General features: G+C 32.0%; 1 protein-coding gene across 1 annotated transcript; it reads left to right on the plus strand.

The window, feature by feature from the left end:
• The first annotated feature begins 29,207 nt into the window (after positions 1 to 29,207).
• RGS21 (regulator of G protein signaling 21) lies at positions 29,208 to 53,579 on the plus strand. Its single transcript, XM_003767531.1, has 4 exons — positions 29,208 to 29,218; positions 32,752 to 32,828; positions 36,452 to 36,618; positions 53,376 to 53,579. The coding sequence occupies exons 1-4, from the start codon at positions 29,208 to 29,210 to the stop codon at positions 53,577 to 53,579; spliced, it is 459 nt and encodes a 152-aa protein (XP_003767579.1).
• The last annotated feature ends 18,510 nt before the right edge of the window (positions 53,580 to 72,089 follow it).

Raw genomic sequence — 72,089 nt, forward strand, 5'->3', positions numbered from 1 at the left:
ATCCTATGCATGGAAGTGATTGGTTAATGTCACTGAGACAGCAAGATTATCTCATGTGAGGAAGAGTCAGACAGCTAGTTTCACTTAATTGCATAGTGTGAGAAGGGGGCCAGTTTGTGAAGAGATTTGAGACAGGGAAATCACTTTTTGCAATAATCTAAGTGAGAGGTAGTGAGAATTTAAACTAAAGTGATAGCAGTTAGTAAAAGCAAGTGGTCAAGCATGAGAGAAAGGAAGTGAAAACTACAAGATTTGGCAATGATTAGATATATAGACGGATGAAAAGTGACAAGGATAATCCCATGATTACAAACCTGGAAGACTGGAAGGATTATAATGTCATTAACAAAAAATAAGGAATTTTGGAAGAACTGAAAATTTAAAGGGAAGATATGTTCTATATAGAGTATGTTAAGTTTATGATGCTATTGGTGATGTGAGACTAAAGGTCAGAGGCAGGAGAATTCTGGATGTGTGTGTGTGTGTGTGTGTGTGTGTGTGTGTGATTTTGTAATTTAACAGTGTAGTGAGGTGACAATGACAAACCTATGGTACTAAATGATGTTATGGAGAAAGGGCAGGTGGAAAAAGAAGGTAAGAGGGTATAAGACAAAGAAGATAAGAGAGTATAAGACAGAGACCTTGGGCACAATAAGCCAGCAAAGGGAACTGAGAGGGAATCTAGTTGGAGATAGGGAAAAAACAAGAAAAACCCAGGAGAGTTTAATGGGAAAAATCCAAAGAGGAGAGATTAACCAGAAGGAAAGGGTAAACAACAGAATCAAAGCATCAGATTTCTTAAGAAAGAAGAGGATTTAGAAAATAGCATCAACTTTGACAATTAAGAGTTTACTGGTAACTTGGGAGAGAGCAGTTTAATTCAAGTGATGGGTTTGGAAATCAGATTCCATAGTTAGGAAGGGAATGAGAGGAAAGAACAGGGATGTAATAAATGTAATCCTTTGTCTGGCAAAGAGAAGAGAAATCTACAATAATATTTACAGGAGATAGGTTAATATAGTGAATTATTTTTAGCATGGGACACCTTGAACATATTTGAAGAAAGGGAAGGAAACAATAATTACAGAAAATTTGAAGATTCATGGCAGAAAGGCAATGATTGAAGATGCAATATTCTAGAGAAGAGGAAAAGAGATGGGATCAAGAATACGTGTATATAGATTGGCCTATTTAAAGAAGAATGTCTTTGTCAGAGACTGAGTGAAAAACATAAAATATATGAGTAACATTAAAGGATTCTGAGATGGGGAGAAGGGAAAAAGAGAAAGTTAATGTCAAATGACCTTCATATTTTTTATTAAAGTAAAAGGTGAAGTCCTTAGCTAAGAGGATAAGAATAAGTGAGTTTTCAGAGGCTTGAGGAAGGAAGAGAAATGTTGGAGTAAGTTTTGTAGGGAGTGAGATAGAGAATCAATTAGGGAGAAAAAAAGACCCCCTTGTTTCAGTGAGTGCTCAGTTGAGGAGAGACAACATAAATTGTGATCTACCCATTCAATATAATTGTGTGACTACTAGCTGCGTAAGCCATTGATGAATAAGGAGTATAGCAGATAGATGTCTGGGGCAAATTCAAACTGCTTCCTTAGTAAAGGCTAATATTACATTAGCTTTTTGACTATTATGAACATAATTTATTCAGATTGTTTCTGTCACGTGAAATATGAAATATTTTTTCAGGAAAAAATGTATAAAATCTCTCTTTCATCTTGAGTTTGTGAAATTGATTGTTTGAATACATAAGAAATGTTACATTTATCTCCATTATTTTTAATAATCTTACTTTCATTGAAAACTTTATCACTTTCATTTCTGAATGAAACCTTGGGCATAATAAGCCAGCAAAGAGAACTGAGAAGGAATTTATTTGGAGATAGGCAGGTAAAAAAACACAAAAAAACCCAAGAAAGTTTAATGGGAAAAATCCAGAGGAGAGGTTATCTAGAAGGAAAGGGTAAACAACAGTCAGAGAATCAAATTGCTAGTCAAAGCATCAATTGTCTAGGATATCATCATACTTTAATTTTTTTTAAAGATCATAGAAAAATCAATTTGGCAAAATATATCAACCATGTGTGATGTTATATACACTCTTCTTTAGATATAGTCTCATATCTCTGCAATGAATAAAGGCATTCGCTCAGTGTTTTTCTGGGCCTAATTTTGGTCATTAAACTCATAGGACATTGAGTTTATTTTTATTGTTTTTCTGTTTATATTTTTGTAATTATTTCTTTTATTCCTTTATAGTTCTACTATAAAGTTTATGCCTTTCCATTCTTCTAAGAATTCTTCATATTCAGCTTCTAGTAGAAGTTTTTAAAGTTTTACCAGTAATCAAAGCCAAGTTCACTGATCTAGAGTTGACAGATTCTATAATTATTATATTATTTTATTTAAAAATCAGGCCATTAAACTTTCCCAGTTGTGTGGCCCCATTCCTGTTCTCCAGTGCTTGAAAAACCATTGGGAATTCTTTGAGTACTTTGGTATGTACTTTTAAGCTTGGACACTTGCAGCTATCCAGAGCAATTTAGTGCTTTCTTATTCTTCTTAATATTTATTTTCTCTCTTCCATATGGTTTTGGTGCTCATCTACACAAAGATTATCTTTATTGGCAGAGAAAACAAAAGCATCATCATAATAGTTGAACACATAATCTTTCTTTCTATTATCTGTTATTAATACTCTAGCTAGCTAAGCAGAGCAAAAATTATATAATTTTTGTTCATCCTTCTCTTTTCATACATATAGTTAAAATGTATCCTCTTTTATATTTTCCTTTTCAATCTTGCCTTAGAATGATCTTTAGCATTCTTGACTCTCTTTTTACGATAAAATAATGTAGTTCTTCTGTATTAATATTTTATTATCAATCCTTGCTTCCATTTTCTGTATTTGTTATTTTTTAAAATCTAAGTTGATTGATGAGTTCCCTGGCTACATTCATCTTTTTAGACAATTCCCCCTTTTCTATTTCACCAAAAGTGTTTTCTTTTTGTCTTAAGAATGTCATTTTTGATTGATATTTAAACTGTTTAAGACTGATGTCATTTGTAGCATTTATTCCATCTCTATAATATGCCCAGGCTTTTTGAAATATGCTAATCTGAATGTAGGATTCTGTTAGATTATTTCTAATTTTCTTTCTTCTTTCAACAATTCTCAGAGTAATCATTTCCCACCAAAATTTCCATCATTTTCATTCCAGTAATAATTTCCTCTTTATTAAGAAATAGCCTCAGTATATATAGAAGTCCCATTTACTTGTTTATATACAATTTAATATCAAATTACACATAAGGTGAGTAAAATTATTAACTATTAATTCTGGTTTTGTCAAAAAAACACAATGGATTCTGGATAATTAAAGTGTCCCATCCATATTATATAATGCCTCTGTACTAGACTTCTTGAGTTTCTTAAATTCTTCAACTATTTTTCAAATGAATGGCATTTTTACTCTTCTGCCTTTTTATTTTTATTTCTTACTGCATCGATGTCAAGCCTTATGATTTGTTATTTTTCTTTCAAAAATATGTTTTAGTCCTACACATACCAAAAGTAAAATGGGTATTTCCATTTATGTGGTATAAGAGAAGAGGGTTTTGCATAAAATGGCCAATATCTATAATAAATATATATTATGCAGATATATTATAAATATATAATATAATTCAAAACATGATTTTGAAGCCTCCCTGCTTCTATTTCAATTTAACCTTCCTTCTGCTCTTATTTGGGCATTTTTAAAAATAAAGTTTATTGATATCTCTATTGTTACCTCACTAGAATTTCTACCTCGATTTCTCCTACTTTTACTCTCAGATTCATCCCATGTAATAAATCACATGTTTAGATAGAAAGAGAAAAAAGAGAAGAAGAAAAAAATCAGCAAAATTTACCAATACATCAAAAAAAAAAAAATCTGTAAACATATGCATTGTACTTATATCAGTAGAGCCCTCATCTTGGCAAAGGAATGGGATGGATGCAAGTATCATTTCATATCATTTTAGGGATCATAATTATTCTTTGTAATGTTAAAGTATTAACTTTTGGTTGTTTTCTGGTTGCTGTTTATATTGTTGTTGTTATTGTTTATATTGTTCTCTTGGATCTATTTACTTCATTCTGTATTATATAATGTAAATTTTGCTATTACATTTTGTATTCTTTATATTTGTTATGGATACATTCTACTATAGTTCCTATGTTTCTTCATCTCTATATAGGTTCTTATTTTATATAATACAATAACATACAATGTTTATTATACAACATAATACCTAAGCGATTTGTTCTTTTTAACTAAATTATTTATTTCCTGAGCCATGTTCAAGTAATGCATTTCGTTCTATTAAGTTTTAGTGAGATTAATGACATCAAATTTGCCTCTTCATTAAAATATTTAGGTCACTTACTTGTTTTCCATGTATTTCCATTTATTATGTAGATATCTAGGACCATAAATTTCATTGCTTTCATTTTCCTCCCCATGGATTTCATCATCTATATATTTTTAGGAATCTCTACTATTATTCTTTCTATTCTGTAGCTACAATTCATGTTATCTAGCTTGGTGAGTGTTTTATTGCTGTTGTTGTTGTTAAGTCATTTTTTAGTTGTGTGAGACAATTTGTAACCCCATTCAGAGTTTTCATGGCAGAAATATTGCCAGTTTCTTCTCAAGCTAATTTTACAGATGAAAAACTGGAGCTGACAGCAGGTATTTGCCCAGGATTCCACACATAGTAAATATCTGAGGGCAGGTTTGAACTCAGAAAGTTGAATCTTTCTGACTCCAAGTCCAGCACTCTATCCACTGTACCACCTATGGTCCCTGTTGAATGTACATAGACAGTTTTGCTTCTCTTCCGTTCTTTTGATTTTAAATGCCTTTTGATTAGATTTGCAAAATTCCAGAAGAATACTATACATTCTTAAAAGCATTTGTTAGTTACACTCCATTTTTATTCAAATACCTAACATTTCTTTATTTTAAGTTAAAGTCAATGAACCCAAATCATCTTTACAGATACCATCTTCTTAAAAAGTTGCCCATGTTTCAAATTTGCATTCCTTTTCTAAAGCCATTGTTTTCAAGAAATAGCATTAAGAGTTGCTTCATTATTCTGTCTTTAGAATTTCCTGCCTAAACTTTCCTCTTAAGGTCAGAACCAAAAATGTCTAATTTTTCATTCTCTACAATTCTAGTTGTACTTGAAGGTAAGTGACATAGCCATTTGGAGTGTTATTTTGTTCTTCAAGATAAATATAGCTAATTTTTTTTCTATTGTTTCTTGTGCAAAATAGTTTTCAGTCTCTTCAGCAAATATCCCACTCCAAGTATTCTAAGGTATGGATTGTGAAGGCCTGGTAATTTAATGAACAGTAGCTTTTTAATGTCCATAAAATCATACTCAAAAGTTCTCTCATTCTGTACATGTTTCTTTTAATGAATTCTAAAAATATGTTCACTTTCTTAACTGGGTCATATTTTTGATGCAGACCGAGTCTGCAATCCTTGGAAAGCTTCAATTTTTTTACTCATTAAATGTTGCCCAGTTATTGTTCTCCAATCCTATATTGTACATTTTTTTAATCTATGAGGATTTTTATATTTATTATAATTAAAATATATCCTATTAGCACCAACAAATTATTTTAGCCTTTAAAGACATTTTTCCAAGCCCATTTTCCAATATAGTTATCTCTTTGTCCAATGCCTCTAATAAAATTTTAAAAAGAAATTTAGAAACTTAGCACTTTGGAGGACAGAGAAAAAGCCTAAAGAATTTTGGAGTAGTGTCAATGTGGAACAAATGAAAGACTGAGATCTATATCATAGAGAAGACAAAGCATGAGTAGCAATGGGGGCAGAGGGTGCTGTATGACTAGGATCTTTCCATCCTTTTTATACTTAATACTTCTTAGGATCTTTGCTGTGCCTTGAACATGTTACATCTCTTCAATCCAAGCATTTTCATTGGATGACCTCACCTGGGTCATTATTTCTCCCTATTTCCTTCTAGTTTCCTTGACTGGGACTTCAAATAAGTTTTGAGCTTCTTCAAGAAGTCTTTCCCATCTCTCCTTCTTCCTATTGTTTGATCTTTGTTTCTCTATTATTCTCTACTATTAACAGCATTTATGCCATTAATTTATTAATTTTCTTAATTAATTTATGCTATTTATAGTCTTCACTATTTCCCTGTAAATAGCCTATTTGGACATTTTGTTTTTATATTACAACTTCTCATTATTTTATTTTCCCTGACTCACCATTATATGGGCTAGTTCCTGGCACATAGTAAGACTTTAACAAATTCTAAGTCATGATTGACAGGCCTCAGTTATTCAAGCAAAAATAAAATATTTTTTTGGCTTCAATTAGTCAAAAATATTCTCAAGTTCTTCACTTCGTTTAACAACAATAGCTAACAGACATTTCATACTTTAAAGTTTATGAAGTTTTTCTCATAAAATCTTTCTGAGATAATACTAATTGATTCCACTTATATATTAAATATATTTTATAGTTATGTTTCCACAGCAATTATGTGAGGTTTGTAATTTAAATATTATTATCTCCATTTCACAGATGAGAACTTGATTCTAGAGCCAGTACATAACTCACTATACCTTAAAGTCAAGTCAACAGATATTTATTAAATCCCCATTCTGTACCAGACCCTGTACTATAAACACTGGAGATAAAAAGAAAGGCAGAATTAAAACAGCCCTTACCCTCAAGGTCCTCATAGTCTAATGAGGAAAGAAATGTGAAAATAACTATGTACAAATAAGATATATACAGGATGACTCAGGGGCAGTCTCACAGGGAAGAGCTCAAGATTAAAGAAAATCAAGGCTTCTTGCAGAAGATGATACAGTAACTGGTACCTTGAAGGAATGGAAGAGAAGGGATTGTTATTATCTGGGAAAGAATTCCAGGCATAGAAGATAGCCAAAGAATATGTTCAGACTTTGGCAATGGAATGGATCACATGAAAAACAGCCAGGAGGCCAGTCTCCCAGGATGACAGCATGTAGAAGAGAGTAAAGTAGGATATAAGAAACCTGGAAATGTAGGAAAGAGTCAGTTAGGGAAGGATTTAAAAGCCAAAGAGAATATTTAGTATTTGATCCTGGAAGCAAAAGTCATTAAAGTTGATTGAAGAGGCGAGTGACATGGTCAATTTTACCCTTTGGGAAGAACATTTTGACTATACAATCCATTTGAACTGGTTTGAGGAGACACAATAATGGGAGTCCAAATAGGTTATTGTAATAGTTCAGGTGTGTGAAAAAGAGCTGCACCCAGGTGGTAACAGTATCAAAAGAAAAAAGAGGACATATGTAAGAGATATTACAAAGGTAGAAACAGCAAGACTTGAAATTTATTTGGATAGGAAAGGTTAGTGGAATGGGAGTCATAGATTAGATAACTATTTTAGGGAAAGATAGGTTTAATTTTGGATGTGTTGAGTGTAACATGTCTACAGGACATCTAATTTGTTATGAATAAGCAGTTGGAGAAGTCACTGGAGTTCAGTAGATAGGTCAGAGCTGGACAAATAAATTTGAGAATCACAAGCACAAAGATGACAATTGAATCTATGGGAGCTAGTTATATTAGCAACAACCTATAAACTTTGCAGTCTGTATCTTTGACAAGAAAATACTTTTATAATAGACACTATTGTTGTGACTCTAAAATATCCAATTAAATATCATAGGATCATAGATATAGAGCTGTAAAGGACCATAGGTATCACCACATCCACTCCCCCCTTCATATTACAGACAAGAAAATTGGAGCACACAGAGTTTAAATGGCTTACCCAATATCACAGAGATATGAATAACAGAGATGGGTTTTTGAACTCAGGTCCTATGACTATAAATTCAAAGTTACATTATAACATGCTGCCTCCCAAAATATCCTACTTAAATTTTTGCATCCCTATATTTATGAAATAAAAAAATTCTAACTTTTGTATTGTGATGTTTTTACTTGGTATCTCTAAAATAATTATCTTAAAGTTAATGAATAAAAAGCTCAATATTTATACCAATAATTTGGCTTATCCCAATGACTACAGATTCTTATTATTTAACTATTTTCTAAGAAGTTAAACACCTTAACATTACTATAAAGGATGAAAGTACAATGCACCTAGATTTAAAAAAAAAAGAAATATAGCTCTTTATAACTGTCCATCACCTAATGGAAGCACTGATAGAATTACTTCTTCTATTCTTGAGATTCAAAATGAACTAATTTATAATTAGTGTTGTTATGACAAGTGCCTAATAAACTCATAATGATTTAATGCTAGGGCTGTGTTTTTATCAGAAATTGTAGAAAGTTATGTGAACAGAGGCTTTTGTAATCCCCAGGCATAGTGATGAAAATCTAGCCCATAATAGGAAGTCATCCTTATCCTTGCTATTTCCTAATTACAACTTTGGGCACTGAGCATTAAAAAACACTGTTGACACTTTATAATAAAAAGCAAATCCTTATTGCTTTCATCTTTATTCACTGTAATGTCATTACTCATAATGAGTTGTGGGTGTCTTTATATATGATATAAATATCCATGCAAATAATAGGATGAAGTTTGAAAAATGTTCAATTGTACCAACTCATTTCCTTTCCTTTCAGATTACAAATACACAAATATTCAACAATAACCATTCTAAGACAAACTTAACCATTAAAATAAAATGTTTCTTCTGTTTTTTTTCCTTCTTTCTATTTTCATATTTTGATCACTTCCCTTGCACATATAGAAATAATTTAAGGGTGTGTGAATATTACTACTGGGGAATTCCCTCAGGCAGAGAAGAATAATATCTCTTCTATGATTTTCTACATAAAATCAGAGGGAGCTTAGACACATAAAGGTAAAAAGAAAATAGCCTACCCTGGGTGATCTTAAAATCACAGAATGGATTTGAACCCAGAACTTATTTCTTCTAAAGCCAAAATTTTTTCCATCCTGCCATGCTGCACTGGGTAATGCATCATTATAATTATGAATAAAAGAAGTAACTCCAAAGAATAACCAAGAATAACACTATAGAAAGAAGCTCCTTTGTACAGTCCAATTTGTTCTTTTCTCTTTTTTAAACTATACTATTCCTCAACTGAGAAAGAAAGTCATTGAAAATTTTGTAAATATTCCTTATGATTTCCTTGAACCCATAAAATAAGTATCCAGGAGATAGAAAAAAGATTGTATAATGAAATACTTTGCCTACAACAGGTGACAACTATTGATGTTTTAGAAGATGGGGCAGTTAGCATGTCCCTTAATGTTCCTAAGCATAGTAAAGGACATTTCTGAGAAGAGGTAGAAAAGCATTTCATAGAAATGTTTGCCTTTCATAATGTAACATTTAGTTACTCATGCTTGCAAATATGATAGTCTTTCAAAAGTATAAATTAATTTAATTTAATTATAAGGTAATTCAAAAATGAATAGAAACATATACAACTATAGTCATTAAAGTCATCTTTCTTAATGTATCTTAAATATATCCTTTCCAAGTTATGAATTGAAATCTTATTGTCAATAGCCTTATATCAATACTCCTCTGAGACTGACTTGTAAAGTATAGGTAAGCACATATAACCCACTACTCAATAACCTCCAATAGTTCTCAATTGGCTCAAGAATCATATATAAAGGCTGTTCTTTAACTCAACATTTTAACATCCTGGTCCTTTCCTACCCTTTCAATCTTTTATGTGACTTCTCTTCATAAATTCCATCATGCAACTATATCAGTTTCCTTGCTATCTCCTTACACAGGACATTCCATTTTTATTCTCTGTCCCTTTGTTTGAATTGTTCCCTATGAACTGATTTATCCATGGCTAAAAGGTGTTAGATGCATTTGGATTTGCTTTAACATGAATAGAAATATAGCATGGCATGATGAGTAGAAAAAGCTGGACTTGGATTCAGAAAGACCCGAGTTCATGTTCTGCTTCTGATATACTAGTTGTGTGACAAGTCACTTAATACTCTCTTTTTGTTCTCCTGTTAACCTCTAGTAGTATAAATAGAAAGTAATTTCCATTCTTCATCCATCGAAAGAATTTCCATTTGGAGGCAGAACAAAGAGAAAAGGGGAAATAGATTAGATAGATAGATGGATGGATGGATGGATGGATGGATAGATAAGTAGATAAATAAAAAGATAGATAGATAGATAGATAGAGACAAAGAGAGAGAAAGAGAGACAGAGAGACAGAAACAGACAGGAATACAAAAAGGCAGAAAAGAGGTAGGGAAGGAGGAAAGGAGGGAGACATCTATGCTAAATTATGAAACATTTCTTCCTTTTATTTTTCTTTCTTTTTTTGTGTGTGTGTGTGTGAGGCAATTGGAGTTAAGTGACTTCCCAGGGTCATAACAACTAATAATTTTTTTTATTTAATAACCTTTTATTTACAGGTTATATGTGTGGGTAACTTTACAGCATTGACAATTGCCAAACCTCTTGTTCCAATTTTTCCCCTCTTATGCCCCACCCCCTCCCCCAGATGGCAGGATGACCAGTAGATGTTAAATATATTAAAATATAAATTAGATACACAATAAGTATACATGACCAAACCATTATTTTGCTGTACAAAAAGAATCAGACTCTGAAATAGTGTACAATTAGCTTGTGAAGGAAATCAAAAATGCAGGTGGGCAAAAATATAGGGATTGAGAATTCAATATAATGGTTTTTAGTCATCTCCCAGGGTTCTTTCGTTGGGCGTAGCTGGTTCAGTTCATTACTGCTCCACTGGAAATGATTTGGTTGATCTCATTGCTGAGGATGGCCAGGTCCATCAGAACTGGTCATCATCTACAACTAATAAATATTAAATGTCTGAGGATAGCTCTATCCATTATGCCATCTAGCTGCCCTACTTTCTTGTTTTCTTATGCAATACTTTAATGACTAATGCAGGATTATCTTTCAATTAAGTTGTAAAGTAAGATCAAAATCTGAATTCTACCTCCCTGGCACTCAGTTTCCTTACCAATGAATGGAGGGGGAAAGAAGGGGTATGGCCCAGATGACTTCTGAAGTCTCTCTTGTTTCTAAATCTATTAATCCACCTAAATCTAAATCTTAGAGATGGCAGAAATCATTTAGTTGAACATTCTCTTTTTATTAAATTTATTTTATTTTTATTATTTTGTGAATCATGTTGGAGAGAAAAATCAGAGCAAAAGGAAAAAACAATGGGAGATATTTTTTAAAAAAAGAAGTGAACTTAGCATGTATTGATTTATATTCAGTCTTCATAATTCTTTTTCTGGATGCAAATGGCATTTCTGTCCAAAGTCTGTTGGGATTGTCTTCAATTACTGAATCGCTGAAAAGAATTAAGTTTTCATAGTTGATCATTCCACATTCTTGCTAGTATTGTGTACAATGTATTCCTGGTTCTGCTTGTTTTGCTCAGCATCAGTTCATGTAAATCTTTCCAGGCCTTTCTAAATGAGCTTGTTCATCATTTTTTTATAGAAGAATATTATTCCATTATCTTCATATAGTACAACTTGTTTAGCTATTCCTCACCTGATAGGCATTCGTTCCTTTTCCAATTCTTTATCACAAAAAGACCAGCTACAAATATTTTTGCATATGTGGGTCCCTTTCCCTCCTTTATGATTTCCTTGGGATATAGACCCAGTAATAGCACTGCTGGGTCAAAGGTATTCACAGTTTTATTGCTATTGGGCATAGTTCCAGATTGCTCTCCAGAACATGTTCTTCTTACTCAATATTCATATGAATCTATGATTTCATTAGTCTGGGAATCCATTCCAACTATCCTTGAATGCAAGTCATCCATATCTATCTATCCTGTTCAACTGTCATCAGTGTAAAAAAGGACCCTGTATTAGATAAATCTTATATGTAATTCTAGACTATTTGATTACTCATCCCACATAGTCCATCAGATGCTAAATCTAGGTAATCTATAAATTCTTTCCTATTTGTGCCTCTCACATCAATTACCCTAGTTCAGGCCCCCTAGCTTTTTTCTCTCCATTCTTTCCATGTTCAATTTCCTCATCTATCAAATGAAAGGATGAGGATATATTACTTCTAAAGTTTATATAATCAATAAGCCCAGGTGTGACCAAGTTGTTCCCTTGCTTTGAATCATTATGAGTTCTCTGCTATTCCTAGAATAAAATGAAAACAACTCTATTTGATATTTAAATTTGACTTCTGCATAGGTTTGCACATAATTATTTGAATGTCATGTCCTCATATGAAATAGAAGTAAGAGTAACATAAAGGCAGACTAATTCTTATAAATGGGAGTACTCTCCCCAAAAGTTTACATGCAAGTCCTTTGCTCAGAACTTGGACAACTTTTTTCTATAAAAAATAATATTATATACAAATGCTCACATTGACAAACCAATGTCAAAAAGCCTTTTTAATGCATAATGTACTTGGATTACAATAATTTAGCTATTAAACTACAGATACAAATATGTGTGTATTTCTACATGAAAATATTGTAAACATTTCATATTGGATCTTCTCTCTCAGCCACTACTCATATCACAGGGGTAAGAGAAATTTCTTCTTCCTTTACCTTCTCTGCCTGAAAGTATAGATTTTGAATATATCCATACAAGAAGTTTCTAAGGCAGGAAATTTAGTAGGTTTGGAGTATATATCAAGAATGTGGTTGAGCCCAAGAAAAGGACAAAGATGTATACTCTTGAGTAAGGATTCCATTGCCAGCAAAAAGAAGGGAAACAACTTGGGGATAATAAAGTCTAAATGCTGTATCTACATCCTATTTTATTTTCTTCTATCTTCTCTGTGCTTTTTTTTTTTTTTTTTACAGATGTGCTCTAGTCTTTTTGTATAGAAAAGGATTGAAATGAGATTATCTACATTTTCAGGAAGTATAACCACAAATTATTTTATATATTTCATAAATTAGGATCTTAGAAACAGCAGAGGAAGTTAAGAGTTCTAGAAAAAAAAAAGAAAAGTAGATTATTTTTGTAGGCTTTAGAGGGTGTGTTTTGATATCTTTAAAATCTGGGAATAGCATAAAAATACACTCTTTTTAGAGATACTACTGGGTGTCTGATTCATGTTGAGTATGTGAAGGAACTTTTCCCTACCATAAACACCCAGGGCCTACATTTTGTCCAGTTTCTGGTGATTGTAGATACACATCTAGATCAGTTTGTTTCATGTTAAGGAAGACTTTATAAACTGTTAGTATAGAAATTGAAGTCACTGAAATAAGCATGAATCAGGATCCTCATTCTGCAATAAAATTGGTTGCAAATTTTCACTTTTTAGCTGGCTGTATACTTGTCCTAGAGGTACAGAGATAGAGGGAGAATAAATGCTTCCAAAATCTTAAACCAAAAAAGAGCAATTTTTTTCTTTTTTTATTAAACCTTTTTATATTCAAATCATATGCATGGATTTTTCAGCATGATTCTTGCAAAACCTTGTGTTCCAAATTTTCCCCCTTATCTCTTCACCCCCACCTCTCAATGGCAAACAATCCAATATATATTAAATACGTTAAAATATATATGTTAAATCCAATATATGTATACATATTTATACAGGTAGCTTTCTGCACAAGAAAAATAAGATCAAAAAGAAAAATTGAAACAGAAAACAATGCAAGCAAGCAAAAAGAATGAAAATGTTATATTGTGATCCACACTCAGTTCTCATAGTCCTCTCTCTGGGTGTAGATGGCTCTCTTCATCACAAGATCATTGGAACTGGCCTCAATCATCTCATTGTTGAAAACAGTCACATCCATCAAAATTGATCATCGTATAGTCTTGTTGCCATGCACAATGATCTCTTGATTTTGCTCATTTCAGTCAGCATCAGTTCATTTAAGTCTCTCCAGACCTCTGTGAAATCATCTTCCTGATGGTTTCCTATAGAACAATAATATTCCATAACATTCATATACCATAAGTTATTCAGCCAGTCTCCAACTAATGGGCATCCACTCAGTTTCAGGTTTCTTGCTACTACAAAAAGGGCTGCCACAAATATTTTTGTACATGTGGATCCTTTTCCCTCCTTCATGATCAAAAAGAGCAGTTTTTTAAAAGGACCAAAACATGAGATCAATAATAAACAACTGCCTTCTATAATAAAATAACCTTAAAATTATCCTTTATTCTTCACTCAACCCACATATCTAATTTTGTCATTTTTAATTTCACAGCATTTTCCCCATAATTCTCACATCATCTCTTGACATACTATTGTGATAGTTTTCAAATTGGATTCTCTTCCTCAAGTCTCCCCCACATTAATCAATCAATCCTCTATACAGATACCACAATGATTTTCTTAAAGAACATTTCTGATCATATCATCCTACTCTTCAAATAACTCCAGTGGTTCCACATTGCATCTAAAATCACCTTCCCTGTTAGGTATTTCAACCTAGCCCCTTCTTCCTTTTCCGGTATTCTTGCACATCCCCTCCATTTTTCCTTAATAATCTAGCCACACTCATTTGCTATTTCTCTAAGATGACATGATATTTCTCATATTAGCAGCCAATTCTACAAGAGAATTAAATACAAAAATGCAAGATCCATTGTCTCTTATGCTGTTATTTCATATTCTTAATACCAGGAATGTTTCTTTAAAAGAAATCCTTCTTGGTAAATAGGGAAAAACACTCTAAATGTCATATTGCCCCATCCAACAAATCTTGATGCTTTGGTCTATTTTTATTCCTAAGTATCTTAAATTCATTCATGATTAACTACTCCTGAAGATAAATATTTTGTACTATATACTTTAACAGTGCCAGAGAATCAACAAAGACAGCTCATTTTAGTTGGTTATCATTAGATTAATGATTCCTGTGTACAGCAGACTCCACACACATTTTGCCTTAAACTAGGTTGACAGCATCCATGGATATTAATAAACTCTAGAATGTGTATAAGTAATTTTCTCACCAGGACATTGTTCTTTTCAGCTTAATAGTTGATCTACTCTGGGATCTATCATCATCATCATCATCATCATCATCGTAAAAGCTAACATTTATGTTGTTTTTTACATGCCAAGTGCTATGCTAAGAGTTTTACAATAATTATCTTGTTTTATCTTCCACAATAATCGTGCAAAGTAGTTCTTATTATTACTCTCATTTTATAGATGAGGACACTAGGGCAAAGAGAAGGTAAGTGACTTGACCAGAGGGCAAAGTAATAAATATCTAAGGCTAAATTTGAACTTGTGACTTCCTAACTCCAAGCTCAGGGTTTCTGTCTGTTACACCACCTAAATGACTAAAGAAATACCTTATAGGGACAGCTAGTTGGTGCAATGGTAGAAGACCAGTCCTGAAGTTGGGAACATCTGAGTTCAAATCTGGTCTCAGACACTTGACACTTCCTGATTGTGTGACTCTGGGCAAGTCATTTAACCCCAATTGCTTCAGCAACAACAATATCAAAAAAAGAAAGAAAGAAATGTCTTTTTTTTTTATTTTAATAGTCTTTTATTTACAGGTTATATGTATGGGTAACTTTACAGCATTGACAATTGCCAAACCTCTTGTTCCGATTTTTCCCCTCCTCCCCCTCATCCCCTCCCCCAGATGGCAGGATGACTAGTAGATGCTAAATATATTAAAATATAAATTAGATACACAATAAGTATACATGACCAAACCATTATTTTGCTGTACAAAAAGAATTGGACTCTGAAATACAGTACAATTAGCTTGTGAAGGAAATCAAAAATGCAGGTGGGCAAAAATATAGGGATTGGGAATTCAATGTAATGGTTTTTAGTCATCTCCCAGGGTTCTTTTGCTGGGCATAGCTGGTTCAATTCATTACTGCTCCATTGGAACTGATTTGGTTCATCTCATTGCTGAGGATGGCCAGGTCCATCAGAATTGATCATCATGCAGTATTGTTGTTGAAGTATATAATGATCCCCTGGTCCTGCTTGTTTCACTCAGCATCAGTTTGTGTAAGTCTCTCCAGGACTTTCTGAAATCATCCTGTCAATTATTTCTTACCGAACAATAATATTCCATAATATTCATATAACACAATTTATTCAGCCATTCTCCAACAGATGGGCATCCACTCAGTTTCCAGTTTCTAGCCACTACAAAGAGGGCTGCCACAAACATTCGTGCACATACAGGTCCCTTTTCCTTCTTTATGATCTCTTTGGAATAAAAGCCCAGTAGTAACACTGCTGGATCAAAGGGTATGCACAGTTTAATGACTTTGAGCATAGTTCCAAATTGCTCTCCAGAATGGTTGGATGTATTCACAATTCCACCAACAATGTATCAGTGTCCCAGTTTTCCCACATCCCCTCCAACATTTACCATTATCTTTCCCTGTCATTCTAGCCAGTCTGACAGGTGTGTAGTGGTATCTCAGAGTTGTTTTAATTTGCATTTATCTGATTAATAATGAGTTGGAGCATCTACAAAGAAATGTCTTATAACGCTTTGCAAAGTTGTTTGATGCTAACAGGTATAAACTCTGATTTGTATAATTAGGGTGGTCCACACTCCAATACTTTTTACTATCCAAGCCACCATGAACTTTTATTTTGCTGCCCCCAATGAAATGAGAGTCCCCCCATCCCCCACTTCAATATTACCCTAGGTTTTAGATAGTTTGTGCCAAAATCTATGATAAACAGTCTTTGCTTGTTTTTATAAGACTAGAAGACACATTCATTTCAAAGTAAAAGACATTTAATCAAATAGCATAGCAAATAAAGTGACAAGTCCATCCTTTCCCTGTATTTGCAGGAATGTTCTTCAATAAATTACCAAAACATTAGCAAAGGATGTCAAACACATATTTAGAATATGAGTGATAAGAGAAAACAGATCTAGAATGTCACTCAAGAAAGAAAATATATAGCTAAGGAACGCACATGAATAGGGCACATATTAAGAGCACATGTAGTCAGGACAAGTAAACAGAAGGCACATACATAAAAATACATGTGTCCAGAGTTCACAAGGTAGAGATGCAGTCATTTGATGATGAGTTTCTATTTCTTTGTTAGGTTTATCTCTGCTGTGTTTTATGTCATTTCTTTTATGTAAGTAACCCTACTCTCCACTATTCATTATCTCCACTAATTTTCTAAGCTGTCCTCCTTTACCAGCTGATAGTCTCTTCATAGTGAACTCTTTGATAGCATGTCTTGGGGTATAAAAACTTGCAAGCCTCCACCTGGTAAGGGAAAGATAAAATTATTTTATAGCCTTTTATATTTATGGTGGTAGCCTATGGTAAAGGAAATAGAAGCACTCTGTGAAAATTGTCTCTTATTTTGACCAGCTCTTCTGCTGTTCTTATTCAAATTCCTTGGCCCTAGACAATGATCTGATTTGGGATTTGCAAATGATTTTAATTCCTGTCTAATTCATTACAATCTACCTTAATTCTCTCAAACAATTTTGTGGATTCTCTCAAATGAAAACTCTTTAAGAGTCATGGGTGGAGGAGAATGATAAATATTCTCTCTTCTCCCAGAATGGTCCTTGAATGAAATACAAATAAATATGAAGGCAAAAAAAAAAAAAAGAAAGAAAGAGTTAAATGGAGGTGGTATTGTACTCTAGGCTTGTCTTTATTATACATCCCTGGCAGTAATATATCTGTTTTTATTTAGCATTTTGATTAGCAAAATCAAACAAAAATTGTTTCTCTAAAAAAATGTACTTTTAAAAATTCTACTATAATAATATATTTAATTAGAGAAGAAAATGGTAAAAGACTCTACTATCAATGCCAATAAAACTTTAAATGGAGTCACAAATATTTGGACACAATTGAAAAGATTGAACAAAAGACATAGAGAATAATAAAAGCCATCCACTTTTAAACATCTGTCTATTTGATTGAATAATCCAAAAGTTTAATAAGTGACATTCCATTGTAATTTGGTGACAGAGAATAGATATACCAGTGTGAAATTGAATGAAGATACCTTCTCTAGAATTCAGAAGAGTATGATTATGAATCTGTGTTCTGCTATTTCCTATCTTTGTCACCTTCAGCAAATTTCGGAGATCCTCTTTGGGCTTGTTTCTTCATCTGTTGAAAAAGAGAATTAGACAAAAGAGAATTAGACTACAAGATCTCTGCAATTGTTAGAAGGTCCCCAAGTAGAAAACATAAGAATGAATTTCCCTGAAATTCATGAGATTGACTTATAATTTAGATACTTCCCCCTATGGTTTCTTTTTTCACCCTTGCCCTAGGAATCTACCTGAGCATACTACAAGGTGGCTCAGGGTGTTCTAACAATGTGAAAAAAGGATAATAGTGGAGATTGATACTTCAAAATTCTATGTCCCAGGAATTTTGGTTTTGGGATAAGTCTAGTAACCCCACTATCTGGAAACAATCTAAGTAGGTACATTCTGCCCTAACAATTGGAAACATATTACATAAATAAGAAAGAATTGGAGAGCTATATGGAATAATAGAACACTGGACTTGGAGAAAGGAAGACCTAATTTTGAATTCTATATCAGATACTTATTAACTATGTGATCATGAGCAAATTGCTTAAAGTCTTCCAGTTTCATTTTGCTTACTTGCAAAGCAGGGATAATCCTGATTCCCGGTCCAGTGCTTTTGAAAAAAGTTATTGTATCAGAAGAGATGACATATACAAAAGACTTTGTAATTGTTATAATTCTATATCCAAGCCACTTAAAAATATTATACATAGTGGTATTTTTATAAAGCTAGGCTTGTATTTGGTGCTTGAGTTATTGAAAATATTCTTTAAATGAATAACATAGGTACTAAATGAATGTCCTGTAGATGGAGAGACCAGTGTTAATCATCTAGAGAAAAGACAAATGTGTAAAGTAGAGGTGTTTTGTTGTTGGCGGTTTTTTTTTTTTTTTTTTTTGGTAAATAATTTTCACAAGCCATGGAAAAAGCCTTGAATACATTCACTTTGATACAGATTTAACCAAAAATGAACCTTAAATATTTATTCTAAATTATAGGCAATATAAACTCTGTTTATATGCAAAGCTAAAAGTAATTTTCAGTCTTCTAGGAGAAAAAAGTAAAATATGTGATTCTATGGTAATAGAGATCCAAGAATTGAACTAATTTCACACTTTCGAAATAGCAACTGAATTTGAGATATATAACAATATTTTACTATGAATCCTTCTATAAAGAGGTAACCTTTACTAATGTCTATGTGCTCTTATAAGTGAAGAAGAATATACATGGCCAACCACTTAAAAAAAAAAAAAAACTAGAATCTATAATCACTGACTGAAAGCAGATCCCCACGCTCTGAATTACACTGTGAACAATGTTATCTACAAATTATGAAAACATCAGCTAAAGCAGAAAATTCCAATTTATTACTTATATTACAAGAAAGAACATTCTAAAATTTAGAAAAATATATATGTAAGGTGGAGGGTTGGTGAATGAAATCAGCTTAATATGTTCTATGAATGTCAAATAATCCCTTGAGTGGTCAACAGAGATATCCATTTGATGGTAGACTTAATTCCATACAAAAAACATTTTACCTCAAGACCACAAAAACATTTTAAAGCAAAAAATACTTATAATGTCTTCATTCTCTTCAAGAAACTTCCCTTAAATTCCTAATCTGATAGGAGGTGAGGGACAGATTACACACACACACACACAAAGATAAACAGATCACAGTTCTACCATGATGAAACTTGTAATAGGAAATAAAACACAATCCTTTAATATTTGGGGAAAGAATGATGGGGTGGAAATGACAAAGGAAAGAAGGTATAGAGACTTATACAACAGTTCTCTATTCTTTAGATCCAATGCCCAAAATTAGAACCAGACAGTTTTATTGGTAAGAGTTTATTCTTCTCAGATTCCAACCTCATTGCTTTTTAGACAAGGAAACAGATGTGAAATGTCTTGGACAGCCATTGTTCCATACCTATAAAATACTGTATAAGTCTTCTAAGAATCCTGACTCCTAGCCTAGTGCTTTTCCTATTGGATATTGCAATTTTTTTAAAGAATGTCTATTGAATATATGGAATGCCTTGGTTTTCTATTGAAACATTCACTCCTTAAGTCAAGATTTCATCCCTCTAAGCATGTCCTTCACTGAAAAAGAGATGGGAGAAATCTGGAGACATAGAAGAGTTACACAGAAGAGATAACACTTGAAGTAAACTTTTAAGAAAATGAGGGCTTTGGATAGACTAGGTTGAAGAGAAAAAAGTCCATTGTATAAATAGAGTGACACTTAGTCTTTTCTGATTCTGACCCTTTCTAGCCATATTGGACAGCAACTACTAATTTCACATTCCAACCAAAATGGGTTACTTACTACTCTGTTTCCATTCTATAGCATGTATGGGCACGGGTACCCTTTGACTCATCTCAATATTTCTATTTAGCAAAATTCCAAAAGGGACCTAGGATAAAGATATGACTTTCAATCTACCTGCAATCCAAACATCCCTGGTAACTATGAAAATTAATAAACAGAACATAAAGCTGATAAACTTTAGGCAACTATTCACTAGCACTCTGAATCACTGTGGCCCTGTACAACTCATACAAGATATTTGAGAGAGGAGGAAGTACTAGCATTACAGAGATTGGAAATAGTTCACTTTAATGATAGTACCTTAGCTGAGCAAAGCAAAGAATCTAAAAGACTGAGGTAAGAAAGTCTATTATCAGTATTCAGAAGTCTGTCCAAAGACAGACAATACACACAGGAGATTACATAATAATTTATGGCACAGCAAGTAGGCCCAGTGAGTTGAAAAATGTTATCTAATGGGAAATAATTTTAAATAAGTCAGGAAAGTTAGACAGAAGCCAGATTTTGAAGGGATTTAAATAGCATCCCAAAGAGTCTATATTTTCTTTTAGAAGTCATAACAAGCTTTTGAACATTCTTGAGCAGGGGAATGACATAAGATAGATATCTGCCTAAAGATATTTTTTATGTGTGGGAGGGATAGAAAAGAAATTAGCTAGGGGAAAAATAATAAGAACACTAAAGCAATAATCTTTATAGGAGATGAAGATGGCCTGAACGAAAGTGGTGGTCATGTGAGGAAGTAAAATGGGATTGATGCAAGAAATATTCTTGAGACAGAATTAACAAGAATTGGCAACTAACAAAATTTGAAGAGAGAGACTCGGGCACATACACAAAGAGAGACAGAGATAAGGAAAGACACAGAAAGAGACAAAGAGAAACCAAAGATAGCTCTGCAGTTGTGAACTTCTGTGACTAAAAGCATGGTTGTATCTTTGGCAGAAATAGGAAAGTTTGGAGAAGGGGTAGGTTTAGGAAAGATAATGAGTTATATTTTAGACAAGTTACATTTAATACAGGACTACTACACAATATCCAGGTGAAGTCCTACAGGAAATAGATGTTGCAGAACTGGAGCTCAGGAGAGAAAGAAGAGCTAGATCTATACATGCAACTGTAAACTGTATACATATGAAACAGTAATTGTACCCATGGGATCCAATGGGTTGGCTATGAGATGGTGCGTATGAAAAATTGCCCAGAGCACTTAGGAAACACTCCTGGTTAGGTGTTAGGAGATTCAAAATGATTCAATAAAGGAAACTAAAGAAAAACTGAGTGAAATCTGTGTCATTAAAACTGAGAGAAAAAAATGCCCTTACAGGAAGAAATGTGGTTAATAGTGTCACGATCTTCAGTGGTCAAGAAGCATGACTGAGGTTCAAATGACATATCTATAAAGCATTTAGCATGATTCCTGTCACATAATAGAGGCTTCTTAAATACTTACTCCCTTTCCTGTTAATGCAAAAGGAAGAAATCTTGGTGGAGATATTGAGGGGTTGCTAAAAATTTGGGATTAGGGCTCTGTGGGGAAGTCATATCTGAAGATACAGATTTGATATTACGCTATAGTTCAAAATTTTGATGTGTTTTTTGACTCATAACTATGTATACTTCCTCAAATTGTGCAGATCTCAACCTGAACACCCTCCCATCCTATATGACATTCATAGTCTTTTTCATAACTTTTTCACAGGCAATCCAATTATATCAATGTAAAAATAGTCTTCCTCCAGATCTTTTAACATATCATGGATACTAATTGATTACAAATAGTATCAATTGGCTATACTTAAATTATCTTTTCATGAAAGAATCTTTTCTGGTCATTGATCTTTGTGATGAAATATTTTAAAATATAGGTTGTCTTCAGCATTGATATTTGAAGGCTTGAGAGTAGATACATGTACCAAACAAAATAATGCAGAAAGAAAAAAGAAAAAAAGGTTTAAAGACAGTCTTGAGATGTGCCTAGATTTCGGAGAAAAAGAAAAGAGAAGTAGGAATCAGTAAATCAGTTAATAAATATTTATTAAGTACCCATTGTATGCCAGCATTATGCTAAGATTGCATAGAAAGGCAAAAGGCAGTCTCAGTTCTTAAGGAGCTCACAGTCTAATGAGAGAGACATAATGTAAAGGATTATATATAAACAAAATACAATTATGCATAATAAATTAGAAAAAGAATCATCAGAGGAAAGGCACTGCACTAATGGGGATAGGGGAAAGGCATAAGAAATGTGAAAGGTATAAGCACATCATTAGGAGAACCAGAAAAGTTTAGTGCCATGAAATGCCAAAATGGGGAAAGTGTGTTGTAAAAAGCTTAAGGAGAATATCTGAGGCTATGAAAAGTGGGCTGGTGTTGGAATCAGAATACTTGACTATAAATCTCATCTCAGACCTCTCTGTGAACTTGGGAAAGCCATTTGACTCACCTTGACTTTAGTTTCCTTATCTGAAAAATGAAGATAGGACCAAAAAGCCTCTAAAGTTTCTTATAGATCAATATTTATGATGCTATCATCCTGGAACTGAAAAAGATCTTTGAATTTTGCAAAAGTTCATTAATGACCTTGAAAAGAGCCATGTTAGTTAAATAAGGATGGAATCCAGAGTCCAAAGTACTCTTTTTGGAAATTTGTTAGTAAATGGAGAAGAAAAGGAGCAAGAGTAGGAGCAGGGGGAACAGTGGAGGTGTAAGTTTTCCTCTTGCCTACTCTGCTTACCTCATTCAAGAACAAGACAATAAAATAAGCTTGGCTTTTCTTCTCAAGTAATTCTCACTCAGATATACTATTTCAAAAATAAAGATGAGTTATAAAGCAGATTTATTGCTTTATTTTTAAAAGGTATATCTCATAAAATCTTTCTGATTATATATATTTTTACTATATCTCGATCTTCAAATAGCATCATGTATTAAGATATGGGCCTGTTTGCCACACTTGCTAGTAAGGAGACATAGTTTATTTTATTATCTTTGATCTTATGAAATATATTGCCAAAATACTTTTAATGCTGAACTAGTTTTGTCATTCTGGGTGACTTTACTTCAGACCTTTTCCAATATAATTTTCTATTTTTCTCAGTCACTAATTGAAAAAAAATACTTGTATAACTTTTAACATGAGGTACCATATTTATTTCAGTATTTAAAAGCATATATCTAAAATGTACACTTTTTCACTGTATCTTTGAGTTTCATTTCATAAATATATCTGGTTGGTCCTATTCATTCATTTATTCAACACACAATCATTAACTATTTAGTATATTTTCAGCATCATGTTAGTAGTGTGGAGAATACAAAAATACAAAAAAAAAAAAAAAGCATGACATAGTTCATTTACCCTAGGTACCTATGATATAGTATGGAAAATAATATGTATAAAAACAGCTAGAAATACAAAGCAATCTAGGATAAATAATGCAAAACAAAATGCTATCTGATTCTAAATATGTGTGAGGTCAATTCTATCTAGGGGATCATGGAAAGTTTCTTGAAAGAGAAAAATATGACCAAGGCATTAAATGATAGGAAAGATTTTTAGAGACATACATAAGCAAAGAGAGAGCATCAGAAAAGATTAAAGGCTTGGGAAATGGCAATTAATCTTAAAAGTGACAAAAGCACAGTTCATTAATGGAGAAGGAGGTGGAAAACTGAATATCTAAGTTAGAATGATTTTATAAAAGGCTTTGAATGTCACTGGGCAACAAAGTGGCACAATAGATAAAGTGTTGGGTCTATCAGGGAGACCTTAGTTCAAATATGACCTCAAACAATTACTAGGCTGGGGGAGAGAATAACAGAAAAGCAAAGATTTAGGGTTTTATTTTTCAAATTTTTAAAATGTATTTAACACCTCCCCCTGAAAAATACATAGATTGTCCAAAAGTTAATTGACCAAAAGCTCCCATAAATGACTTTTCAGCTGAGAAAACAAGCTTGAGCATCACTAATCACAAGATTAAAGAGTGAAAGCATTCAAAAATGACAAATTTGAGGAATTTGTTATTGCCACATTCACTGAAGCATTCATACTTGATAACTTCCAGTCTCCTTCAAAATATAGAAAAAGTTCTACCAGCAATAATTGACAAATGAAGAGAAACTCATTCATGCTGTCAAAAAATTAGATATGTGATTATTTCTATGTGGCTAGCCAGATTTGGAACACCAACTGGCAGAGATAGATAGATAGATAGATAGAGATGTAAGGTATACTTATATGTTTATATACATAAGCATGTATATACAAACTTGCCTTGATCTTACTCAGCCTATACATCCATATTTCATAAATTTAAAAAACTGTATAGGATGTTTAAAAAATAAGACTAAATGATATGGAAAATGAAGTTGTATTTTCAAGTCCTACTCCTGAAAACATTTTTCCTCCTCAATCAATCAATACCAAGTATTTATTTAGCTCCTGTTATGTGCCTAGCAATATTTTAGATGCTTTAAGAGATACAACAGAAGTACAAGACAGAGTCATGCCCTCAAAGCTTGTAATCTGATTGGGCACAGAAGATTTATGTGCAAGAATTAGAAAGTAATCTAAAGTAGTGTAGAACCGAATGTGGTACATACATGTATTTAAGGATTTGAGTTAAAAGAGTTATAAATGTTAGGGAAAATAACATGGAGGTAGAATCTGTGCTATATTTTAATATAAGCAATTGTGTGTATGTGTGGGGGGTGTATTTACTAATGGCCAGAATGCTCAGCCAGGTTTTCAAGGAATCCACAATGCTTTATTTAGAAAAAAAAATAAACATTCTAATTGAACAACATCACACCTGCTGTCTTGATCCTGGAGTTGTGAGTGTGTATGGAGGACAAATATAGCCTTTCCTACTGCAAAAAGCAATGATTATTTTAGTCGAGTTAGAAGGAGGTCCAAATCTGTTACTATGTCAAGTTAAGTCAAATGTAAAGAAAAAGCAGTCTGCTCTACTTGTCACCTTTTCTTCAATGCCCATTCATTTCTAAACTCCTGGCTTCAAACTCCATCACTGAAGTGAAAGTGTATCTTGAAATTTGTTAATAATCTCTTATTTCTAATTTCAATGTTCATTTAAAAAATTCTAACTCCAGAATTAACCTTCCATTTTTATCCATTTACTAGCTGTGATCTCTTTTTCCTCCCCCTGATTTTGTGACTATTCTCCCCTTTTTCAGTACCTATAAAAGAAATTACTTCTTGTCCCATTACACAGTATCAATTTTCTTGTTCCACCCATTAATTATGGGTGTTTCATACTATGATGACCAATTCTGATGGACCTGGCCATCCTCAGCAATGAGATGAACCAAATCAGTTCCAATGGAGCAATAATGAACTGAACCAGCTACGCCCAGCAAAAGAACTCTGAGAGATGACTAAGAACCATTACACTGAATTCCCAATCCCTATATTTTTGCCCATCTGCATTTTTTATTTCCTTCACAGGCTAATTGTATAATATTTCAGAGTCCAATTCTTTTTGTACAGCAAAATAACAGTTTGGTCATGTTTACTTATTATGTATCTAATTTATATTTTAATATATTTAACATCTACTGGTCATCCTTCCATCTGGGAGAGGGGATATGGGGTAAGAGGTGAAAAACTGGAACGAGAGGTTTGCCAATTGTCAATGCTGTAAAGTTACCCATACATATAATCTGTAAATGAAAGGCTATTAAAATTTTTAAAAATATTATGGGTGTTTCTCAAGGCTTAGTCTTATGCTTTCATCTCTTCCTCTTTTTGGTTACCTTATCCATTTTCATGCATCTATCATTTTATCATCTCTATTCCATCATTACATCATCTCTATTATCTTATCATCTCTATTCCATTTAAGAAGTTGATAAAGTAATTGACTTTGTATCAGATACTTATTGGTAGTGAGACTTTTGGCAATTTTGACTCAGGTTCCTCATCAATAAAATCATTATGATTATAATAGTTCCCACTTCCTAGGATAAATATTTTAAAATCATTTTCCAAACGTAAAGGATTATATAAAGGCATCTTCATCATCATCATTGGCATTGGCATTAGCGTCATCAATACCAAATATCGATATCCTAACTCTGTGTCTCTCCTACATCCCTTGCAATTGCTAGAAGTTACATAAGCATCTCAGACTTAAAATTTCTAAAATTTAAATTTTTTTGGCTCCCAATACCAACTTAATTTCTATTTCTGTTAAAAGTACCATCACTCTTTGAATCATACAGATTCACAAGCTCAGAGATATCGTGGACTTTTCCCTCTCACTCCTCATAACCAATCACTGGCCAAGTCTGGTTTAATTTTACCTCTACATCTCTTCCAGCCATCCTTTTTTTTTCATTCACATGGCACAAAACCTAATTAAGACCATCATCAGCTCACACTTATTGTATCACAAAAGCCTCCTAATTGGACTCCTAGCTTGCAGGTTCTCTTTTCCCCAATCAATCCTCCACACAGTTGCCAAAATAACCTTCATTAATCACAAGTTTAACTATGATTTCCTGCTTGAGGAGCTTCAGTAGCTCCATGATAAATTCAGGATAAAATATGGGCTCTGTAGTTTAGCATTAAAAATCCTTCACAACTGCTATGAGCTTAACTTTTGGAGAGCATTTCATATCCCTCCATTTATTATATGATACAGTCAAACTGTCCTACTGGCTGTTCCCCAAATTCAGCATTCTGTTTCTTTCTTTTGTGCTTTTGGCTAGGATATTGCTCTTGGTTGGGGTATACTGCATTTCTATCTCATTTAATTTTTAGCTTCATTCAAAGCTCAACTCAGGCACATCTTTTAAGGCATATGTTCTCAATCTTACTGTTGTCATTGACCCTTTTTTCATCTGATGAACCCAATGGATTTTTCTCATAATACACACACATGTATGTGTATGTATATGTATATTTGCACACATACACACATATATTTTAAATTCATAACCAAAGTAAATTTTAAAGACTTTTTTTTTTGAGGCCCATGTATCTTCGACTAAGAATGCCTGTCCTAAGGAAACCTTACTTTATTTCCCTATTGGTTTTAGCCCTCTCTCCACTCTCAAGTGATTATGAACTAAACCTGTGTAAAGGTTGCTATTGTTGAAAAAATAATTCAATTTTTTCTTAAGGTTAGGTGCTGTTATTGTTTTTCTAATTTTGTCTTTTCATGCTAGGACCTTGTGAAATATCTATTGTATAGTAGGTGTTCCATTATTTGTCTATATAGTACATATAGGACATATGTCTTTTATTAGATCATTGAATTATTAATGTGTTACTATGCATACATTGTAAACTCAGGACTTTTAGATATACAAAATCATAGCAGATTCTAGTACTCAGATTCTATTTTTAGTTTACTGAATCAAAAATATACTAAGTGCTAATTCAATTTTCTATATTTTTTAAATGTTGAGACACCTTTAAAATATATCCTAATCATTTTCAGAAGATTTGGTAAGCACTGGGAAAATCCAACTAATGAAGAATGTCATCAGTTGTCATCTCTATTCCTTCCCTGTGTTCAAGAAAAAAAGATGAGTACGGATCTCTAAAAGAATTGCTGAAGAAAAAGGCATAGGGATTGAGGAAGCATATGATTGTTGTCTACAGATTTTTGATGGACTAGACAATTAATCTAGATATCTCCAGAAAGAAGAAATAAGACAAGTGAAAGTTAAGGGTTCAGAACAGGTAGGTAGATTTTGGCTTAATAAATGAAATAAATTACAAAGAGTTAAAATTATTCGAAAACAAAATGAATTACTAGATAGTGAGTTTTCCATTCACTCAAGGTGTAAAATTATTTCACTGGACTGTTTTAAACTTAAAAGCTTTAATTGTATATATAGTTTAGACTTGTTAACCTAAAAGGTTCCTTTGAGTTCTGCTTTTCTATGATTCTGCAATTCAAATATGAGAGGAAATAATTGATTATTTTCTGGGGTTAAAGTATTAAGAGCTTTGCATTCAAACAACCATAATGTCTTGATGTGAACCTTACCTTTTTGAATATGATTCATTTTTCATTCATGTTTTTTTATCTTAATTTTTTTGACAGAGAAATGATGAAAAAAGTATACAAAAAAGTCTGAGATCCATGGTTAAAAACAATATGTAAATATACATGATTATTTCCATGAAAATACCATAGAATTTTCAATATAAAAAATCTCAATACATGGGATGCTTTTTCATATATATGCGTGTGTATGTGGGTGTATTATATATAATACATTAAAATAAATGTAGTTAGTTTAAGTTGATAGAAATTTTTTGTTCCTCTATCTTTCAAAATCCAAAGGAAAACAAAAATGATCTTGTTAAGAATCCTACAGGTGAAAGTATAAAAACCAAGCTGTGAATATTAAAACTCCAAATGAAATTTTCCATGTTGATTTGACTTCATGTGAAACAGTGTATTCACTAAAAAATGTATTGTAGGAACATATTTAAACTATGTCCTGAAACTTATAGAACTGACTTATTTGTTTACATTGTTATTCTGCTACTCAGGAGGTTGAAATGTGTTGACCAATGAAAAAAATAGCCTGTTAAACCTTCTCAAACAGAAACTGAAACAGACCAGAAAAATATGATTTAAGCAATGTTAATTTGTAACCCAGTGACCAAGTATTTGCATACTAATTGATATGTTCCTGCTGTTATGTTACCTTCAGCTTGAAGATCAGTCAAAAAGAGACATTCTGCATCATCTGTGACAGTCAGTCAGTGGAACGAAAAATGCCAGTGAAGTGAGTTGTTTAAAGCTATTTTTATCTTAGATTATGTACAGAATGAAACACTTGACTTTTTGATGACTCTGGGTGGACACTTTTTCCTTGTTCATGACAAATATGCTAATTATCATCATCTTTCTGATTTGTTCTTCCCTGTTTTCTTTCCCTATTTTCTTCCTCTTTCTTAAAAAAATGCCAGAAATCTTGAGTTATATCAAATTCAACAAATCTAGAGTCAGATACTTAAGCTCATCATTTAAGCTATATGTTTTCCTTATGGATTTTAACTTAAATAAAAATTATAAAATATTTTATATGCATTAGTTATCTATGATAGAAAAACAAATCATGCATTGTGGTATGTGTTTTAATTTTGGAATTTTAAAATAAACATTACCTGTTCAAAAGGAGGGAATGGTCTCCTCCTTGAATACAAGTTATCTCCTAAAAGAAACCTGGATTATATTTTTCATTCTCTAGTACACAATGAACTGACAAAGTTATTAGATATGGCATTTTAACAAAATATCAGCAATCTACAGCTTTACATATATATATATATATATATATATATATATATATATATATATATATATTTGTGGTTCATAGTATAAGATATTAAAATACATATATATGTTCAATTTATGATATTAAATACAAAAATGAATACTAAGATAGGAACTTGACAAAAGAGCATATCTATTTAAACTGTTGAAAAAGGAGGATAAACTTAATAATATTTATAAAATACTTAATATGCATTAAATCATTTGATCCTCACTCAAAATTTTGAGATAAATACTAGTATGACCTCCATTTACTTACCATTGAGGAAATTGACTAACAGAATGGTTAAGTAACTTGTCCCTATAGTTATATAGAGACAACAGGCATGATTCTTTATTGGAGTCAAAAGTGGGAATATTGATAGGTTTTGTGGCATTTATAAAAATTAAGAATATTGAAAGGAAATCAGTCATACACCCATAACATATTTCTGGTATGTGTTTGACTCCAGACACACATCTGAATACAGTGTAAAAAATTTGATATTATACTCACATATCTCATTCAATAGGAAATAAGAAAATGTAACACAAACCTTTTATCTAAGACAGATTTTAAATAATATAAAGGTGAAAGGAGCTTACAAAGTGGGAATTAAATATATATGCCATTTACCCACAGAAACTTTGAAGGTTAACTTTTTCAAATTCAGATATATGCAAATTTTATTAATATATTTGTTATAGAAGTAGCGAGAGCTAAACTTTGAAACAAAGTCTTGTTTTTCTTCCCCCCTTCCCAAATTGTATCATGGTATATATTGATTCTATTTCAAATGAGGGATTCACTAACCTATTTTTACTTATGCATAAACTGATGACACATAATTGTCAAACTACTAAGAAAAAAACCAAGGGCAAAATTATAAACTAGGAATTATTTAGAAATTAATAAGTGGTAATAAAATTTATTTAAAACACTGTAAAAATTAAACAACTATATTACTAAGTTATAGAAGAGTTGAAATATATCAGAGACTATACCAATGATATTATCAACCATACTGCCATGTTGATAATAATTTAGTGGTCTATGTTGTATCCTATGTTTTCTCAGAAATAGAAAATATCATGGTTCAAAATACCCACAAGTTAAGGTAAAACATAGAAATATGCTGAACTTATAAAGAATCAACATCCTATTTGCTTTTATTATGACCTCAAAGTGATGCTACATTCTCATGGCAATAGATTCTAATATCTAGCAGGTTGCATCATGCTAGACAAATTGTAAATATAATCTAAGTTTTGTTTCTTTGGGCCAGAGCATCTAAGTACAAAGAAAAAATTTTTTTAAATGTCACTCAATCCTATTTATTCACTTTTCATGTAACTCCCCTCTTTCTCTGAATATACTCTAGACCATTTGGCTCATATGGATCATCTCTGAAAATCTAATTTTTGTAATATAGTACACTTTTTGAAATTTTATTTTCCTCAACCAAGACAACTATCTAAGATTCTAAATTACAAAATAGTTGCTATTCTGCCTTTTGGGACTCTCTCCTCAAAGAAAAAGATAGTTCTACATTCTACTATATATTCCAATGAAATCACAAGTCTGAACAAGCCCCCCCCCCTTTATTACATCCATCACTTCTCCTTAATGATCATCTCCCCAATGAATCCTCCCTTGCAAGAAAGAAATCCATTGAAGTAAAACTAACAAACCATGTATAATATTATATATCATATCACCAACTCTCTATAGAAAGGAGGGAGTGCCCACATAGAAGAAATTCAGACTCCCCGAAGCATTAAGCCATTAAAATTGTGGAATGAGAAAATGGAAGGCAGAAAGAGAAATTGGTAACTAGTTAGGTGGATCATCAAAAATATTCCTTTTGTTAATTACCTATGAGAGATAGGGATGTCATTGCTGCTGAGGGTGAGAACTAATTTAATCCCATTTAATTCCATAAAGTTATTCTTAAACCAGAAAACAGAAAGGAAAAATAAACAACTTGGAAACATATATCATATGGTTAATTGAAGTTATTTCTATGGAAATGATACCAATAGAAATGTGAGTTAATTTCATTTAAAAGCATCTTTCAGATTAATTCTCATTTTGAAAGTTTAAATTGTACAATATCACTGTTTTTCAAAATAAAGTCATCCTGCCAAACAAAGTATCATACTTCTTCCTTGTGGCATGTACTTTTTGGCAAAGACTGGGGATCTTATATTGTATTAAGGGATAAATGTATGAAAAAGTCCATATCTCAAATTTTTTTGTTCCTAAAACTGATACATACATACATATATATGTATATGTGCATATGCATGCATATATCAGAAGAGTTCCCCCTCTGATATGAGAGACACAGCTAAATTAGCCCAAAATTTGGAACATAGTTACTATATATTACTCTTGTCTCAGTGATGGGCTCCTGAAGAAGAACAGACAGGAATTTTCAGGATACTGGAAACAGGCATTTCCAAGACTATTACTTTCTTGAAACTCTTAATCAAAACCTCATGGAGAAGAAAAATTGTGAAACAAGTCAATTTTTATACTTAAAAATATTGGAAAAGAGTCCATTCATCATTATTGCTATCATGAAAAGCCTTTGGATATTTTTGCTAGGGCAGAATAGCAGAGTGTCACATAAATTGATGGTTAATCCATTCATAGTTAAGAAGTAATTCAGTACTCCCCTACAGAACAATGAATAATATCTCTCTTGTGCTCTATTCTAGTTGGACCAATGGAAAACATTATTACTACTGTCTGCTAGATTAATAAAGAAGTTTCCAATGCCAAATTACATTATACTTTTAGGTGCTCTGAGGTTAGCTTCACACTGGAAAAGAATGGTTATATAATTTTTATTGACCTTTCACTATTGGATTTATATTGAAATGCTAAAGTAATTAATCTAAAGCTCACTAAGGTTTTCTTTAAAGAAGTATATAGAGAGCATCAAGATGACTATAGTTTGTAAAGGCAAAAGATCACAATGCTATTTTCAAGGGTAGATGTTGTTTCCACAGGTCAACACCCACAAACACAATGGCCTGGTCCGAGTCCATGGATACTTTGTTAGCCAACAAAGGTAAGATCAAGTTATTGATGCATAGTTTTATCTAAATAGAAATATGGATATAAACACAAGGGCTGCCTTTTGAGCTATATCATCATAAAGGCCTTTACCAAGACTAGTACTCTATATACTACAACATATTGCATCTTCTGTGCAAATTATAGATTCTTAACACTATATATGTGCATATGCATATGTGTGTAGGCATGTTGTGTGTGTGTCTATGTGTGATAGATACCTTTGATAGTACAATGAAATCTTCTCAGAATAATTTTAATGCCTAAAATAAGACATAAGCTATTTTAAAGGTAGACAGTTACATTGAAGTATAACTATCACAATATTATTTTTTCAAAAATCAAGTTTACAAATGACAGAATAAGGACAGGTCTAATAGTATTCAACAAACCAATACTCTGTACTTATGTATAAAAATAGATACACACATATATGTGTGAATAATATATATATATGTATATATATATATATATATATATATATATATATATATATGTGTGTGTGTACATATATGCACTGGCCTTGGAGTTGGAAGACATGGATTCAAATTCTAGCTATACTACTTAATAGCCATGCCATGTGACAAAGCAAGCCTTGATTCACTATTTCATTCTCCAAAGCAATTCCCTCTTCAAACCTTCCATACCTTCTCTTCTCCCCTTTTGCCTTTTATTGTACTGAGAAAATTAAAGCCATTAGACTTGAGCTTCCTGTCCTGTTATCTTCATATTAAAATTCTTTGACGTCATCTCCAACTCTTTCCTTCTTTTCCTCCTTCGTAATGAGCTGTCCTTCTCAGTGAGACTAATTCCTCTCCAAGAGCACCTGATTCCATTCAATTCTTTTCCCATCATATTGAATCTTCAATCATACTCCTTCCCAAATCTTCCTATCAAAATGTTTCTTTCCTTGCTATCTTCAAATATATTCCAATGTCTCTCTCTAAAATAAATCTCCACTAGATCTCACTTCAGTCCAGTATATCTTTTCTTCCTTTCTCAAGAAAATTACTTGGAAAAATCTATCTACAGTTAGCTGTTCACTTCATCTCCTCTACTACTAAATCCTTTTTTAGTCTGGCTTCAGAGTTCATAACTCAACTGAAACTTATCCCTCCAAATTATAAAGTTTTTCTCAGTCCTTATCCTTCTTATCTCTTTTCATTGCATTTAATAATGTTTTTGTGACAGCATAGTCTTATGCTTTGCCTAGACATAGACCTTTTCTTCTCCATCTACATTCTTGATAATCTCAGGAGTTCATATGGTATTACAATCACTTCTATGATTTACCATATTAGTCACATGCATATATGTGTAACCATATGTGTATATCTATGTGTGTATGTGGGTGTATATCCAGCCATCGCCACTCCACTAATCTTCAATTTCATGTCACCAATTGTCTGTTATATATGTGTGTGTGTGTGTGTGTGTGTGTGTGTGTGTGTGTATAAAACTGCATTACTAAAGATTTATAGTCAGCATGTCCATAATTAAACCCATTAAATTTCTTCCTGCCTTCCCTCATCTTCCTCTCTACTAAACATTTCTATTTGAACCAAAGGCACTATCATCTTTCCAATTTCCAAGGTTGCCAATTTTGTCAATTCTGATTTTACACTATTTCTTGTGTCTGATTCCTTCTCTCCATTAATTCAGCCACAGGTCCTCATTTTTTTGGTTTAATTATAATAGCCTCATAATTTCTCTCTCTCTCTCTCTCTCTCTCTCTCTCTCTCTCTCTCTCTCTCTCTTTCAGATAATTCCATACTATTCTATACAAAGCTGCCAAAGTCATTTTTTAAATGTAGAACTGGCCATGTGATTTCACTACTTTATCAAATCCAAAGGCTATCTTTTGCCTCTGAAATAAAACATCCATCTATGCTTAGGTTTTATAGTCCTTCACAATATTTATCCAACTTAAATTTCTGGCATGATTAACCTTTACTCTCCCTTTCACATTCTGTGATCCATTCAAACTGATCCTCTTTATGTTCTTCATATCCAGTGCTGTCTTCTTTCTCTATTTTTACACAACTGGGAATGTATTCCTTCCTTGTCTTAGCATCATAAAATAAGAATCCCTCTCTTCATTTAAGATATAGCTCAAGTGTTGTCTTCTACATGAAGATTTTTCCACATATTCCAACTACTAATATACTCCCCAAATTACCTCGAATATACATATTTTGGTGTATCTATTAATTTTATATCTTTTATGTGATAATAAAAATAACTATTATTTACATGATATCTTAAGATTTATAAAGCCCTCTGCCAAAAGTGTTTCATTTTATCTTCACAAAAAATCATAGAGGTAGGTACTATTTTCATAAATATTATAATATAGATGAGGAAACTGAATCAAAAGTCATGTGATATGTTCAGCATCACACAACTGTGGAGCCAGATTTAAATTCAGGTTTTCCTGATCCAAGGTCCAGTGCTCAATCCTCTGGTATATTGTCTCCTTGTCTTCTAAATCAGAGTATAAACTCCTCACTTGTGAGGATTGTTTTATATTTTTGTCCTTGTATCCTCAGTGCCTCAGTGGCTGGAACAAAGAAATACTAGGTTGACTGACTAATAATGCCTCAGAACTGTTGTAATAATCAAATAGAATAATACACATAAAGAACATCATGAAACTTAAAACATTATACAACTTTAAACCTTTGTTATATTACATATCTTACATTCTTCATCATATTCTATTCCTTTTCCCTTTTCCTGTATTGTCTTTATTCTCTGTCTTGTAGTTTTCATCTTAACATTCCATGACACCTCCTCTGTAATCTTTACTCATTTATAATTTTCTTCTTTCCCCTATTGCTTTTCTTTTTCTTTCTTCTGATTTTCTTTCAACTTCATGTTTCTTTCAACAACATTAGTATGTCGAGCTAATTTTGAAAATTAACAATTTAATACTCTAAGGCCACAGGTAGTTTATATATATAACTAACTAGATAAGATTTTAGGAATGTTTTCTAGGAGAGGTAATTAATCCACCGTTAAATCTGTTGTCTTGTATGTAAGACATAGGATACCACTGAAAAGAATTATAATTTGTTAAATGTAAAGAGATAGCATTAAGGCACTGCCTTATCTGGCAACATACATGGAGACCAACCAGGTCTTGTTATCTAATTGAATTATCCTTTGGAATCATCCGAACCTATTATTAATGAATAAATTTTGTTTGGTTGTATTGGGTTGGATTTGGTATGGGCCATGGATTTCATTAGTGTAGGGAACTCCTACAAAGTAAACTTCTTCTGCCAGAGCACATTACAAACTCATCTGTGTCTATATCAGTGGTTAAGGGATTTGGCCAGATTTGACCGAGTTGTGTGGGTCAAGGACAGGACTTGAACTAAGATCATCTTCATCCAAAATTAGTTCTTTTATCCATTTTGCAACAGTTCCCTAATATAAATGTTAAATAACCATAATTATAATTAGTTATTTAAATGTAATTGGTTGGCAAGTAAAAGGGAAACTTTTAAAACCTTATGTTTAGAGAAGTGGATAAATGTTTATAACATAACATACATTTGGCAATATTATTTTATATATTTTATAATACTTTTTCTTATTTTATTTTTTCCACAGCTGGTCTAGATGCTTTTAGAACATTTCTGAAGTCAGAATTTAGTGAAGAGAATGTTGAATTCTGGCTGGCCTGTGAAGATTACAAAAAAACTGAATCTGCAGAAAAAATTGCTTCTAAAGCCAGAATGATTTATTCTGAATTCATACAAGCTGATGCCCCCAAAGAGGTAAAAATAAAAGTATAGTCAAAAAAAATCTTAGTTTCACTTACATGCAGCAAAAAGCTATGATCAACTTAAAGCATTTTTAGTTCATCTAAAAGAAAGCCATTATGAACCCACATTCATTAAATGATCATTATGTATTTTAAGTCTGTAAAAGCAAACAGATAAGAACTAGGGGAATAGTTATTAAGAAAAATTGATTATCCAGTTATCTCCTGGTATGAATGCACATAGATTGAACATGATTGCTTAATGATCAGAAAATGAATAATAGTTTTCTCAGATCAGGAAAGCAGGCTGATCACTAAATAGGAAGACTTGATTTAATTTTAGTAATATCACTTATTTGTCCATAGGAAATTCAATTAATCCTTCCTTAAATATTCATCTATTCCATACAAAAGTGTTGAGAATATTCAGTTTTAATAAAAATAATCATAGTAGTTAGCATTTAAGCACTTTTAGGTATACAAAATGGTTTACAAATATTCTCATCCTATCCTCATTACTACCCTGAGAACGGGGACCTATTATAAGCTATATTTTCAACATGAAAAAACTGAGGCAGAATTAGGTAAAAATGACTTGTCCAGAGTCATAGATAAATACCTGAGGATTATTTTGAATTCCAAATTCTAAATCTAAAATTCTATCCACTGCAAAATTAAGTTTAAGACTTATGCTCCTTACTGATAAAGGATCATTGATTTTAAAATTGGAAAGAACTTAGGAGGTCATCTAGCTCACAAATATTAAACTGAAAGCCAGAAAAATAAAAAGACTAGTTCAAATTCACCAAGATATTTAAGTGGCAGAGCTGGCATTCAAATCCAGCCACCTGATTCCAGATTTGGCGATCTATCTATATAGGAGCATGCTGTCTCCCTTACATACATTGTGCTAAAAAAGGGTATCAATATGATTAGATTAGAATTTTGAACATAGAAATTAATAGGAAGCCCCAATAGACTGTAGACTATCAGCATAATGTAATCTCATCAGGTCTCATCAAGAGTTGTTCTACTGGTAGTTATCCTCATTAGTTTAAGATTCTAGCTAACTATTAGTGATTCCAATATATTTTATTAGTCTGAACCAGATATGGCAAGCAGATGCAAATGGCAAGAGTAGTAAAGAGGCAAACAAGAAAGGGAAAAAAACACAAAATTTATTGCATTTCAATACTCATTTTCCAGTTCCCATCTAAGAAAAAATAAATTCTGGAAAATAAAAAGTTACCATATTTTAGTTGATTAGCATATTTCTTACCAAATAGCTTCAAAATCAACTATATAGACAACCTACTTATTACATTGCTTTAAAACAAAGACTTTTTAGTCCTTAGAAAGTTTATTCTGGTCAGCTTAAGTTCCATATTGTTGAATAGAATATAGGAAAAAATCCATTAGCATGTCAAAAAAGCTATTTCTTTTTATAAAAGCAAATGACCTCCATTAGAGGTCAGAATTGTGATTATCTAACAGTATTCCTCCTTCCAAAAAAAAATCATTGTAAAACCCAGATCTTTATTACATTACTTTCCCAAAATGCATAATCATTTCTTAGAAAATCAAACAAATACATGTCTTTTTTTGATTTGTCAACTTAATTTACTTAAGTACTTACTCTATACTAGTTCCCATGCTACATACTGGGCATACAGATAGAAAAAAATGAAATTATCCTTACCTTCAAAAAATTCTAATAGGATTAGACAACATATATAAGGAAGTTGTACCTGAGAAAGGTGTTTTGATCTAAAAAGTCACAAGTGTGGTAAGCAGACTCACAAGAAAATTAAATAACACATTTCCAAGAATGATGGTGTCTTCTAAGAGAAAAAAATGTGGGATGGGGAATGATGTGTATGATTTATACAACATAACAAGAATGTGGGTAGATTGAATTAGGGTAGATCTGGGACATTTGGATATAGTAAATTTTCATCAAATAGAAGATAGGCTCCCACATCTAGGACAAAAGTACAGGGTCCAAGTAGCAGGCAGAGCATAGCAGCATTGCAGAAGCAGCCAGGATTTCATTATTGTTGTTCCTCAGTTATAATTTCTTTTATGACTAGAGTCAACAATAATTGATTGTAATGTTTTTTGGAATGCTTTCAAAAATAAAATTGTATTTCTTAGAATGTGCCAAATTTCAACAAAACCAAAGAACTGTGAGTATTTGAAATAATCATACTTTTCATTCTTATTGGGTTGTTATGGATTTTTCTAAGTTGAATTACAAGATAACACGTAAGTAATCTTTCATGGGAATTTGAGGATTTTAAGACATATTTACCTGTCCTCTCTTTTTGTAATCTATCAGATATTTTCCTCCTCGCATAAACCAACCTAGAAATTTTCTCTTCTGACAATTCTCTGGTGTTTATTAAAAGCTTATATATAAAGGGAAAAGCAACCAAGTCAAAATTGAGATGATAAGATTATCTTTTTTTTTTTCAATGTTCAATTCAGCTAGATAACTGACCTTATTATTGATCAAGGGGCTTCAACCAGCCAGTTTTACAAATTAAAAAAAATCAATTGCAGTAAATTGAGTTAGAAGAAAGTATTATAGTAATAATGTAGTAGAAATGATCAAATTATCCTGAGTTATACTGAGGTTATAGTATCATTGTTTTCAGTGTTTTGCAAGATTTTTGTGCCTCATTTTCTCATCTGTAAAATCAATAGAATGTCATTTAGTGATGTATTTCTGGCACATAAACAAGGACTAAACTATTAAAACTAAAACAACACTCTCTATAAATAACCATGAACTGTAGTAATTCTTGATCTGATTGGCAAAACATACACACACACACACACACACACACACACACACACATACATACACACACGAGATTAGTTCTCACATCCCAATTTCATTTGAATATAGAATGAAAAAAAAAATCATAATTTCATGCAGATCTGGTAAAGTGTTCATTCAAGTGTCTGATGTTTCTTCCAGGTATATTAAGCTTTTTATTTATGTTGTCTTTCCATTAATTTCTATATACACTAATTAAAAAGCTAATTTGTGCTAGACACATTAATGATACCAAGGCAGAAATAAAAGAATTCCTGCTTTCAAGAAGTTTACATGATATTGAAGAAATCCAGCATGCCTTTAGATGAGTAAATACAGTTGATATCTTTAACTCCCATTTGTTAAATCACAATATTTCTAAGATGATAATAATAGCATTAATATCAACAAGAAGATTAATAGCAGATATGTAGTAACTTAAGTTTTAACAAAATTTCCCTGCAACAACTCTATTAACTGCCTATTATAAATATGTCAATAACTATTTGGGAGAAGAGAGAAAAGAAAAAGCATATAAAGAGAGAAGAGAAAAAGCATACACACACAGATATATAGATATAGATATAGATATCTGTGTGTATGTATTTACTAACAGCATGACCCATATAGAGAGACTCAATAGAAATATATATTTATATATCGATCACACAGTAAGTATAGGAAACCAAATTTGAACTCAAGTCTTCCTAACTCCAACTCTGGAGCTCTATCTACGGTGCCATCTAGTTGTCCCATAAATATCATATAAAATATTATGTATAATGTTGATATTATACATGATATATAAGAAAATGGAAGTACCACATTTTAAGCTGTCTGATCAGGGACATGCAGTTACAAAGTAGCAGAGCTGGGATTATAACTTGAACTCAGTTTTTTTGAATCTTTAAGTACAATATGCTAGAAAAAAAACATGAGTGTGCATATATAAATCTAGATGCTGGTTATATTTCAATAATACACAAAGCTGAAAGCATGATACTGTATTTTTTTAATGGACCTCATAGACCATTTTACATCTTGGTGGAACAGTAACAATTGCCAGGAAAAACTGAAATTTAAATCTACTCTCAGACACTTCTTAGATATATGACCCTGAGCATATCACTTAACCAATGTTTCCTCAATTTCATCAACTGGAAAATGAGGCTAATAATAGCATCAATCTCCTAAGATTGTTGTGAGGATCAAATGAGATAATATTTATAAAGTACTTGTCAAAATGCCTGGCACATAGTAAGTGCTATATAGATGTTAGTTTATGGTTATTGTTATTACAGAAGAAAAAACTAAAATACAGTGAGGAAGTGACTTTCTCAACCTCAAATGACTGAACCTAAATCACCTAACTATAATTTGAGTAACATGAGCTTGAATCCCTAAATGAGCCATCACTTTGGAAATAAGAACAAAAGGAATAGTAAGATTATCAAGATGACAACGTAAGAGAAAATACAAAGGTATTCTATAAATTGTAGTTATTCCACGATTCATTTTACTTCTAACAAGTCTTTTCAAAACTATGTGTACAGATCACAAGCTCTGTGGAAGCATGTTTTCTTTTCTTTTGACAGAGAATTAATCTTTTAACAAATAGGAATAATATAACTGTCTTTTAAACAGACATACTAAAGTTTAGATATCCAAATGGGATTCAACCACTTCAAAGTAGTTACTTTGGGAGGATATATACTTCAAATGATACTGTCATATTTCAAAGCACTTTTGGAATTACTGTCAAAGCTTTTGTCACATTCTTCTGAATATCCTCAGTGGTCACAAATGCTTTGCCCTCTGAGAGTAGATTTGATTTGTGAAAACAGCCAAAAGTCAGTACCTAGCCTATTGAATTAGATGAGGGGTCATGTTACATATTAAATAGCATTCGGCTCCAAAATGAGATTTGGCTATAAAGTAATGAAACTATGTGCTCATGCTTGTCTGTGTTTTTGTGTGTAATCAGTGAACTGATTCCAAAAGCTATTCTGAAAAAAATTTTTTAATGATTTTGATCACAATGTCGTAAAAAGCTTAAAAACTACAAAGCTTATTAAGAACACTTCAAAAAGTAATTGTCATGTCATAGCATTGATGATGTTGTTTTCCCTTTTATGGGCTCATTGATCAAGTCTTACATAATCATGTATTGTTCTTAACATTCCCCAAACTAGACTCAAAAAGTATAAAAAAGATGGGGGGAAACAAGTATTTGACCAAATAGAGGAAGAGAAGGTGAGTCTGTAGTAAAATTCTTAAAGAGCCAACAGTTAAAAAAAAAAAAAAAAAAAAAAAAAGGAAAAGGAAAAGTTATTCAAGGAAGGAAGAAAAATGACTGATAAGATAGAAAAAAATACAAAGAGAATTTAAACAAAGAAAGGAAATTATATGTTTGTTTTAAAAAAGATTGATAGAATTAAATAATCTAGTAAAGGTGAAGGAAACTAAAGTTTACGATTATTAAATTAAATTTTACTAAAGAGACAACTAGAAATTCTGACACCTTGCAAGAAATTTTTCCCATTCCTCCATAATTTTAGGGCAATCCCTCTGAAATTACCATATTACTATTTATCCACTATTTAGAAAGGAAAGCCATCAAGACATGAAGCTGGATTACAGATGTAAACCAGATTTATGACTATTGGGACCAAGAAACACTAATCATGTTTCAAAATTGGAATAGGGTGGTGACAAATTAGATATGAGGACAAAACGAAAAGTTTTCCACTTCTGTCTTTTCATTTGATTAAAAAAAACCTTGCTGCAAAGGAAAACCATTTAGACTTTTTGGGGCTTTTGAACAATTTTTATGATAATTTTTTCACATTAGCTGAAGAAAAACATTGATTGATACATTGAAAATTATTTTAAACCATTATTCGATCAGACCAAAGAGAAAAGCAATCATCAACAAAGAGAAAGGAATAAAAATTGACTGTTATACTCTGCTTAAAGAATAGCTGTCATACCACAGGTAGAAATTATCAAACCTCATATGAACCCAAATATAAATGATTGTCAGTAGCAGAATAGATAAGTTGGCAGTTATATAAAAATACAAGTTACTCCTAAAAAGCTAACGCAAAGTAACCTAGCTTTTTAAAGTCTCTTATTCCATATGAGGAAATCAAAATTTATGTAGTACAGAGGAATCCACAGATTAGAAAGTCAAAATCATGACAAGAGATCAATCTTGACTACTAGCAGCAAACTCCTACTGATATAATCTCTTATTATTCTTGTCTTTTTTTCAAAAAGTATTACCTTATTCCATCATCTACTTAGCAAATATTTACAAGTCTAATTACTATGTACCTTCTTCAAACAGAGTCATAAGTAGGATAGGGCTGTGAATACTTTGCCACATAACAAATAACTTAGTGCCTTGGAGTTTCTTTCCTGTAGTTGTTTTCTTGACTGGACATTCCACTGCCATATCTCTGGTCTGATCGACCCATACCCCGCTCTTTCTTACATGTCCATGCTCCTCCATGTCCAGCTTAGACTTTAGAACCTGGGGTCTTTCCCCACTTCCTGCCCTACTGATTGCCTGATCCTAGAAGATCCATTTTCTAGCATTACTTCTAACAATACCAGCCTGAATTTTTATTGTTCTTCCCATGTACAAATTATCTGTATATATGTAGGCACAAGTATATATATATATATATATATATATGTTTATATGTGTGCATCTATATATTTATGTAGCTACACAATAAATGAAAAATGAATAAGTAAATATAAAGGACTTAAATATATTCCTTCCTGGATCACTATTTTTTGTTGTAGAGTGGGTTGTGTAGCTCAATGAAACTATGAGTTATGCTATGCAAGGTTTCCCAAAATGGACAGGTTTATAGTGGTCTTTTGACAAAAGATGATCAACTGGAAAAGAAAATTACAAACTATTCCTGTATCCTTGCCAAGAAAACCCCATGGACAGTATTAAAATAATAAAATCAATGACACTAAAAGATGAACCCCTCAGATTGAAATGTGTTCAATATGTTATTGGGGAAAAGAAGAGGAAAACTACAAAAACTTCTAGAAAGAAAAAAAATAGCCATGTCAAAATAAAAAGGAAGCTCCACTGTAAATGTATCTGGTGACAAAAGGAAAATCCAATACTATAATGATCAATTGCATAGGAACACAAATGTAAAATCTATGAAGGTAAGTTAGATGTGTTCAAAGAAAAGATGGAAAAATTAAACTTTTACATTTTAAGTGAATGGGAATGAGGGATTTTATTCAGGTGACCATTACATATATCACATCCCTTAGAACAAATGGAATAATCCTCATTATCAATAAAGAACATGGGGGGAGAGGAAGCCATGCTAAGGTATTGAATTAAAAAATAAAAGAATGATATCTATTTGAATCCAAGGCAAATCATTAAACATTACAATATCATATATCTGCGCTCCAATCACTGATGTTTATCATAATGGTATGGTTACTACCCTAGAACCCCACACCCTGGACAATGAAGTTAAAAGTGCAATAGCAAAGAATTGCTAAGAATAAGGCTAGTTGAATTCCATTTGAGCTATTTAAAATCCTCAAAGATGATGATGTTAAAGTGCTGCATTCATTATGCTAGCAAATTTGGGAAATTCTGCAGTAGCCACTAACCTGGAAGAGAATGATTTACGTTTCACTCCCAAAAGAGGGAAATGCCAAGAAACATTCAAATTAGCAAATAGTTGGGCTCATTTTACATGCCAAAAAAGTTATGTTTAAGATCCTACAAGCTAGACTTCAGAAATATGTGAAACAATCACTGGATTTTAGAGAAATCAAGAGTTCCAGGAAAAATTAGTTCTGCTTCATTATTGAAAAGTCTTTGACTGTGTGAATCACAGTCAAATGTGGCAAGATCTTACTTGTCTCTTAAGGAACTTTGCATTTGGGTGAAGAAGCAATAGAAGTAAACTTGGGACAACTGATTGGTTTAAGATTGAGAAAGGAGGAGTGCAAGGCTGTATATTGTCACCTTACTTATTTAACTTATACGCAGACTATATCATGCAAAATGTCAATCTGGACAAATCAAAAGCTAGAAGGAAGGCTGCCAGGAGAAATATTAGCAAACTCAGATATGCAGATGATCCCACTCTGATGGCAAAAAGTACAGGAGAATTAAGAAACCTCCTGATGATTGTCAAAGAGAAGTATATAAAAGCTGGCTTGAAGCTTAACATTAAAAAAAGTAAGAACATGGCAACTGGTCTCATTACTCCTGGTAAATAGAGAATAGTGGAAAGCAAATAGAAGGGAAGCAGTTTTAGATTTTATTTTTGGACTCAAAACCACTGCAGATGGTGACTGCAACTATGAAATTGAAAGATGCTTGTTCCTTGGAAGGAAAATTATGGCAAATCTAAAAAGTAGAGATATCACCTTGCTGACAAAAGTCTGTTGAGTTAGAAGCGTAGTTTTTCCAGTTATAATTTATCACTGTTAGGGTTGGACTAAAAGGAAAACTGAGCATCACATAATCAGATTTTGTATTATGGTGCTGTAAAAGACTTTTGAGAGTCCCTTGAATAGTAAAGAGATCAAATCAGTCAATACTTAAATAAATTAATTCAGGGTATTCATTGGAATGATAAGTACTAAAGGTGAAGCTTAAATACTTTGGCCACACAATGAGAAAACAAGATTTATTGGAAAACTCCTGCTGTTGGGAAAGATTGAAGGCAAAAGGAAAAGGAAAGCAGAGAATGCATAGAAACAATGAGCATGAGCTTACACAGTCCCTAGGAGACAATGGAGATGTGTTCTATGATGGTCCATGGGGTCAGGAAGTCAGACATGACTAAATAAATGAGTAATAACAAGCTAAATATATGGTAATTTGCAGTGAAAATACAAGCAATTGGGGGAATCTTAAAAGATTCCATATAAAAGGTGATGTTTGGGTTGTATGTTAAATAAAGATGGAAAGTCAATGAGGCAGAGATAAAATGAAAGGCCATTCCAGACATGTATGAGAAGTAGAGAAAAGGCAATGTTTTTGTTGTTTGTTTATTTGATTTTTAAATTTAAATTGGAAGGGTAGAGTATATGGATGGGGGTGTGGCAGAGAGGATTAATATTTAATGATACTAGCTTGATCAATGAGGAATAGATCATTTAAGACTTGAAAAGATGAAATTGAAAGTACTTTTGTTTTATCTTCAAGGTAACAGAATTTGCATGGTCAGCTATGTGTTTAAGAAAAATTACTTTGTTAGGAAGGAGGAATTAAGAGGCAGTTTTAAAAATCTAGGCAAGAAATGATGAGGGTCTGAAATAAAATGGTAGGTGTATAAGTGGACAAATGAATAAGATATGAAAATGATTGTAAAGGAAGAAGTGTCATAATTTGACCTTTTTTAGATTTTGAGTAACCACAATTTAAACATTCTCTAGATTTTTTTTTTTTTTTGAGATTGGTTTCAAGTTCACTGGTCTGTAATTTAGAGACTCCATTGATGTTATTATTACTATTATTATTATTGAAATATTTTCCCTTCTCTAGTCCTATGCTGCTTTCCCTAATCTCTATAATCTTTCAAAGATCACTAACAATGGCTCAACAATTTAAAATGTCATTTCTTTATCCTGAGATACAGTTCATTTGGATCTAAAAACTTAAAATCAACAAGGGTTGTGGTGGATTCTATTACCTCCTTAATTCTGTATTGATCATTTTACTTTTTGTTTTGTATTTTTTACTCCCAAATTATTTTTCCTGACAGAGAAAACAGAAGCAAAATAAAAGTTATGTAATTTTGTTTTCTCTTCATCTTGCATAGCATTCTATCCACATTAATTTAGCAATGATTTGTTTTCCCCCAATGTAGTATTTTATATATATATATATATATATATATATATATATATATATAACATATATATATAAGACACACACACACACACACATATGTGGGTATGTACATGTATATGTGTACAGTTTTCCTTGGTTCTTTTTGATATCTTGGGCTCATTCTGAACCTCAGTACTCAACATAATAATAAGAGGTCTAAACCAACTCATTGCTAAATGTAGTTATAGCATGCTATGACCTTTCTGACACAGAGAACTTCTGTGATTATGCAGGCAGAATGCTACAATGGAAAGAGCAGAGTTGGGAGTCTCAGTTTCAGTTCAGAACTCTTCACTATCTTTTATTGTCTTTGGCCAGTTAATAAATCTGAGTTTCATTTGTTATAAAATTGGGAGATTGAGGCTGGATGGCTTCTAATATCCCTCTAATTCTAAAGTTATGATACCCAGGATAATGAAGTACCATTTAAGCATTTCTGACTATCACTCATGATGATTTGCCAAATAATCAGCTTGGGAATTACCTAGAATATTTCTTTCTTCACGCTTTTTTCACATTGTTCCATACATTATTCCTATATGGATAGGTAGAAAAACTAAAAGAATTTATTAAAAATAACTTGTTTGACCTTTTCATTATTAACAATGGTAAATAATATATATATATATATATATATATATATATATATAGGAGAAAATGTATATATAGATAGATAGATATAGATATAGATATACAAATGGATGTGTGTATATATTATTTATTATTAGAGATAATTGAGGGTTGTCTGGTTCTTTTCTCTATTCAGTTTCATCTTCCTGACTTCTCTAATCAATCTACTTCGATGCTCTAATATATAACTCTCATAACTTAATGTTACCTGTTTCCCTCTTAGAATTTTGTGATGGCAAAAGAAAAATATTCTGATCTAGGTTGCTTTTAGAAAGACCTTCCCAACTTCCTGGTTCTTAATTCAAATGCCTGTCCTTATGAAAATATTTCAGTATATAAATCTATCAATAATGGTTCCAAAGGTTAGTCATATTGAGAAAGGAATTGTCACTAAATAAAAATGTGCAGAAAATAAATGTGTGTGTGTGTGTGTGTGTGTGTGTATCTGTGTGTGTGTAGTCACAGGTAATTTTCATTAATATGGTTTTTAGGAGAACTATTGTGAAAGAAGTGGAAGATTTTCTGTATTCATTTTCCGTGAGATCTTTTGCATATGCATGTCCACATCCCCTTTGCATAATGGAAAGTCCTTCCTTAGATACATGCTAACTTAAATGAGAGCAGCTTGGCTAATTTGAATCTGAAAGCACTGTTGCACTCTTCATTCAAATTATGCAAAAAAAAAATTTTAAGGAACTACTTCAGGGTTAAAGGTAGTCAATAGGTTTACTTGAAAATTGATGCTTACCAGTTCAATAACTTCCCAATTGGAAAAAATTAGGAAAAAAAAAACTTTTAAAAGCTAAAAGAATTAAGAACTGCTGGTGTAGAGAAGAGGGATTTTGTTTGCATATTTTTTCTGTTAAGAGAAGCATATGAATATTGCAAAGGATACTCAACTCAGAAGATGCCAAAGAGGATAAATCGCTAAGGAATATGCACTCAAAGTTAAGCTTGTTTTTGAACATATGCCATAAACAGGCTTTAGTTTGCAAAATGTTTTAAATCAGCAATATCTGAATATAATGCACTGTGTTAAATCAGAATAAGCTATAACAATGCTGATTTAGAAGCAAACAAGATTTAAAAACTTCATGTGAGGAAGTAATTTTTAGCTCTCAATTGTCTTTTTGCATTATGTAGTGGAAAAAGAACTGATTCTGTAGACAGAGGACCTGGGTTCAAATCTCATCATATCCCCATTGAAGTTTTCTCCTAATAATCAAAGATTATTTACCATTCTGATTATTGATTACTCCCATCTAGATTTTTTTTTTTTTTACTGTATCAGGATCTTCCCTAAAATAAGGCATAAAATTAGCACATTGCTCAAGAGGTGATTTGATCAAGTTGTATACAATGACACTATCACTTCTTTCTTCTTTACCAATAACAGAAATTTTTGTGCCTTTCTTAAATCAGCCTGAAATCACATTTTGCTGACATTTTACTGTTCAATCATACTGAGCTTGCAGGTCACTTAATTCCCCGGGATTTTTTTCATGCAATCCATCAAGCCTTATTTCTCTCATCTTGTATATTATCTCCAAATGCCTCTCCATTTTCATCTCCAAATGCCAATGACCTTTCCTCCAGGCATTTCCCCTGACATAATTCTGTATACTAGATGGGGTAATACCTAAAGGAAAAATCTTGAAAGGACCTTGGCATCTGGCATACTTTTTTTGAGACAAGAACTGGGAAAGATGGCTACATCTGGTTATACATTTCAGGCATATTCTGATCCACATCAACAAAATGCAAGAGGAAAATAAATGGACATGTCGCTGTATTCTTAGAAGGGATAATAAAACCATTCTTTCACTGGACTTAATTCAAAGCAAATCAATAAGGATTTATGAAGTACTTACTTTGTACAAGGTAGTTTGCTTAGAGTTAAGGATATAAAAGAATAGAAGGTACCCTAAAAGGCAAGACACTGGCATTGAGGGAAACCAGGAATGGCTTTTTCTAGGTCTAAATTTAAGTCAAGATTTGAAAGAAGATAAGAAGAAAGTATAAAAAGGGATAACATTCTACTGAGTTAGTAAAAAGGCATAGATCATAAAAGTAATATCTTATATGAGAGTCAAAAAGGAATTCAATATCCCTAAGATTGCAGACAGGCATCTACGCAACGTAGATGCTTAGACTTCTTGCATCAGAAATTGATTCCTTCAGGATTTTCTAGATTACTATTTCTAGTAGTCTTCTCAAATTCTCAATAGTTTAATGATGCCATTGCTTGAAACATTCAAAATTATTCCTTTGAGAAATTTTGAGAAATCACCCTAAGAACCAAAACTATTTAAAAAGTATCTTCAATTTGATTTCATTTTTTGAAGCCACCAATAATTCAGTGCTCAATATAGTGAATAGAATCAGTGATCATATTATTAAGACTGTAAGAATCAGGATAGTGACTTTATCCAATAGACATCTATAATCACATGCTCAGAGGTAGATAGGTATAAAAATAATCAAAAGACAAGCTTGCTGGATTTGAAGGCCCTCGTACAGAGTCAGTGGGAATTGAACTTGTAAAGGTTGGTTGGAGCTAGATTATTAATGGAGAACCTTGAATGCAAGGGTTGGAGACAATCTGAGGTCAGGTAGCTTAGATTCTATTTCTAGATTAGTTATTTACTATCTATGTGACCAATAGTTTAAATAAAAAATTGGTTTATAAAAAAATCTTTTTTTCTTTTTAATATAGTGATATCCTTCTTGCTTCAATGTAGTAATTGTTTATTAAATGCCTATACTATTGTACAAAATAGTAGAATAATGAATAACATAGGGTTCCTGTCCTTCTCATGCTCACTTTATTTACTAGACTAGTCTCTAAAGGACTCATTACTTTAAAAAATCTACACTAAAAGGATGAAAATTTACCACTATTGAGGATATCTAAAAGAATGAATAAGAAGTGCTAAAGGTAATTTTCACAGAGGAAACCCATCCAAACCACAAAAGATCTGTGTGGAACAGAGCTTACTTTGCTTTCATCCTCCCTCTGTGTTCTGGTATGCATCATATCCTGGTGCAAGAAAAGAGTGGTGTGTGCATACGTGTGCATGAATATATGGGATAAAAGTGAAAGAGTAATACTTGTCTCCTCCTTGCATCTCTTGCCTTAATTATTTATATTTGTTCATCAAGAAAATCATGAGTCCACATTTAGCATCACCCAAATCACCAAGTTTTATTTAGTACTATCAAGCACACTATACAAATTAGGTGATTGATTAATTAATTATTAATGTTGGCTGACTTTTGAAGTCTGGTATCTATATACTTGAAATAAGAATGAGAGGAATGAACTTGTGAATTTTACAGTTTGTCTTCTCAGCTCTAAATCAAGGATTGTGTAATGATAATGATGGCAAGCCTATGAAGATTTTTAATCAGAAATCAACATGATAAAAGGGTTAGAAAGAAATGTTTATAGAAATAATGGGTATGTAGGTGTGGGGAATACAATGGAAGAAAAGAATGACTTAGAAAATCAGTGTTAAATGATGAAGAACTAGGAATATCATCTCCAAAATTTAAACTCTGTTCACCTGAACCTACTTGAAATGTTTGAAATAATACGAGAAGGTGAAATTTGCTGTAGTTTCCAAAACAGATAAGGGAGAAATGATTAGAAATCAGGCAACCAATTAAGGGAATGAAATAATAATAGTCCAAATTATAATAATCATAGTGGGAATGGAAAATAAGGCATGAATTCTAAAGACAAAGGTAAGAAAGATTTGACAGAAAGCATCATGGAATAGAACAGAGTTATCAACTTGTGCATATCTGCCATAACACTCACAAGTATATTCAAACCATATAGAAATATAATTCAGAAATATTTGGGAAAATAAATAAAAGTACAAAAACCAGATAATTTTAACATGTTTTTAAGTCAACATGTACATGTAGAGATATTTATGTAGGGTCATGGCCACTATTTCTATTTGAATTGACACCAGCAGAAAGTTCTGGGTTGTAATTCTAATTCTCTCCCTTCCTCACTATGTGTTAAGTGTTAAGTGTTTAAGCAACACTATGACTTAGTGTTGCTCTTTTATAAATAAAAGAGGTGTGGGCTTGGTTGTTAAGATCCCTTATTCAAAAGATATAAGATTATATTCTTCTTTATTTGGATATAGGGCATAAGAAAACAAAGCATGTAAAAATGAGTCCAGGATTTTGAACTTACCTGATTATTTATAAATAAATAATGGGTATAGAATAGATAAAAAGACATTTTTCATGTAAGAAAGTAGGAATAGAAATTGAGACTTACAGGGAAGGAAAAATTAAGCAAATAGTTTTAGAGCCATTTTAGTAGATCATTTGGTAGCAAAAATGTACACTGAGAGTTAAGAAATTGGAGAACAGCAGTAAAGATTATAAATCTAGAGGCTTAAAGACTAAGAAAAAAATCTTGTTAGCATTGGAATAATACACGAGATATTAATCAAAAAAAAAAAAAAAAAGACATAAAAAGGAAAGGGACTTTTGACAAGTCCGGCAGAAAAGTACTGCTTCCCTCTTTTTGTTATCTGACTTCAAGCTTACCCAGAGCTCACATAGAAGCACCCAAGCATTGTAAATCAATGTTGAGTTTCTGCTAGGGACTTTATTTAGGTTTTCACTGGTATTAGAAACCCTCAGGCTACTTTGGGTCTGAGAATCCTCTGGATTCCTTGACCTTCCAGCTTGCACACGTGCACACACATACCGAGACATAGATGCACAACTTTTTGCTGGTTACCTTAGTGATCTTCTTCCCTCAGGCATAATGCCTAATTAGAGGCTTACTTTAACACTGCAGCTAACACCCCATTGGGGGAGTGTATTTGTCAGAGGAGTCCTTGCCTGACTTGTGGTCTTAGCCCTGCCAACCTCTAGGTCACAATTTTCTGTTTTGGCTGTTTACAAATGGATTAAAACCTCCAAAGAAAGAAAAAAAGCTACTGTGAAAGTCTCCTTCTAATGATAATTCTTTCCTTAAACACAAATGACCTAACAAAAGTGTCCTTACTTCATAGCTCATTCCTATAGCATATTAAAATTAGTATATAATATATCTTGCTTCTACTCAGCCTTGATTATCAGTGTTTTTATAGTGTGGAACTTTTCCTTTTATAAGGGTGTTAAAATTTTTTCTCTTCTAGTTCAGATTGGATTGTTCATCTCCTTAGAGCATTACAGTGATGTCTGGAGTAATGAAAGTTTAAATGACTTGTCTATGATCACAAAATCCAAATGTGTCCATATCAGGACTTGAAAAAAAATTCTTCCTAATACTTATACCAGCCTTATGGTTATTAAGATCAACTGTCCCTCAACATAGATGTGCATAATAAATTAGCTAAGCTTTTTTTTTTTAATTAGAAATATTTCTTCACAGCAAACCATGGGGGCAAGTAAAATTGAGATTTAAGCTGTAGACTGGCCTTTTATCAGTCCAGAATCAAGACTAAAATTTCTTTCTTGTTACATTCTTCATTGTACAATATTTTGAAATTTCAAATGAACAAATAATTTCAACATGGGATTTCATGTCTTTACTAAAATGTCAACTACCTTCATAGCAGAAGGAACCTAATGTTCGACTAGGCATTTGTGGCCTGGTTATTTGGGCAGCCTGTCTTCTCTGAACCCAGATTCCTCTACCTTGGATTGAGAAGATTCTCCAGGGATTAATGTTATATCCCAGAAAAAGTGTTGGACTCCTTATTCAACTCAGCTTTACTTCAAATGTACAAAGATCTTAGTGAAAAGTAATGTACTAAGCTCACATATTCTAGGCATTATGCTAAATTCTGAGGATAAAGACACAATTCTTACCCTCAAGATCCCATCTCTGTGAATAGGAGAGGAGGAATAGAACAGATCATGAGAATTTGAGAATTTAGTAGATTGAAGAATGGGGAATTTGGGGGAAGTTTGAGACAATCAATATGTATTCTGAAATCTCCTATTTAGCAGATGTGTGAGTATTTTACTTGGTCCAGTAGGAGGTTGCAAAGAACTAGAAAAAAATAGAAAAAGATAGAAGTTCTTGGAGCATGGGAATAGGAAGGGATTAGTGGAAACTGGGAAAACATTTCTGATTTTGGGAATATTTCATTGAATTTTCAAAATTTGTATTCACAACATATGATTAACTTTCTTCATTAATTTATCATTTGACAATTATAGGCAATGCTTTTAACTGTTTCTTGTCAATGTCATCTCTCCCAAGCATTATAAAAAGTGTTCATCATATCAAGTAATAAAAGAATGCCCTTCATGCTATTTTTCATGATGTCTGCTTTGTGTTTTGAAAATAAATTCAAAACATATTTGCTTCTATAGAAAACTTGGAACCTTCAATAGCATTTAACGCAATATTATGTGACCTTATTTCCCACAGATTAACATTGACTTCAGTACCAGAGATCTTATCTCACGGAATATCTCAGAACCAACTCTCAAATGTTTTGATGAAGCTCAGAGGTTAATCTACAGTCTCATGGCCAAGGACTCTTTTCCTCGTTTTCTAAAGTCAGAGGTTTATAGGAAATTGGTAAATAGCCAACAGGATGGAAATCATAAGAGATGGCTCCCCTTTTTGTGAACAAGGTAAATGTTAACAATTGGAGTTTGCTATTGAAAAAAAAGTTATTTTGAACCAAATCTGAAATATTCATGGGTAAATTTTAGAAATATAAATTTTCAATAAGATTCTATTATAAGAGAGTTTAGAAACTTTTACTGTACTGACAGAAGAGGAAAATAAATTTCAAAGTATCTATCAGTTCTAAATTTTAAATTCATTTCATATTGTTAAGAAGGGGATTTTATAGAACTGTAATAAACTCTTTAATGACAAGTAGAAATTTACCTAATACTAAAAATAGCAAAAAGCTATAATTCTTCATATTACATAGTGGGAAGATGTGTAAAACCATGCTCTTCATTCTGAGTACATATTCGTGTTTTACATTTAAACTGAAACTGGTTTTTTCATATATAAATTCTCCAGTGTTCATGGGAAAAATGATAAGATCTTCAAAATGGGATGTGTAAGTTACCTAGCCAGGCACTTTCCCTGAGATGCTTAAGAATTAACAAAGCTACTTATAGCTAAAAAATAAGGTTCTCTGTATATATTTGCCTATATCTAATGTTCACCAAAATTCATGATTAATATCAGTTCAATGGGGGGTTGGTAGGACGATTCTATTTTATTTGAACACTGACTCTAGACTCAAAGGATTGGAATTCAAAGCTTGCCTTTGACAACTGCTATATTGTTTGGGAAACATTTCTTAATCACCCTATTCCTCAGATTCCTCATCTGGGAATTGGAGTTGAATGAGAGGGCTTCAGAGGTCCCTTCCAATTTCAGATTTATGATTCTGTGGAGACAGCCTTAATGTAGAAAGATAGCCCTGAGCTAAAGTGAAGGATGTAGACTAGAACTAATTTTGTGAAATTGGGGGTTATTTAACTATTTTGTGGTAGTATAATATGAGTAAATGAAATAAAGGACTAAGAAGAAGCAATAGGGCATGACTGATATACTATCATCCAAACCTGGACAACTGAATTTTATGTCTATGCTATCTAGTCATTTTCAAGTAGGAGGCAGTGATAGATTATCCATGTAATCATAAAGTTCCCAGTTACCTTTATCTAAATCAGTTCAAAAGTTATAAAAATGTCACCTCTTCTCACAATTAGGAGTAGATGTACTTATTCTTTGTTTCATTCATTCTACAAGGTTACACTCCTTCTATGTGCCAGGTACTGTATTAGTGTTGAGTATACATAAAGAGAAACTAAACAGCCCCTGAATCAGAATATGTGCTACTTAAATGTAAAATACCAATATAAAGTAATGAGAATGGGTAATAGCAGAAAGAAGAAAAATCTTGAATTTACAGTGATAGGCACAGTTGTGATCAAAGAATTTTTTGAAGTTATTAGTGTCCCATATTTTTGAGAAAAGATTTTCTACTGTCCTAATGGAGATGAAATGAGTAGAAGATATTGCTATAAAAAAGCAACCAAAACAATTAGTTTAATATAACAAATAAAAGCAAAATATTGGATGCTGGAAAGGATGTGGGAAAAATGGGATGCTAATGTATTGTTGGTGGAAGTATGAACTACCCCAACCATTCTGGAGAGTACTTTGGAACTATATCCAAAGGGTTATATGCAAAAAATTATGCATACCCTTTAATCCAGCAACACCAATGCTAGGTTTATTTAAAAATAGAAAAGGATCTATTTGTACAAAAATATTTATAGCAATTTTTTTGTGGTGGGCTAAGAATTTGAAATCAAAGGGATGCCTTTAAATTGGGGAATGGCTAAACAAGCTATGGTATATGGTTGCAGCAATTTATTATTGCGTTATAAGAAATGACAAGCAGGATGATTTCAGAAAAACCTGGAAAGAATTACATGAATTGATGTATAATGAAGTAACCAGAATCAGAATAATATGAAGAGCTGTGAATGACTTAGCTATTCTCTGCAATACAATGATCCAAGACAATACCAAAGGACTAATGGTGAAGCATACTATCTACCTCCAGAGAAAGAACCAATAGTGATTGAATTACAAACTAAAGCATGCTATTTTTCACTTTTTTTCTTTTATTCCACTCTTCTTAAACAAAATAACTTATATAGAATGTTTTACATAAATACAAAAAAATTAGTTTGTGATTTATCCCAACATTGTTAACAAAGCAGTACATGAAGATTATAAGATAAATAATAAATGGGTCTGATCATAGTCCAGTTTGGTGAATGAAAATAACCTTAGCTTTAATTATAGCAGCAATGATATACAATTATTAGTATTCAATGAATACTATCTAGTTTACAAACAAGCCTACTGAAGATATGTAAGCACTCTGTTAAGTTTTCATTAGAAAAAAAAATAGTGATAAAGTTCATCTCACCTCCATTTAACTTTATTTCTGTGTAATGTTACTCAAAAGGGAAGTGTGAATGAATGACAGAATTGGAGTTTACACTTCCTGAGTTTCAATTACATGAATTCTACAAAAAATAACGAGTTCAGAGAATATAGTTAGAGCATAATCTTTCTGAAAGGAAAATTATATTGGGATCCTACATATCCATTCATTTATTCATGAACAAAATACCTTTGTAAAACTCAAACGGAATTCACATCTAAAAATTTGTAATTTTGAGATGATCCTAAAACCATCCATGTCCTCTCCCTTATAGGAAAAAAAGTAAAATGTATAAGTATTATAAAACACTCTTTATCATTTAAATATAAAAAGGTTAAAACCAACAAAAATTTTAAAATAACCTTCACATTTCCATTTCCACTTGTATAATGTATCAGTAACTCCAGTGCAATACTACATATAAGAGAGATAAAAACAGAGTGTCTACTTTTATTTTTCCAAAGGGCATTAATTTGAAAAACAAAATCATGTCTCCATATTCACATAAATAGTAAACCTTGAAGCATATGAAAAATGAAAATTCATTCTACATTTTAAAGTCCAAGTACAGAAAGTATAATGTCAAGCAGGCTATGTTAACATTATATGTACACCAACCTATATTCCTTCAAGACAAGAAAGTTTGTTGGTGTTGCTCTGGCTTCTGCCTCTCCCTTACTACTTCCTCCTTTCTGTCTCTGTCTCTTTGTCTGTCTCTGTCTCTGTCTGTGTGTGTTTATGTGGGTATGTGTGTGTATGTGTGTATGGGTGTGTATATGTGTGTCCTCCTGTTAACACAGAAGTAGCTTTTATAGCCACAGTACCAAAAAACCTTCTTTATTAAAACATGATTTCTTTAAAATTTATTGGTGATAAAATATTTAAAGTGAAACAATAGAAATTGGAGGTGCCAAAAAATAAATAAATATCAAACCCTAGTATTATTGTTGCTTTTTTTAGTAAGTGATAATCTAATGTATGTCTAAATATTTTTTTAAAAAATTACAATTCTAAATTATAAGGAGACAACAAATCTCATTCTGGATCAGGGGAGTGGTCAGTTTACTGAAGTAATTTCTGTGATTGTGACACCAAACTTTAATTTGTGAAAAAATTATTTATCTTTCATGGTATTCCAGATGATCTCTACAATTCCTCCCAGAATTAAATGTTTAAACCATATTTCAACCCACCAAAAAATGAACAATTGTTGAATATGATATCAAGCTAATGTTCAAATAATATGATGGTATTATATAATATTTCCTAATAATCTGTTAACTTATCTAAACTTCATTTTGGGAATTGTTCATATTTTTAACCTCTATTGTAACTCATATTATTGAATTTTCCAAGTCATGTCTTTTTATATAACGCAAAAATACTATTTTTATGATTTACAAATAATATTCTCCTAATTCTAGTTTTCTGTGCCCATCAAAAGTGACTCTTTCCATACCCATAATAATTTCAGAAAAGTTATATAGCAATTTCACAAATGCTTTCTTGTGAATGCTGTGTATTAGTTATTGGGGTTTCAAAGGCAATAAAAATGTTCACTGACCTCAAGAAGTTTACATTCTATTACAGTTGAAATCTTCAAGTAAATAATTATATCCTTTTAAATTCTATACCAATACAGGGCCTTTACTTTTTTTCTTCTTCTTGAATATAATAATTACTTTTTTTCTAGCTGGACCTTCTCTAGTTTTTTTTTATTTTTTTATTATAGCTTTTTATTTACAAATTATATGCATAGGTAATTTTACAGCATTGACAATTGCCAAACCTTTTGTTCCAATTTTTCCCCTCCTTCCCCCCTATCCCTTCCCCCTGATGATTGTTTGACCAATACATGTTAAGTATGTTAAAGCATATATGTCCTAACAGTTATTTTGCTGTACAAAAAGAATCGGAGTTTGAAATAGTGTTCTATTAGCCTGTGAAGGAAATCAAAAATGCAAGCAGACAAAAATAGCAGGATTGGGAATTCTTTCATAGTCATCTCCCAGAGTTCTTTCGCTGGGTGTAGCTGGCTCAGTTCCTTACTGCTCTATTGGAACTAATTTGGTTCATCTCATTACTGAAGATGGCCACGTCCATCAGAATTGATCATCATATAGTATTGTTGTTGAAGTATATAATGATCTTCTGGTCCTGCTCATTTCACTCAGCATCAGTTCATGTAAGTCTCTCCAGGCCTTTCTGAAATCCTCCTGCTGGTCATTTCTTACCTTCTCTAGTTTTTTAATATCTTCTTTGAGTTTCATAATCCAGGAACTACACATATCATTCCAATTACATATGCTAAAGTTTCAAAAAGCAGATAAACACAGGCAGGGTAGAGAAGTGAAACAATGAAAGAAATGAAAATATAGTTAGATTTAAAGTCAGAAAACATGAATATGATTCCTCACTCTATCATTTACCAAACATATGACCTTGGAAAAATAACTTCACTTTTGTCCCTCAGTTTTTTTCATATGTGAAATGAGGAAGTTAGGCTAAATAAAATTTCACATCCCTCCCATTTCTAAATGTAGTGTTATCTTCTTCTTATCCTATTGTAAGATTATTATTTTTTTGTTGTTTTTATTTGTTTGTTTCTGATATCTTCCCTTATGGCATCCAGAATTCTCTATCTTGATCCTAATAATACATGAATCACTGTTCTTTAGAGAATACCATATTTATGTTTCCTCAAATATAATGGATAACTTGTCACATATGTCATCTTAAGAGTCTAGACAATTTTCTCTAAATGCATTGTGTTCTATTTTTTCCATACCTGCAACTTTTCTGAAATCACACAAGCTCTGTGTTACCATACAAAAAAAAAAAAAAAAACCCAACAACAACAACAACAACAACAACAATAAATAAAGCAATCCAGATACAAATCACTATTACAAAGACAAATTTAAAGAAATGGACACTTGTAATAACATTACTGGCCCTCTTCCCTCTATTTTCAGTATAATAATTCTGACTTGGATGATTTCAAATGACATACCAGTTTTCATTTCTTTTCATTTAGACACATAATTTCTTTTACCGGGACTGCATATACTTCAAGGCTAATTCTATAGTCATGCCAAAGGTGTTAGGAAAAGTCAAAGAGATATAATATCCAATTATGATCTTCTAAGAACAAAGAGTATATATACACTTTTTTTCCTTCTCCATATTTTCAGTTATCATTGAATTTTTAATGGTATATGTCAAGTAATGACTATTTTAACATTGCTCCTCCAGGTGGGATGTGTATCTGTTAAAGATTATTGTTCGCAGTGTTGATTGGACAAACTATATATAAGTTCTGAGAACAAGTTAGCAGAGTTACCTCTGCATTTCCAAATGAAACAGATGGTGAGAAAACAAAACAAAATAGAAAGGTGGAATTAAAAAAAATATATATGAGCAACACATTCTTTTCTTTCCTTTCTGCTCTATCCAAGATATTTTTAAAAAGTTGTACTCAAAATAAAAAAATATTCATTTGCAGTTTAGTCTGCTCTTTTGACTATTGAATATTTATGTATGTCATGTACTGTTTCTATATTAACATCATCTGTGAATATTTCTGAGAAACAAGAGCCATCTTGTTGCTATTCACATTATTTCCTGGGTGATGATTGTTTAATTAACTATTTCTGCATATGTTCCATAAAAAAGTTATTGTACTTATTTTTATTTTTTCTAAACAAGAATGTTTTGACACTTCTAATTAATTCCTTAAAATGTTATGTTTGCCTCATTGTCATTTATCGCTTTTGAATATTTAGAAAAATATGTTATAATAGCTAAGTTAGAATGATTACTATGCAGATAACATTTAATGCATATACTACTGTTTTCTTATAATATGGTAATAAGAACAAATTAATTTTCATGATGTGGCTATCTTGAATGTTCTTGGCATTTATTTCATTTAAATATTTCATTGAATATCAAATTTTTCAATAATTAGGTTGTTCCTAAAAAGAACAAATATTTTTGTGCACAGTTTTTTTGAATTATTGATTTATTTTTCTTTTCTTTCCCAAACAGTCTGTGTTTGCTATAAAACTATAATAATGAATTGGCTGATTTTCATTACCTTTTATAAACAGGAAAAAAATGGGGAAAATGTCTATTTTATGCTAAGAAAAACAGGTTCCAAAGTTAATTATCCAAAGCAAAACTTGCTTAATACACAAACATAACAATTTTATGGGGACATACAATAACCCATTATTAATGCCATGTGAATTTCCAAGGAGATTTTAACAGTTGGTTTATGATAAATCTACCAGAGCAGTCCTTTTTAAGGATCATTTGATGACCAATAATTTTTTAGTGGCCATTGCATCCTTTCTCCTGCTTTCTTCTTTACTCTCTTTATTCATTACTTTTTTTTTTCTTACCATCCTTCCTGAGATCATTATTTGCTAGAAGCATTATTTTTAAAAAAGGAGTAAAATATTTATAACACTGAGTTAAAGATTGATTATAAAAGTCACATAATATAACTGATTTGTATTTAAATCTAAATAGAAGGTTATTTTCCTAAAGCAAATTATTTGAGTAAGCAACTTAAACCATCAAAAGGTATCACTTTGTAGTGACTTCAAGGAAATTTATAGTTTTATTAAAGGCATCCTAAGGTTTTACATTATGCATGTTAATATGTTCTCTCTAGACAGAAATCATGTAGTAAAAAATAAATGCTATAAAATTCATGTGTTGTGCTTTTATTTAGTTTTCTCTTCTGAAACATATTGATTTTTATTAGGAAAGTTAACCAAAGGACTTGTTTGCATTTAAGAGGCTTTTTATTTGTTTTTGTTTCCCATTTTGAGTGAGTATCTTAGGTCATAAGAATATTCTCACATGCTATTATTGGCCTTAATTAAGGCAGATGTTTTAAATTATTTAATGATTAGCTTTCAAAATGGAAAGCTCAATGGAAAAATAATATATAAATTTTTATTATGCTTCTCTCAGTATACACATTAGGCAGAATTACTGCCTAATGTGTAAATAGCTATACATGGATTGGCAAGTCAAGGCAATAAGCATTTATTAAGTTCCTACTGTGTGTCAGGTATTAATATAAGTGATTAAGACATAAATGCAACAAAAAAAGGTAGCCCTTGACCTCATTAAACTCATATTCTAATGATGATTTCATGGAATGGAGAAGAAACAGGTAGGAACATGGTGTTGAACTCTAGAAAGATACAAGTAGAGCCAGGCAGAGGAAAGAAGGATGCCTTCTTTCAAAATGACAGCATTGGGAAAAATAGCTGTTGGGAGAAGGGAACTGACACCAGCAAAATACTTTAAACTGAGGAGGCCCATGTTCTGAAAGACATTCCAGGGCAAAACTGCAGCTGAGACGTAAGGTTGAAATCCAGAAAGTCAGAAACATAGCTTCAACATTGCTTATGTTGAAGAAATAATAATATACATAACACTTGATTTTCAAAATGATTTAATTAAATTTTCAAGCTTACTGAAAATCTATTTTTCTCTTATTGTTGTACCAGGTGGCTTTATTGAGGTAGTCCACTGATAGCACAAATCATTATTAGATATTATGTGGTCCAAACAGCTTCAAAGTTATTTGGGAAGTTCATAAATAAAAAGTTTTACATGAATACAATACTTGAGAATATTTGGAGTGTTTTCGTATTTATTTTCTCAGTTCATTGCGATGATACAATATTTAAAACAACCAGAGAACAAGTCATTTCTGAATTATTTAATAGAAAAGATATTTGATAATGAAAAGAGATTGAAAAGAAATGGATAGATGAAGGGAGAGATGCATAGATGGATTAAAAGATAGATGACTGGCAGGATGCAGAGATGGTTGAAGAATTCCTGTTGCCTGGGAAACAATGAGAGAAGAATGAACACTCATGTTTATATTGTAATTTGTGTTGTTTTGGTTGTTTTTTAGTTGTTTCTTTCTTTCTTTTTTTTTCATTTCTCTTTGCTTGAAATGAGAATCTAAAGAAGATAGTGAGTTTACACTTGATCTGTGAACCAGTCAATAATCAACAAACATTGATTAATCCTTCATTTTATGCAATGCACTATAGAAAGAAAATCAAAAATAGTGCATGTCCTCAATAAGTTTTTATTTGTATGAAGGAAAAAAATGTAAATAACTAGGTTTAATATTAGAAGGAAGATAATCTGAAAGGGAAATAAAATAGCAGAGGAATAAGGTACAAAAAAAAGATACTGCTAGAATTATTGAACAATATCATTACTGGAGACATAGCAAAAACATAATTGAAAATAGATTATTCAAACAGATGTCTGTACATTAAATTGAGAGAGAATGAGAAATGGAGAGATGGGGAGAAGAGAAATCCAATATAAAGTTATTGAAAGACTAGTTTAGGTAATTATGATGAAAATGGAGTGAAAGTTCAAAACAATCATAGTGGGTGGATAGGTGGGTAAGAAACTTGTTAACTAAATTTTAAGAGAAAAAATACAATACAGTTCAAATAATATCATGATGAGAGACTTGAATGACTTAAATGGGGGAAAAAAGATAGTCCCATTGGTAATAAAATGAGAAACAAAGAGAGCTACTTATTTGGGGGAAAAGGTTGAGTTCAATTTTTAAATTTGAATTTCCAATTCTTTATCACAACATTTTAAGCTCTAGAGGCTGACTGAGATGCCATGCCTGGAGATTGAGATTTAGGAGCCCTTTCCACTGAAATGATGATATAATGAATATAATTTCTTCTACTAATGTGTGTGTTTGTGGTGTGTGTGTATACTTTCTTGAATTGATATTTGTTGTTATATATTTTGAATCCTCCTATTCTGCTGAGCACATGACAATGTTCTTTTTTGGTTTGTTTCATTTTTTTTTTTGTATTTCTTTTCTGTTTTTCTTTTTTTCTTATTGTGTTTCTTTAAATAAAATAAATTTGAAAAAAAGAAAAACTGGTGGTAGAAGACATAAAAAGGAAAAAGAAGGTAGTACCATACTATATTCCAGTCTTTGGCTATTCTATTATTAATTAGTTTTTATATGGTATATATGTATTGGCAATAGAGAAGGAGAGATCATGGACTATCCAATTTGAGAAATGCACAAACTTTTCATTAAATGAACATTATGTTTGCCAAAATATTGAAGATATTCAGTAGATAGGATAAATTATTAATTAGAAACTGATTACTTTTTGTCAACTTACATATGTTGTTAATGAGAATATAATAATGATACTTGGCATGTAATAAAGCTCTATATTTAATGTGTAGTTACCACAACAATAATTCAATGTGAACTATTCATGTGATTTTTCCCCAAGTCATGGTGCTTTTATAGCTGATAATGGGTCATAGAGACAGGAGTGGATCAAATAATCAAATTAGCACTTATTATACCTTTATAATGTGCTAAACTCTTATGATAAATGCAGGAACCAATAACATCTAGTGTCAATTGCAATATCAATATTATGGCAGAGTTAAATAAAAACAACAAAACTCACCCTTTGACTAGAATTTTAAAGTTGGCCAGTATATTTTTTTGTTATTCAATCACTAAAGCTTGATTCATAATGATATACTCTCAAAAAAGATTCAGAAAAAGAGGTAACAGGAAAGAGTAGAGAAATTAATTTCTGGGGAAAAGAGAGAAGATATCAGATAAACATATAAGTCTAGCTTGACTGAATTTTTCATATTTCTACCTGCCCTTTTGGAATTCTCCAGAAATAGAACACACCATAATTTGTATTTAGGGTGACAATGCAAACAAGAACAGAAAGGGAAAAGAAAAAGTTCAAAAATATCATGAAAGAAAAGGGGAGACAGAAGTGGAGTGTAGAAGAGAATGATTTATTTGTGAATGAGATGTTGTTCTTATAAAATAAATGTTCTAAAGACACCAATATATCAGCCAAATTAATCTACAAAATATAATTTATCATTTACACACTATTTTAAAATATTGAAGTATAACTTAAAGCTATTGATTATTTAATTAATAATTCACTGAAAGTGTGCCAAATTATATTGCCCCCCCCAACTTGAAATTGACCATAATTCTTTTTAACATTTTTATAAATGAATTGGATAAAAACACAGATGACATGCTTATCAAATTTGCAAGTTACTCAAAGTTGCAAGCAGTAGGTAACACTTTCGATGACAGAATCTTAATCCATAAAAATCCCTAGAGTTAAAACTATGGGCTAAAAACCAACAAACACATTAAGAAGATCTGGATAGATTTAGCCAATTCCAGTAACTTCCTATTGGACAAAATATAAATCCCTACACTTGATGTTCAAATCCCCTCATACCACAGATTCAAGTGATCTTTGTAATCTTATTCTATGTTACTATCCTTCAAGTGCAATAGTCAACCAAGTCATCTTGCTTTTCTTCACACATGACATTTAATTTCCTATCTCTATGCATTTACTGCCTCTGGTACCTGAAATGTACTCCCTCTTTGCCTCTACTTTTTAAAGTTCCTAAATTTGATAAATGCCCATTTCAAATGCCTACTACATGAAATTGTTTTTCCTAAATCTCTTAGCTACTTAGCTACTAGTTTCTCCTTAACTTTCCCCACCAAAATACAAAATTAAAAAAAAAACACACTTGCATTTCTAATATACATATTTAATATGTGTAATTGTCTTTCCTATAAAATGATGTTATATTAGGTTAGGAATGACTTTATATATGCCTTTGAATCCTTGATACTTAAAACTACACTTGATACATAGTAGCAGTTTTAAAAAAAACACTTATTGCTTGATTGATCAGAAGTACAATGTGAATTATGTGTTACAAAAGAACTAAAAGATTTTATTTCTTATTTGTAAATATGCAGTTTTGAGAAAGTAGGAGGGATCATAATGCTGTATTCTGCACTTGAGCAATATCTAGAGTGCTTTAAGCAGTTCTAAAAGTACTGTTATAAGCAGGACTTTATCATGTTAAAATTTTCAGAAGAAAAACTGGATGAAGAGAGGACTGGGAACCATGTTATTCAAGAATTATTTGACCAAACAGCGAATTCAATTTGGAACAAAGAAGAAACAGAAAGTAACATTAATGGCTACATTACATAATATATATTAGACTTTTACTTGGTCTTAGAGACAGACCTAGGAGAAATAAATGTCACTTTTAGGGAGGAAAATATTCACATGACAAAAGAAATTTTCTAAGAGTTTGAACTATGCAAAATAATAACAATTATTACCCAGGTGTACTTTAGGAGATAGGAGTTTCCTCAAAACTAGAGGTCTTCAAAAAGACAATGGAAAAGCATTTTAAATTGTTATAGGCTGATGCCATTCACTTAGGTGGCAGCCAGATAATTCCCACAGTTCAGCGCTTTTTTATGCCTGTGTGTTGACTGCTCAGCTCTATCTTATGGAACCTATCTATCTTGCAGAGATTCAGTATCCAGAACAAGTGGTTGGGGGTATTTATGATGTCCTGAACAGGAAGCGAAGCCATGTGATTGAGGAGTTCCAGGTTTCTGGCACCCCTGTATTTGTTGTGAAAGCTTCTCTGCTTATCTGGAGATATTTTCTAGTTGTCCAGAAACTAGAAGGCAAGAAAATTTTATGCAGTGTGTTTATCATCATGAACATTTACAGATGTATTAGTGTCATTGGAATAACACATTTGATATGATGATGAATATCAAAAAAAAATAAATTTTATAGAGGAAATAGTCTTGATAGATATTATTGTTTGTCCTTTGTTCTCAAAGAGGATCAGTGATAACACAACCATGTTGTGTTATTGAATCTTTGAATCATTGAAGTCCAGTGGCAAGACAAAGGTCAAGATGGTTGGTAATGATCCAGGAAGCAGTAGTTGACCTTGGCCTTTTTAAATTAAAGTCTTCTCCAGGTCTGAAATTCAGGTAATCCCTGAGGTATCTTTTAATTCTGAGAGTCTGTAGCTAGTACTAAAGTAATAATGATAACCATATTTTCCTTACACCTACTCATTATGGCCAATGTTATAATTGTATAAGGTCTTTACAACTTTAGAAAATTATTTCACAACACACTTTGCATTACAAAAGAATCAATGCATCAAATGTATTTTCCATGCTATTTTTACATAATTTTAATCATTTTCATTTATGACAATTATTTTATCATCTATAAAATATGAAATTGAAATTATTTAATAACTTTATAATTACTTAAAATACACAACATGACTTTATAATTACTTAAAATACACAACATACAGAATTTCTAGATCAAAGAGCTATATGGAAAGATATGTGAAAACATGGTCTAAATCATACTTCCTAAATTTTTAAAGATATTAAGAAAAAATGCTTTTACAAAATAAGAAATACATTATTTAAAATGAGCATGAGTTTAATAATGCTATTAGGTATAGTCATGACTGAGCTCATAAAATTGTCTAATTTTAAACATGTAATTAAAATACAATAATGCATTCTTTGAGAATTTCCACACTTTTGTTTCAATCATTTTAAATAATGTTCCTGGAAAAGCGATGGCTTCCTGAAGAGGAAGAAACATCAGACAGTTATTATGTACCCTAATTCATAGCAGGAAATATCTGATGAATGTTAAAATACAAGAAAAAAAATCATGCCTTAATTAGGAATATTACTTTTCTGTTAGGGGATAATGCTATAATGTAACTCTGAAAAGCAGAAACTTTTCAATAAAAAGATGTACTATCCCTGTTTTTGAAACCTATGCAATATATTATCCAAATATAATTTTACACTAGCTGAAAAAAATTAAATAGCTGCACACAGTATATCATAGTGAAACATTCATTTGTTTGCTGTTCAGGCACTAATACACCACAATTTAACCAAATTGTTGATAAATTAATTCATCAGAATAAAAACGTGTAGTGAGGAAACATTTATTAAGACCACAATACCATGGAGTTCCCTAGTAGCTGTTATTCACATTACCACCAAAAGAATACAAAATACCAACAAAGATTATACTGAATGTGGGAAGAATGCTCAGAAATTCTCAATTATGGGAGTATGATTATGAGCTGTTTTTCTGCTTTCAGAAAAAGATTCCCTGAGGGTAGGAGATAATAGCCACATAGAAAAGGTAACAGTCATCTTTTGTTATGGCCAGGGCCAATATGCTAGATGAAAGTGTGTCAAAGAATATTACTGTGTGTAACATCACCTTTTTTTCCCCCTTAGAAACTATGAAACAGCTTAGAGAAGTGCCCTGAAAAAGGTCTGCATTTTCTAAAGATGGCAATTTTACTTTCAGAAGAATTGCATTATAAGTGTGTATCACGATTAAGATGACTCAGTTGAGGCTAGCAGGCCTCCATATTTGCAATTTGCTATCATTTAATAACCTACTACTTATCACAGTGAAACCTGAAATCCATTCTGTATGATTTTACTTATGTCACGTTGCCCATGATTCAATTATGTAGTTATACAAAACTGTCCATTTAAGAATGTTTCATTTCTGTTAAAGTAATGCTCATAAAAGCTCTATAAAATTATTACTATGTCAATAAGAGGCCCTAAACCATCAATACAGAAACAATCTATAAAGTTGATGAGGAAAGTATTATTCATTTTGAATTTTATTAATTTCAAAAGAAAAGGGAACTTTTTTTTTTTTTAATTTTAGTTGTTCTAATGACTGTGTTGACAAAATCTAGGAATGAATTTTTAAAATGGCTTCCAACCAGTTTAGAAAATACAATTGCAGACTCTCATCCATGATTTCTTCTAATCTTTTGGACCTTAAAAAAAAGCCCAAAGTACAGTTATATATATTGTTCTAAAATGAACACTATGAACTAATGAACACATGAATGGATGAATGAAATTAAATAAATTTTAAAATTTATTAAGCATTTACTGTCACACATTTTATACTGATCTGTGAGTAGATACACACACACACACACACACACACACAGAGAGAGGCAGAGAGAGGATCTTATATTTTAAAAGGAAAAACAACAACACAAATAAGGGATTATTCATCAGGGAGTAAGTTTTATTCAAAAGAGGAACAGAGATGGTAAACTGATCTATGGTTAAGTTAGTTTATTGAAACCTTTTCCAATAGTGGTATTGTTTTGATACTATGGAAAAGCAATAGTTAGAACATGGGCGAGGTCTTTATAAGGAGAAAGTAACAATACAACTTGAAAGCCACCTCAAAACTGATTTAGGAATAGGGAAGTAGTTTATTTTGAACTGCAGGAAATAGCTGTCTCATTAGAAAGGGAGGGCAACAAGTTCTAAGACTAGCAATAGTCTGCAGCAAAGTTCCAGAGCCAGAGCAATCTATCAGCCACCTAGGCTCCACCCTCCTAGAAAACAATAGACCCAGAGTCAAAGCCAGGAGTCTGTGTAGTACCATGAGGTACCAACCCCAAGAATCCTGCACCACCTCCAGGTATGCCTTATCCCCATTGGGAACTAGTAATGAGGCCCTGCAGTGATGAAAATAGCTCTTTAAAAAACAGAATTGGCCAGATCAAAAAGGTAGTACGAAAGTTCACTCAATTATTCCTTAAGTTAGAATTGGACAAGTGGAAGCTAATGACTTCATGAGAAAACATGATATAATAAAACAAAATAAAGTAGCTTAAAACATTTTAGAAATAGAAGAGTATGTGAAGTTTTTCATTGGAAGAAATGTTGACTTAGAAAAAAGATCCATGGGACAGCTAACTGGTACAGTAGAAGAGCACCAGCCCTAAAGTCAGGAGGATCTGGGTTCAAATTTGACTTCAGACACTTAACACTTCCTAGCTGTGTAACTCTGGGCAACCCCAATTGCCTCAGCAAATAATAATAATAGATCCAAAAGAGATAATATAAGAAAAATTGAAATATCTAAAAGCCATAATAAAAAAAAAATTCTGGAATCAACCATCATCTTTCAAAAAATTATTAAGGAAAACTTCTGTGATATCTGAGAACCAGAAGACAAAATAGAAATTGAAAGAAATTCATTGATCAACACCTGAAAAAGATCCCAAAATGAAAATTTTAGCAACAAAATAGCCAAATTTTAGAACTCCCAGATCAAGAAGAAAGTACAGCAAACAGCCAAAAAGAAATAATTCAAATTTAACTGAGGTACAGTTAGAATTAGGAAGGATTTGGCAGCTTTCACATTTAAAAAAATACTATCAAATTATTATTTGATATTGCAGAAGGCAAATGAGTTAACATTACTACCAATAATCACCTATCCAACAAAACTAAATATAATTTTAAGAGGAAAAAGTGAAATTTAACAAAGTAAAGGACTTTCAAGCATTCCTAATTAAAACACAAGTGCTGAAGAAAAAAATTGATTCCTAATCTATTTATTTAGTGCTATACCAATCAAACTGCCCAGAAATTATCTTATTGAACTGGAAAAACAAAATGCCAAGAATTTCAAAGGAATTGATGAAGAAAAAAGCAAATGAAGGTGGCCTAGCTGTACTAGACCTAAAACTATATTATAAAGCAGCAGTCATCAAAACTATTTGGTACTGGTTAAGAGAGAAGTTGATCAGTGAAATAGGTTAGGTTCACAAAACAAAATAGCCAATGACTATAATAATTTAGTATTTGACAAACCCAAAGGCCCCACGTTTGGGATAAGAATTCACTATTTGACAAAAACTGCTGGGAAACTTAGAAACTAGCATGGCAGAAAGTAGGCATAGACCCACACCTAACACCATATACCAAGATTAGGTTGAAATGGGTTCATGATCTAGATATAAAGAATGACACATAAACAAATTAGAAGAACATGGGATAGTTTACCTCTCAGATTTGTGGAGGAAGAAGGAATTTGTGACTAAAGAAGAACTAGAGATCATTAGTAATCATAAAATAGATCATTTTGATTATATTAGGTTAAAAAGGTTTTATGCAAACTAATGCAGACAAGATTAGAAGGGAAGCAATAAACTGGGAAACCAGTTTTTACATCCAAAGGATCTGATAAAGGCCTCATTTCTAAAATATATAGAGAATTGACTCAAATTTATAATAATTCAAGTCATTCTCCAGTTGATAATCAAAGGACATGAACAGACAATTTTCAGATGAAGAAATTAAAACTATTTGTAGTCACATGAAAAAGTGCTCCAAATCACTATTAATCAGAAAAATGCAAATTAAGACAACTCTGAGATACCACTACATACCTGTCAGATTGGCTAAGATGACAGGAGAAGATAATGACGAATGTTAAAGGGGATGTGGGAAAAGTGGTACACTGTATACATTGTTGGGGAAACTATGAACGGATCAAAAAGTTATCAAAACTGTGCATAACCTTTGATCCAGCAGTGTTTCTACTGGGATTATATCCCAAAGATATCCTAAAGGAGGGAAAGGGACCCACATGTGCAGAAATGTTTGTGGAAGTCCTCTTTGTAGTGTCAAGAAACTGGAAACTGAGTGGATGTCCATCAACTGGAGAATGGATGAATAAATTATGGTATACGAATGCTATGGAATACTATTGTTCTATAAAAAATAACCAGCAGGATGATTTTAGAGAGGCTTGGAGAGACCTACATGAACTGATGCTAAGTGAAATGAGCACAACTAGATCATTATACATGGCAACAACAAGATTATACAATGATCAATGCTGGTGGAAGTGGCTCTTCTCAATATTGAGATGATTCAAACCCTTCCGCTTATGTAGTGATGAAGAGAGCCATCTACACCTAGAGAGAACCATGGGAACAGAGTGTAGAACACAACATAGAATTATCACTCTGTTGTTATTTGCTTGCATTGTGTTTTCTTTCTCAGTTTTTCTTTTTCTTCCTTCTTGATCTGATTTTTCTTGTGCAACAAGATAACTATATAAATATGTATACATATACTGGATTTAACATGTATTTCAATATATTTAACATGTTTTGGATTACCTGCCAGCTAGGAGAGAGGGTGGGGGGAAGGAGGGGAAAATTCACAACAGAAAGTTATGTAAGGGTCAATATTGGAAAAATTACCCATGCATATGCTTTGTAAATGAAAAGTTTTAATTAAAAAATTTGTATTAGAAATATTAGCTAAAGAAGGAAAAGGAATTGAAGGAATTAAATATGAAATGAGGAAACAAAACTGTCACTCTCTCCAGGTGATATGGTGATAGATATATTTAGAGAAACCTAGCGAATCAATTAAAAATAATTAAAATAATCAACAAGTTTGGCAAAGTTGCAGGATAAAAAATAAACCCACATGAATCATCAGCATTTCAATTTATTGTTAACAATATCCAGCATCAGGAGATAGGAGAAATTTCATTTAAAATAACTTTATCTGCTAAGACAAACATAGAAACTATGGGAATACAATTACAAAAAAACTTCACACAAATAAAATCAGATCTAAACAATAGAAAAAATATTAATTGTTCATGGGTAGGTGTTGTGTTTTTCTTCTTTAAAATAATAATGGTTCTTTCTGGGAGAGAGGTTTCTTGGGGAGGTTTTCTGGAGGCAGCCTCCGTTTCAGTTAAAATCAATAATTACTCCAAATGCAGCCAGGTGATAAAAGTTCAGATCTTTTATTGTCTCCAATATAGCCTGGTTAGTTTCCTTAGAGGTTTCTCTCTCTCCTTGGTTTCAAGAGCTCTTGCAGCTTTGTCCTTTGCTTCTACCTCTGCTTTCTTCAGACTCCAGCCAGCATGAAGGTGAAAGTTGTAATGAATCTTTCTTGCCTCAGAGAAAGGGCTTGTGGGTTTCCTCCCAGGGTGCTTCTCTCCAACCCCAGTCAATGTTCCGAAGTAAGTTCCTTGACTGGCCCCCTGAAGTTCTATTTATGCTCCTTCTTCGAGAGTGGGATTGTGGGATGTCTTCCAGCGTGCTCTCTGGCCCTAAGAGCTTCAAGGGAGGTATGAATTCAGATACCTCATACTAAACCCTGAAATCTGCCAAATGTGTGAACTCCAATGAGTACTTAAATACATTAGTGAGCTAGAGGATTTGCTAAGTACCATGCTAAATTAGATAATTATTGTCTCTATCAACTCTAATGACTTAACAATTTGTAAAGATTCCAACAGGTAAGACTAGTCAATATAATAAAATGACATTTCTACTTAAATTAACCTATCAATTGGCATACCATA

Source organism: Sarcophilus harrisii, chromosome 4 (genome assembly GCF_902635505.1).
Source record: "Sarcophilus harrisii chromosome 4, mSarHar1.11, whole genome shotgun sequence".
NCBI lineage: Eukaryota > Metazoa > Chordata > Mammalia > Dasyuromorphia > Dasyuridae > Sarcophilus > Sarcophilus harrisii.

Coding starts and splice junctions, on each gene's coding strand:
- RGS21 (XM_003767531.1), top strand. Junction 32,829..36,451: donor TACTTTGTTAGCCAACAAAG/GTAAGATCAAGT, acceptor TTTTTTCCACAG/CTGGTCTAGATGCTTTTAGA. Junction 36,619..53,375: donor AAGCTGATGCCCCCAAAGAG/GTAAAAATAAAA, acceptor TATTTCCCACAG/ATTAACATTGACTTCAGTAC.